Genomic DNA, 72,089 nt, shown 5'->3' with positions numbered 1-72,089 from the left:
ATACTGCTGAAATCACTGCTCTTTAACATTGGTGATGGATTTTGTCAGACGACGTTGCGGTTCTAAATCAGGATGTTAGCAGTTGACTGCCCTCACTATGTGCCAACACGAGTCTTAACATAAATGTAAAATAGCGACATCACAAATATGGTAATTAGCTCGTCAAGAATGAATTTGGAATTAAAACGATTTCCAACCCTACCTCAAACAGAGATTCTTATTTATCCACCAAGAGAAATATCATCAGTCACATCCCGACCCGTTTCTGTGATAATCACATAATGGATTTTGTTCAAGTGGAATTGTTGTTGATTGTTGTGTCTCTCACAGTTGAGGTATCAGAAGTGTTTGGATGCCCGTCCTCCCAGCAGTGGTGGATCGTGTCTGCCCGGCCCCCCCGCAGATTCTGTGGCGCGACGGGTGAAGAAAGGCGTTCAGAGCCTGCTGGGCAGCTTCAAGAGATCTGGATCTCAAACGCCGTGAGAACAAGTCTACACGGCCTTAAACGCACACACACACACACACAGACATACACACTACAGTTTCTGGTTGTGCACATGTTGATTGTAAACTAATGGTGTAGGTGAATGCAGTAGATGTTCTGTAGACACTGTATAAGGCATGCTGTAGAGCACTAAAGTCAACTTGTATACTATGCAGTGTGCTTCTTTTGCTTTGGTACTTGTGCTTCAGCGTTTCGTGCTGCTGTAGATTTCAGTGTCAGTCAAACATGTCTACTGAGAGGAAGGGCCACTGTGTTTCATTCACACAAGGACTTTTGTTTTATTCCTTAGAACTGAACAGTCATGCCATTGATTTATTTGATTTATTTCTGTTCACCCGTGATATGTGGAATTATGTTAGATTTTTACACACATTCTAGTCTTACAAAGCGGATTCGTGTATGACCCTAACTTGGTTTTATTTGAATTTATTCAAGCATTACTCTCTTCATGTTTGGCCTTTTAGATGTGCTGTGTTGTTCATGGATGTGTTTTAGCTGAACTAAATTACAATTAACAATTGCTTGATTTATGTTTGATGTCATATCGGCCCCGTCCTGTGGAGGTGTCCAGTCATCGCCGGGGTTTTTTGGGAATGTGGTCATTGCTGTTTAGTTACCCCAACGTCTTTTGTTTGTCACACCATCATTTTGTATGTTGAACTATCCACACATCCGGGGTGTGTATATATTCATGTGTGTGTTTTTGTCTTGTTGTTTACTATAAATGACATGTCTCTCTCATGCACACTGTAACATACTGTCAAACATTGAAGAAAGTGTAAGAACTTCTAATATCATGTTAAGACATTTCTTTGTTCTGTTCTGCCTGCGTATGTAGCTAACTTATATGATGCTGTGGTGCTCTTGCTAACACTCAGAATAAACACATTTTATTTACCATTGTTGAAAAGCCTATGTAAAGGATGCATGACATCAATAAAAACAGTGAAGTAAGCGTTATAAAATCACAAGCTGACTCCTGAACTTGGAGCCTTTACTCGGAAAGGTAGTTGAAGCATCTAGTTAAGCAGAGTAAATCTTTTAATAAATTAATCAAATGAAACCTTGTATTTGTGTGTGTGTGTGTGGATCTGGAATACATTGATTACAAGAAATGTGCATTAATGAAAGCGTGTTCAAATTTCTTTTGTGGAGAAATGTGGAGAAGAAAAACCTTGTGAGTTCCAGTTCTCCTCTTCATTACTGCGAATTAAGTTCTAAAGACATACATTTGAAATGAATTATGTATCCCTTTCACCCATAGAGGTCACTGCAGTCATATCTATTTAAAACTAAACATCTTGTTTAACATTCCTAACACATGCTTACAATTAAAATGAAAAAAAAATATTTATATTTTCATAATATTGAATTAATGTTAGGGATTTTTATTATTTATATATCAAAGAGATTTAAGAAAGTGAGATTAATTCAGTTTCAAAATGGGATACAAACTTTTGTTTATGAATAAAGAATTCATAACAAATCTCAAAGAATCCAAACTAAACAGGATTGTTTTTATTGAAAATGAAAAAAACTATTAACAAATAACAAGCAATAGGCCTACTTCTTAAATCAAATACTGTTTTACTTGAGGAAAAGTAAAGCAGTAAAAGATAAATGAAAGAAAAAATGTAAAACCAAGCAGGATTGTCTCGTGGAGCGTTTAGTGTTGTGATGTCACACAGGAGAGCAAGCTGAAGCTAGATAAGCATCTCCTACAGGAGAAAAACATGCATACTCGGTTTGCTTTGGTGCTCGTGAGAGTTAAAAGTAACTTTTTCGAGACATGTCGTGTTCTTTGATGGTTTCTAGTCATCGATCATGATTTGTATTGAGCGCTTACACAGAGTGAAGAATCCGCCCGCTGCGATCTAATCATTCATGTTAACCCCTCAGGCTGACAAGATCAAGTTATTATTTTATTCTTATTAGACTTGCGATGCAAAATTTGTATATACAATATGGATTTACATACAAGTCACGTTGACTTTGACGAACGGGTGTGTCATGTGTGTGGTATTTTTCAACCTTTCAGTTGTCGGCCTAAAGCTACCTCTGCAGGGAGCCTTACAGATTCCTCCAGACCCTGATCAACCGTCATATAGTACCCTGGAACGCCAAAAAAGTTTGTATGAGTCAGTAAGGGAGAATGTTGAGAAGGCTCAAGCTAAACAAAGAAGGTATTATGACTTGAGAAGAAGGACTCAGAATTTCGATGAGGGAGATTTGGTATGGGTAAAAACTCATCCCCTCTCTCGAGCAGATGATGCCTTTATGGCAAAAATTTCTCCTAAATGGAAGGGCCCAGCAAGAGTGGAAAAAAAGCTAGGACCTGTTAATTACAAGGTGGCTATGTTGTCTGATCCGACTCAGATAGATACTTACCATACCCAGAATTTAAAAATTTTCCATGGGAAAATTTAAGGTCACGGGGAGGGGTATGTAACCGTATAAAACGTTACCTATGTTTTTTATTGTTTTCCTCTGGCTGGTGAATAAAAATGAGTAGTTGGGTTTAACGTAATGCCAATACAAGGCGCTAGAGGGCACTAGTGCAAGAGGGCTACCAGATATAAACCTGGAAATACCCATGAACAAGTCAGTTCAGTTTGGTAGAAGGAAACCACATGGTTAACTTTTATGCTACTGCTAGCTGTTGGAAGGCCATTTCTGAGAACTCTTAGAGTTTGTGCTCAAAAGTCAGTATTGGTTAAACTGTATATTGTATTGATGTATTTGAAGTGAATAATGTCTGATGTTCTATATTTTTTTGGTAGAAAGGACTTTTTTATTATTGGCCATTATCATTATTGGACCAACACAACTCTTGTTGTGCTCTAGTGCACTATGCCAGGAGGATCTACTATATATATCTGAGAAGCAAGAGGTAGGGATCTGGGGGTATTGTGGGAATTAAGATCAATATATGGATCGAAATAAAAATGGATGATTGATGTTGTTTAAATCAGATGTATTTTCCTACATGACATGATTGTGAACAAAAGCTTGAAGCAGAGAGTTCTACAGATGCTAGATGTTGCCAGAGATCGGAATGTGGTCAGTAAGTGGGGGGTTGCATGATCTGCTTATGTGTGTGTGTAACATGAACCACATCTTATTTTTGGGGAAGAAATGTGTACACTGAACGATCTTATTGTGGTTTAAACGTGCCTTTACATTTAATATGCTTAGGATTTTATTATTGTTAACCAACTGTGCATAATATGTTGAAAATATAACCAAGTATGTGAATTGAATTTAGCGCTGATACTGTGGGGCTTTTTTCACAGGAAATGGGTATGTGTGTGTGTAAAGATTAGATTACACGGGGAGCCCCATGGAATGTGGTGGATTGGGGGGCCTCCTATTTAATTTGTTACAGATGGATGGTGGTTTGAAAAACAAGGCAGTGAGCTGATTGGCTGGAATGCAGACAAAGGGAAGACGATCTGATTGGACCCCGCCATGGAGAACAGACCCGACGAGAAATACATAAATAGCTGTAAAGCTGTTTCTGGTGGTCGATTCTTTGTGGAGACGTTTTTGAGTCTGAGAATCCACCGAAACTGCTGTTTGTTTGAGACTTCTGATCAATAAATTTCAACGTTTTCTGAACTGGCCTATCTCCAATTTTTGAATGCGCAGAACATTGCTTTAATGTTCATCAGTTACCTCACTGTAGCATTGACTAACTTCACCTAACCTTCATTTGGATTATTGGAGTATATCATTGCGTCGTTCTCAAATAACCTTCTGGACTCATCTCATCTCATCATCATCATCATCATCTCTGCCCATCTAAGGACTGGTCATTGACGTTAAGTTTCATTTATTATTTTGTCACAGCCACTCAAAGAAAAAGACTGTTTGTTACAGTATATTGGTTTATTGTTGGAGGAATTCTATAATATGCACTAATTGAATAAAAAAGGAATATTTGTTGAATGAAGTGGTTTTATTTACTCAGTACTAGTCGAATTTCTGTCGAACCCCCTCAGTGTAACACCTAAATAGAAAAGGGGATGTTGCACAGTGTTATTTCTAAATAAGCTGATAAAAGCACGAAAATTAAAACGCCACTTTTATAGCAAATACAGTCGTAAATGCGTGACTAAAGTCATCCTACAGAGCAGCGCGAGACAGGATCTTTCTTCTGTCTGTCATTCTCACTAACACGACAACACAAAGAACGACAAAATAACACAAATCAAAGTTCAAGAAAGTAGATGGACAGTAATATAAGCTACTTGAAGAGATTTTGCTCTGTGTCTTGCTTTCTGTGTGATTCTGAGGTCAATTAATTCACTTTGCATAACTACATTAGTTGATTATTTTCTACCATAGATCACGATGAACTCTCTAAAATCATTAGATCATCTAAATCAACTACATGCATGCTAGACCCTATACCTACAAATCTACTGAAAGAGATGTCAAAGAAATTATAGATCCTCTTCTTAGCATTATTAACTCATCTCTGACACTAGGACATGTGCCTAAACCATATAAGGTGGCTGTTATAAGGCCCCTTGACAAAAAAAAACATCTCGACCTTGAAGAACGTCTCGGTTACGTATATGTAACCTCCGTTCCCTGATGGAGGACCAGAGTGGGCGGGGTTTATGGTATTCCTCTCAATGATCCATTCCCTACATACCCCCCTTTGGGCTGACGGATGGTTCTTATTTTGTCCCCGGCATCTCAACATACCGGCAGGGAATGTTTCCAACAATGTGGTCAGGCATTGTCTTGACTTGGGTACCGTTCATCTTTCCCTTCCTGCTTGAACATCATGGGAGAGCACCCCTGCACCGGTTTGCTGGTTCTTGCTACCTATTGGTTAGGGTGTTTCCCGTCTCTGCAGAGATGCACAGCGGCAGTTCTGGATGAAACAGCAGGTGGGATGGCCTCCAAGCAAATGCCTGTAGTGCCTCCCCCCTCTTCACAGTTTTGGTTGTGATGAGAAAGTTCACTTCTGCTCGGTTGAGATTAGTTTGTTTCTTGCCCAGATATCAAGTGTCTATAAACTGGTGGCGATGGACACATCTGATGATTGGTCCTTTCTGCCCCTGCTCATCTTGACTATGCATGATGGGAAAGCACCTGTCTACAATCACAGGAAGTCCAGTCCAGTGTGGCAGCAGTTTCTTGGTGCAGTTCTTGGTGCACCTCTCCTGCAGTGATTGCTGGGGCAAAAGCAGGTGTCACGCTCTGGTGATTTAAATTTTAAGTACTTGTGTGGGGTGTGACACGGTTGGATACAAACGGGCTGTTCCTGTCCCAGTTTTCACGTTAACACACACTTACTTCAACACAGACTGCTCGTTGTTCAGTAGGTTCCCTACACTCGACAGGCTGATTCAGGGAATGGAGTCAGGCTTGTATGCTCGTTGGTTTCCAAACCTCTGTGGCTGATCGCCGTCCTTGAATGGGCGTTTCTGCCTGAGCTGGGTATCGATGGCAGTCGGAACCTGGCGAACATGTAGAGGTGTGCTGTTTTGCAGTGGTCTGTTTCGTGGGCTCCCGGGCGGTACTCTACCCGCTTGGTGAACTGGCATGGGATAGAAAAAGTCCTAGTTGCCCCTTGTTGACCTGGGCACAGGTCACACACAATCTTTCTTGATATCCTACCATCGGGAGGTGGCTGCTTTGCGTCGTAGTGAGGCTGTGTAGTTTGAAGTTTGCTGGTTGGAGCTGGCATCAAACTAAACATCTTCTGATGTGTTCTGTCGCTGCATACCGGGCATTAGGCCACTTTGTGTGTTAGTGGCTGTGTTGCCATTGTGTCTGGCCCACGGTGCATGGCAGGCATCACTTTAGCATTACCCCCCTTTTTCCTGGAAAGCTGTAAGCCATGGCGTTACAGGAACAAACTAGAGGATGTTGCTTGTCAGATGCAGCAAGTTCGGACATCGTGAAAGGGAGGTGGTGGGGTTGAAAGGTGGTTTTTAACATCACTTGTGAGCGGTGGTGGCTGCTTAAATGAAGCTAAATTGTAGGCGGAGCCAGTGTTTGTGTGTGTGATGCGGGAGTCATAGAAGCGATGCTTGGGATGGGCGGGTGGGATTTTGGTAACCATCGGTTGCCACAAAAAGCCTTAGTTTCACTGTGTACTATGAATGTCCTCTCACCTTTTCCCGCAGAGGAGCATGTTCTGTTCCTTTGTAATGACACTAGATGTCTGGAACAGGTGTTGATGCTCGACTGGCTTATTGTTTGCTATGTTTCTTTCCAAGTGATGGCAAGTGATGGAGTTTTGTGAGCCACTGGGATTTCAAGGATAATCAGGATAGCTGTCACTTGTGTTTTGGGCCCTGGCTTTTGAAGTGTTGCAGTGGGACAGGCTTGTCGTTTTCCACAAAACCCCTTCTCTGGGCGAGCAGTTTCTCGCTGTTGTGTCATCGACCACATGGCTTTGTGTGCGTGGGATCTGCTGTGTTTAGGCATTGGGTGTGCAAACATCACAGGTTGGTGGCAGGTCTCTATGATTACCTTCTGTGTTCTGATGTGAATGGAACATCGCTGGATGGCTTGTGAAGCACAGAGCAGATCTTGTCATCTGGGTTCTCAGGCTGTGGTAAGAGCCATGTTCTGCTGTAGTTTGGTCACCCCCTTTCCGTTTTGGTCACGCTGTCGGTGTAGACCAATTTTAAGGCAGTGGTTGGCAAGTTCAGCTTTCAGATGGAACTCCATTCAGCAAGGGTAAATCAGGCATGTGGTGGAGCGCAGGTGCATACTTGGCACCGTCTTGAGTGCTCATTTACATGAGTGGGCAGGTTTTTTTTTTTTACAGTTCACGAAGGTGATGTTCTGTGTAGCCCTGGATGCAGCTAGCTTGGGGTGTTATGTCATGTGGTTATGTGAGTGGTGTTACATGATTGAAATTAGCTCTTAGCTTTAGCACTTGCAGTTGCAGTTGATGGCAGGTGCAGGGTGCTGTCCATCTCCTTGGAGTGGTAATCCGCTGTCATGCTCTTTATTAAGACATTGTTCAAAATCTTTGGTAAATGTACTCACAGTATGCACGCTGCAAAATATGACTTATTCCGTTAAAAAGGGGGTGTGGCTTCCAGAGTGGGCCTGGCTCCACATATTCCATTGAATGTGTGTGGATGAAAGCTTGGTCACACTGTGTGTTGAGCTATACAGTGACCCCTTTTGGTGCATGCAGGTGCTACAGTGTCATTTATTCACCAGAGTGTGATGCTCTGGGCATGTCTAGTCCAGTAGAAAGTTCTCGCACTTGACAGGGCTCCCCATGGGCAGTGAGAGTCGCTAAAACCAGGAAGTAGCAGATTCAGCATTGGTTATTCCATTTTCAAGTTCAAAACACAGGTGTCCTGGGCCGTTGTCGTGGGAACTGCGTGCGCACTTGACCGCAGATGGAATGTCTGATGCTGCTGTTGAGAGCATGTGAGCAGTGTGAGGCTGATGTCTGGGTTGGCTGCCTCTAGTTCCTGTCTGGTGTCTGTGATGAAAAGCAGGAAATGTCTGGGTTGTCGGCTGGTTCAACCTTGAGACTGAGTTCTTGTGACCAGTTGAGATGTTATACCTGACTTTTGTGAACTGGCAATGCATTTCAGACGAGTTGGCTGGCTGGAAAGTAGAAATTCCCGTACTTGAGCCCAATTCTATTAATGCTCAAAGTCTCTTAGAGGCTCAAAACAATTCAGCAGGTATTTGCTAGTGAAGAGAGGGCATGGGTCCACCTGTGATATGTACATGGGGTGTACATGCTCGTGGAGCTGCTGGTCAGGTGTGTGGGAACTTCTTGTTTCAGCCATACCTCAGTTGAAGCCTGTCTTTATGTGTCTGGGCCTGTTCTGGGTAGTCAGCCATCTGCTGAGCCACCTGGCTGGGGTCTGTGGGGCCAAGCAGGGTGTGTGTTTGCAGGTTAATCTGGATGGTGCCCCCTCTGTGTTGGCTGGCTAGTGAGGGGCCTTCACCCCCCCTTTTCCAGCTTTGGGCTTTCAGCTAGGTGCTGGCCTGTTGGTCAGGAGAGATTCTGTGGCTTTCTCCTGTCTGCTCACATTGTAGTCTGCAAGCATTTCAGTTCATCGGTATGATGCATAAGGTTCAGTTCATTTTGGTTCCATTGCTGAGTCATGGCTTGGACTTCACCATGGGCTGCTTGCAGATGGCCTTTACAGGCCTTGGCCCTGGGATTGTGTTGTTGTCTGCCTGGGCCATTATGAAGAGAGCCTCTGCATGTTGGAGTCTTTCTGCCAGCTCCTTTCTGGCATCTGCTCCGACGACTCTCTGCGCTCAAGTCTGTGATTTTGATCTCCTACTGTAGCTCTTGGTACCATCATTATAATTTGTATATAATAAAAATAAATAAGCTTGAATAAAGTACACTGTGAAATAAACAGGAAATAAAAAATAGATTGAAATCAGACAAATCAAATGAAAGAGACTGTAAGCTGTACACAAGATAAAGTTTTTTCCCAATGAAAGGGAAAAGTCAGGCAGGGATGACAGGAGATGTGTTAGACACTTTAAGACAAACTGGCCTCTAGTGTTAGTAGAAGGTAATGCGTCTTATGCCGGACTTTCCGGTTTCCCCTTTCCATGTGGAATTACACTTGCATACACTTGCACACAAATGTGTGATTGCTATGGCAACTAATGGAATTTGGTCAATAGTCTAATGGCTCGTGTCAGTTTACTAAACACGGGTACATGGCTTTTCAACACACACAAACGTCTCGGTTACGTATGTAACCTCCGTTCCCTGATGGAGGGAACGAGACGTTGTGTCGACAGAATGGGGTTTGACTTGAGAACCTACCTTCTCTGACTGACTTGAACAGGCCAATGAAAATTGGCGAATGAAATTTGCATGCCGGACTCCGCCCCCGGATATCCGGGTATAAAAGGGAGCCGGCGTGCCGCATTCATTCACCTTTTGTGCTGAGGAGCCTGAGGATCTTGCCCCGACTGCTGCAGCGGGCGGCCAACGTTGTGGCATGAAGGACACAACGTCTCGTTCCCTCCATCAGGGAACGGAGGTTACATACGTAACCGAGACATTCCCTTTCTGTCGGTCTCTCGACGTTGTGTCGACAGAATGGGGTTCCTCGGAAAACGCCACAGCGCTGTGCCGCGTCACAATTCCTCGCGAAGCGACGTTGACTGGCCTGGGCGTGTCAAACGTCGGCGCTAGCATGAATTGCAACCTTCCAGTGGAAGGGGAGGGGTCCAGAGCTTACCTACAAGATGGGAGCCCCTTCCTCCGGCCGTCACGGACGGCGGCCTAGTTCTCTTAACAGCGAAAAGCCGCCCGGCACCGTAAGGGCCACTGGGAAGCGTCATTCCCCCCTGAGGGAACGCGCTACGGAGACCACTTCCTACCGCAGGGAGGAGCTTTAGTGGAGATTCACACACGGTCTCACCGGATAGGGGAGAGCACGTGGGAGACATGCAGACACGAGATGGTGTCGCGAGCAGGTGAAGTACACCTGGGAGAGGTCATGGGCCATCGATTGAGAGCCATTCATGAGAAGACAACAGACGGAACCGCCCTGTGGGGGGATTACTACGTGTGGAGCACTAGGCCTTGTTTGAGTCACTGCTAGGGCTCAGAAACAGGCCAAGGGGGGCAGGGCTGCTCCGCCGAGCCCGCCGCCGAGGAGTGCTTAGTGATGGATGGAATGCCTACTCTTCGCCCACGTGGGGGGAAGAGGGGAGGCTGGATAGCACCACGTCTCACCTGTGGAGGGGTGCTATCGCAGGCGTACGCCCACCGGCTGCCGGACTTACCTGGCGGTGTCTCGTAAGACTCTGGCAGATACCGGTTCCACGCGGAGGCTGTAGAACCTCGCGAAGGAGCTGGGCGTAGCCCAACCCGCAGCTCTACATTTGTCTGCCAGAGGGGCGCCCTGCGCCAGTGCCCACGAGGAGGCCACACCCCTGGTGGAGTGTGCCCTCACTGCAAGCGGGCACGGGAGATCCTGCGATCGTTAAGCCATAGTGATGGCGTCCACGATCCAGTGCGCCAACCTCTGTTTGGAGACAGCCCTCCCCTTGTGCTGACCTCCCAAAACAGACCAAAAAAGCTGCTCAGAGCTCCTGAAGCTCTGCGTGCGGTCCAAGCAGAGGCACAGTGCGCACACTGGACACAACACGGAAGGGGTTGGGTCTTCCTCCCCGGAAGGGAGCGCCTGCAGGTTCACCACCTGGTCCCGAAAGGGAGTGGTGGGAACTTCGGGCACGTAGCCAGGCCGGGGTCTCAGGATAACGTGAGATTGACCAGGCCCGAACTCTAGGCAATCCGTGGCCACGAAAAATGCATGTAGGTCCCCTACCCTCTTGGCGAGAGCCGCTAGGAGAGCCGTCTTCATCGAGAGACGAGAAAGAGCGGCAACTCCGGGGGGCTCGAAGGGGGGCCTCTGGAGGCCCGCCCGGACCACATTGGGGTCCCAAGAGGGAAACGGAGCGCGGACGGGCCGGTTTCAGCCTTCTCGCGCCCCTCAGGAACCCAATGACCAGGTCGTGCTGTCCCAGAGACTTCCCACTAACTGGTTCGTGATGAGCGGCAATTGCGGCTACATACACCTTCAGCGTGGAAGGGGAGAGATTGTTCTCGAGTCTCGACTGCAGGAAGGACAGCACGCTCCCGATCGAGCATATCCGTGGGTCTTCTCCACGAGAAGAGCACCAGGACGAGAAGAGGCGCCACTTAAAAGCGTATAACCGCCTCGTGGCCGGGGCCCTAGCCTGAACAATGGTCTCTACCACCGCTGGGGGTAGACCACTCAGGATCTCCTCGTCCCGTCCAGGGGCCAGACATGGAGGTTCCAGAGGTCTGGTCTCGGATGCCACAACGTGCCCTTCCCCTGAGAAAGAAGGTCCTTCGTCAGGGGAATCTGCCAGGGGGGAGTTGTCGTCAGGAGCATTAGCTCCGAGAACCAAGTCCGGTTGGGCCAGTAAGGCGCAACTAGTAGCCCTTGATGCTCCTCTTCCCTGACCTTGCACAGGACGTGTGCAATGAGGCTCACTGGGGGGAAGGCGTACTTCCGCTTGTCCCGCGGCCAGCTGTGCGCCAAGGCATCCGTGCCGAGGGGGGCCTCGGTCAGGGAGTACCAAAGCGGGCAATGGGTGGTGTCCAGGGAGGCGAACAGGTCCACCTGTGCCTGCCCGAACTGCACCCAAATGAGCTGGACTGCGCGGGGGTGGAGCCGCCACTCTCCACGGGGCGTCGACTGACGAGAGAGCGCATCGGCTGTCTGGTTCAGGTCGCCCGGGATGTGAGTGGCTAACAGGGACTTTGTCACCTGCTGGCTCCACAGGAGGAGGCGTCGGGCGAGTTGCGATAGCTGCCGTGAACGAATACCACCCTGTCGGTTGATATACGCCACAGCAGTCGTGCTGTCCGACCGGACCAGCACGTGCTTGTCCTGCACGAGGGGAAGGAACCTCCTCAGTGCAAGCAGCACCGCCAACAACTCTAGGCGATTGATATGCCAGCGCAGGCGGGGGCCCGTCCAGAGACCCGACACTGCGTGCCCGTTGCACACAGCACCCCAACCCTGCAGGGAGGCGTCGGTCGTCACTACGACGCGCCTCGAAACCTGCCCAAGAGGGACCCCTGTCCGCAAAAAGGTCATTGAAGACCATGGGGTTAGGGTGCGCCGGCAGAAGGGCGTGATCGGGACGCGCCTGCTGCCGGTGTGCCACGCACTCCAAGGAACTCTGCTCTGTAGCCAGTGCTGTAGCGGTCTCATGTGCATCAACCCGAGGGGGACCACCCCCGCCGAGGACGCCATGTGTCCCAGGAGCCTCTGAAAACGTTTCAGGGGGACCGCTGGCTGCTGCCTGAAGCTCCTCAGGCAGGTCAGCACCGACTGGGCACGCTCGGAAGAAAGACGTGCCATCATGGAGACAGAGTCGAGTTCCATACCGAGGAAAAGGATGCTCTGCACAGGGGAGAGCTTGCTCTTCTCTCGGTTGACCTGTAACCCCAACTGGTCTAGGTGCCGGAGCACCAGGTCCCTGTGTGTACACAACAGATCTCGCGAGTGCGCCAAGATGAGCCAGTCGTCGAGATAGTTGAGTATGCGCACCCCCTGCTCCCTGAGGGGAGTGAGGGCGGCCTCCACGACCTTCGTAAAGACTCGAGGAGACAGGGACAGACCAAATGGGAGGACGCGGTACTGATATGGCTGTCCCTCGAAAGCGAACCGTAGGAACGGCCGGTGACGAGGGAGGATGGACACATGGAAGTTCGCGTCCTTCAGGTCGATCGCCATGAACCAATCCTGACGCCTGACGGACGTCAGAATGCGCTTCTGCGTTAGCATCCTGAACGGCAGCTTGTGTAGGTGCTTGTTCAGGGTACGCAGGTCCAAGATGGGGCGCAACCCGCCACTTTTCTTGGGGACAATGAAATACGGGCTGTAAAACCCGGAGTACATCTCGGCCAGAGGGACGAGCTCGATCGCCCCCTTCGCCAGAAGGGTAGTGACCTCGGCCCGAAGCACGGGAGCATCTACTCCCACTGATGTGAAGAGGATGCCCCGAAACTTGGGTGGGCGCTTGGCGAACTGAATCGCATAGCCGAGACGGATCGTTCTCTCTAGCCACCGTGCTGGTCTGGGAAGAGCCAACCAGGCTCCCAGGTACCGAGACAGGGGGACCAGAGGTTCGATCTGAGTCATTGCCCCCGTGGGGGGTGGTTCGATGGCTGGCAGTACGGCTCCCTCGACGCGGGGGGGACCCCGGGGAGGAGAGCGGCTCTGCCGAGGTGCCTGTCGGGCGATATCGCGGCATACCGCACCGTCTGACTGAGGGTGCTGGTGGCCACTGAGAGTATACCCAACCGTGTGTCTCGCCGAAACACAACGTGGGGTTGCCGAGCACCGTCCTGCGGAGGGTGAGAGCGGCTGTGAGAAAGACCCAGGGAGAGAGAAAGCTCTTTCTGTGAGAATATGGGCACCAGGCCCTGTAAAGGGCAGTCACCGTCCCAGTCCGACCCTCTAGCGATGTAGTTGCCAGGGTCGGGCCCGGTGACCTCGATCTCCCTGGGTTCACCCCGTCAGGAACGCTTCTGCTTCCGCGGAGGTTGGTGACGGGATGGTGCTCTCCTCTTCGACGTCCTTCTCCGGGAGGCCGCCTGTGCAGGGGGCGCTGGGGCCGGAGTCTGACTCGAAGAGGGGCGGGGCTGCTGGGAAGCAGACGCCGCGCGGGACCTCGACGGACGATAGGCGGCCGGGTCGCGGCGGGGCAGGATATGCTTAATCGCCTCCGTCTGCTTCTTTACCGTCGAGAACTGCTGAGAGAAGTCCTCGACCGTATCACCAAACAGCCCACCCTGCGCGATGGGGGCGTCGAGAAAGCGAACCTTCTCAGCCTCCCGCATCTGCGCAAGGTTTAGCCAAAGGTGTCTCTCCTGGACCACCAGTGTGGACATCGTACGACCCAGGGCTCGCGCCGTCACCTTTGTCGCCCGAAGAGCGAGGTCAGTGGCGGTGCGGAGTTCCTGCATTATCCCTGGGTCGGACATTCCCTCGTGCAACTCCTTCAACGCCTTGGCCTGATGGACCTGCAGGATGGCCATAGCATGAAGAGCCGAGGCAGCTTGACCCGCAGCGTTGTAAGCCTTCGACACCAGCGATGCCGAAAACTTACAAGCCTTGGAAGGGAGCCTTGGTCGATCTCTCCAGGTGGCAGCTGTCTGCGGGCACAGGTGCACCGCGACTGCACGTTCCACCTGAGGGATGTCGACGTAGCCCTTAGCTGCCCCGTCATCGAGGGAAGTCAGGGCGACCGAGCTAGTCTGACGTGCACGCGCCGAAAAGGGGGCGTTCCAGGTCCGACTGAGCTCCTCATGCACCTCCGGGAAGAATGGTACCGGCGCCGACCGTGGCTTAGAGTCACGGCCGGTCCCCAGATACCACGTGTCCAACCGCGAGCGTTGGGGAAGAGGCGGTGCGGTGCACTGCAGCCCAATACTCGCGGCGGCCCGGGAAAGCATGGTTGACATCTCAACGTCCGCTTCGTCCTGAGCTCGACCCCCCGGAGGGGGAAGCTCTAAGGACTCGTCGGGGTCGGATGCCAAGAGGTCGCCCTCCGATGCTGCGAGCGACATCTCATCGTCGTCGTCACGCCCCGTGTCCGAGTACATGACGGAGGAAAAAGGCGGCGTACCGCCTTTTCCGGGACGGTCAGACGAGCGAGGCGGGCGTGAACGGTCCGCGAGCCGATTGCTGACGGATTGAGGCTCACGGTAATTCCCCGATCACCCTCGGTGCTCGCCGAAGCGGACGGCAGGGCTGATGCCACTGCTGCCGCAGCACGGGAAGCACTCGAGGTGGCGGCTGATTCTCGGAAGAACGCAGCTACCCGTGAACGCAACGTCTGAATTACCATCCGCCCGCAGTGCGGGCAAGATGTATCCACAAACGCTGCCTCAGCGTGCTGGAGTCCCAGACACACGAGGCAGACATCGTGTCCGTCCCCTTCCTCGATGAGTGCGCCGCACCCACGAGCACAGCGGGACATGCCGCGCTGGAAAAAACTCTAAGCCCTGAAAAGGGCTCGCTCTTTAGAGAGATGCCTTGGAGGTTGCCGAGACGCCCAGGGGAAGTCACAGGAACAGGGACAGTCCGCTGCACCACGTCGTAAGACCAGCAACACGTAGAATTTTTCTGCGAAGTCGTCAGCATGAGATGCGAAGGCTCCGAAGAACAAAAGGTGAATGAATGCGGCACGCCGGCTCCCTTTTATACCCGGATATCCGGGGGCGGAGTCCGGCATGCAAATTTCATTCGCCAATTTTCATTGGCCTGTTCAAGTCAGTCAGAGAAGGTAGGTTCTCAAGTCAAACCCCATTCTGTCGACACAACGTCGAGAGACCGACAGAAAGGGAACAGCGGTCGTAGGGCGTACGCCTGCACATAGCGCCATTCCCCTTCTTAGGTGGATCAGTGCGCTATGGGCTGCCTCCCTTCTTTCCCAAAGGGTGAAGAATAGGCAGTCCGTCCATCCATCAACAAGCACTCAGGGCGGCGGGCTCGGCGGAGCAGCCCTGCCGCCTATGGCCGGGTATCAAGCTGAGTTATTACATATAGCTCTAACCGGACCTAGTGCCCCACACATAGTAACCCCCCACTAGAGTGGTTCCGTCTGAGATGTCGTCATGAGATGGTTCCCCTCGTGGCAACCCATGACCTCCCCCAGGTGGACATCCACCTTGCGGCATTCCGCACATACCTCCCATGAGTTCTCCCCTATTTGGTGAGACCATGTTGGTGTCTCCACTGTATTCCCCCCTATGGTGGGAAGTAGTCTCCGTAGCGCACGTCCACATTGAGGGAACAGCGCTTACCCAGTAGCCCTCTTCGTTTAGAGAACAAGGCCTCCGTCTGTGGTGGCCGAGGGCAGGGGCTACTCATCTTTGCCAAAAGCTCTGGGAGCCCCTGCCTGCCCACTGGAAGGTTAGAAATTTCGCGATAGCGCTCACGTTTGGCTCGCCCAGGCCGGTCAACATTGCTTCGCTAGAGATTGTGACACGGCTTAGTGCTGTGGCGTTTTCAATAGGAACCCCATCTGTCGGTTCGACACAACGTCGAGAGACCGACAGAAAGGGAACGTCTCGGTTACGTATGTAACCTCTGTTCCCTGATGGAGGGAATGAGACGTTGTGTCCCTCATGCCACAACGATGGGAACAGAGGAACAGAGGTTACATACGTGAATGAATGAGCACGCCGGCTCCCCTTTTATACCCGGATATCCGGGGGCGGAGCCCGGCATGCAAATTTCATTCGCCAATTTCATTGGCCTTTTCAAAATAGTAAGAAGATGATAGGTTCTCAGAAGCGAACCCCATCTGTCGGTTCCATAAGACCACTTTGTGTTAAAGCGTACAGCACCTGGTATTCCCAGGCGGTCTCCCATCCAATTACTGACCAGGCCCGACCCTGCTTGGCTTCCGAGATCAGATGAGGGCGGTTGTGCTCAGGGTGGTGTGGCCGTAAGCGAAAAATGTATGCCCGAGCTCGACCCATAAAGAAAGCAGCCATAAGACCACTTAGTGTTAAAGCTCACAGCACCTGGTATTCCGAGGCAGTCTCCCATCCAAGTACTGACCAGGCCCGACCCTGCTTGGCTTCTGAGATCAGACGAGAGCGGGCGTGCTCAGGGTGGTGTGGCCGTAAGCAAAAGCTGTACGCCCAAGCCATGAAGAAAGTGGCCATAAGACCACTTTGTGTTAAAGCTTACACCACCTGGTATTCCCAGGCGGTCTCCCATCCAAGTACTGACCAGGCCCGACCCTGCTTGGCTTCCGAGGTCAGACGAGAGCTGGCGTGCTCAGGGTGGTGTGGCCGTAAGCGAAAATTGTAGGCCTGAGCTCGACCCATGACGAAAGAGTCGCAAAAGAGCACCTTGTGAAATTCTTACAGCACCTGGTATTCCCAGGCGGTCTCCGTTCCAAGTACTGACCAGGCCCGACCCTGCTTGGCTTCCGAGATCAGATGAGAGTAGGCGTGCTCAGGGTGGTGTGGATGTAGGTTTTTTTTTAAGCAATTCACACATTTTTCCTTCCTTTATTTTTTACTTTTAAACGAGACAACAATTTGCTACCTAAAGACAACATCTTTAGTTAAAATGTTTTCAATCATTGCATTCATTGCAGCCTGAGTAAACAAACTTTATGATACACTACCAGGAACTTAATGTCATTGTTTAAGTGACTGTGGACCATTTAAAATAGTTAAGTACAGATGTATTCATCATCTGGCCTTTTGTGGCCTCACCTTCTCAACTTATACAATAATGCAAAGGGAATTTGATGTTGCTCAAGTGACTGTTACAAATAAAAATTCTAAAATGACTTTAAGGGGTGATGTAGTGAGTATGCAAGGAGATGTATGGATAGAGATCCTTGTCTACAGCCCCTCCCCTCATCTGTCCAATTAAAAATCTCCAATGGACCTCAATACCTCTGCTCATTGCTATACAAGCCTTAGTGTTATCTATTTGGCTAGAAGGTTCTATGTATCCACAAATATATAACAAATAAAACTTGCAGGCAAAAATAGTTCAGTTTCCATAGAAACACCCTTTTTCCTGAAAATACAGCAGTCTCTGAAAAATTCTCTTATTTCATTTGTCCGCATTTCTCGGTCTCAGGAAGCATTTCTCTTAGTGGGGGCGTCGTCCTCTGCGTCCGTGTCATCGATGAGGGGGATGTGAGGCTCCGAGTCTCTCTATCCGGAACTCCGGGTGGGTCATAAAGTTATGGATGAAGCTGCGGGACTCTGGCTTTTCCAAGCCCTCATAGGGTGACAGCGAGCTGCGGAACGCATTCACCACTCGGATCTGAGTCTGTATGCGGTTGAGGCCTCTGAACCAGAGGATCTGTCCCCTGTGGAGCTCTCGCTCGGCGTGGTCTATTTTGTCCTGGTATTCCAGCTCATCGTCTGGGATTTCTTCTTTTTGCGTTCCGTGATCCGCCGTCTTCAAGAACTTTTGCCGGCTCGTGGGGATGGTGGAGATGACCTGTCCCCAAAGTAGAGACCCAAAGCCCAAGAAGGTACACCACAGCAATTGTTCAACGTTAAGCCAAACGCAGCTAAATGGTTTTCCTCCAAACTATACAATCACAAACTGAATAATAAAAGTCCCAAAGACGATGCTACAGAAGATCAAGTTGTTGAAAATGCCTTCGAAAACATTGCGTTCTCCGTGGGTCTTCCATGCGTTGATTTCATTAAACAGCTGCATCAATACAAAAGTGTTAAATACGATAGTGTAGTGCTCAGATGGGGGAGCATGTAGAAGATGTCTATGTCGATTATCTTCTCACCGGCAAAGAGGAGAGTAAAGATGATAGTGAGCTGGTAGACACCGTGACCCAATATTATCTTCATCATCGTTCTCGAGATGAGGGGCTTATTGCGGCCATAAGGCTTCCTCAGCAGAAGAGATTCAGTGGGGGGTTCGGTGGCCAAGGCCAAAGAAGCAAACGTATCCATAATGAGATTCACCTATAACATCTGTACGGCTTTCAAAGGAGAATCCTGTGTGATGCAAGCTCCAGTAAAGGCCACGATCACAGCCACCACATTGAAGGTGAGCTGGAACTGAAGGAATTTTGAAATGCTGTCATACATGTTCCTCCCCCACATGACTGCCTTCACGATGCTGCTGAAGTTGTCGTCGGTAAGGATGATGTCCGAGGCTTCTTTAGCCACATCTGTGCCGGCGATGCCCATGGCAAACCCGACATCTGCTTTTTTTAGGGCGGGGCCATCATTAGTACCATCCCCTGTCACCGCCACAACTTGCCTTTGCTCCAAGACAGTGCTGTCAATAATACCTTTCACTAATGTATGTTTATCTGTAGGTGAAGATCTTGCCAGGACTCTGATTTTCGGCCATATCTTGTCAATTCGTTCCTGTTCGATCTCTCCCTTTTCATTACGGATCCGACGGTTAAACTCTTTGCCCTCAATGCAGAGGAAGTCATCCCCCAGCTGCAGGATGCCACATTTAGTTGCTATAGCGGGGGCAGTGTTGAGGTTGTCCCCGGTGACCATGCGGACCGTGATACAAGAATGCTGGCATTTTTTAATGGCATCAGGAACCTCAGGTCTGACAGGGTCTTCAATGCCCACCACGCAAATTCATGTGAGCCTGCTAAGAATTTCACTCTCGTTATCCCAGTCTGGTTCCTCTTCCGAGGCAGGGAAGTCCCTTTAAGCCAGACAGATGGTCCTCAAGCCCTCTGAAGCCATGGGTTCGATCACTCTCATCACCATGTCGTCTCTATCCCTGGGACGAATAACCTTTGCCTCGCCCGTAGCGGTCAGGATTTTAAAACACTTCTTCAGCAGAATTTCTGAGGCTCCTTTGCTGAACATCCGGAAGCTTCCGTCAGCGTTCTTTAGCACAGTGCTCATGGATTTCCTGACGGAGTTGAAGGTGTAGACTTTGTAAAGTTTCTCTTCAGGGATTTCATTGCGAATTGCTTGATAGTCTTTTTTCAGATCCAAGGTTAAGCCCAGCAATGAACATTTGGTTTTGTTACCCCCCTGACGATTTAGGCCTCCTTCCTTTTCAGGGGACATGATTTTGGTGGTATAAGCGCAGTTGACACTGATGCCCAGAATGAGTAGGTCCGTTATGTTGGCAGAAATGACATCGGGTTCAGGGACCTTCCTGTAGTGCTTGTCATGGACCTGGACAACTTTCCTTCTGTTCATGGTCAGAGTCCCCGTCTTATCCGAACAGACGGCTGTTGCATTGCCCATGGTTTCATATGCGTCTAGATGCCTCACCAAATTGTAATCTTTCATCATTTTTTTGACAGAATAAGCCAGCGAGATGGTTACGGCCAGTGGGAGTCCCTCATCATCATCATCTTCCATTCCCAGTAACGTGAAGATGATTCCAGTTTGGGAATTGACTCCTACAACAGTGACCACCATTTTTCCAGAACCCTCCATGACATGAGTTCCTGATAGCAGCATTGGATCTTTTTCCAGCAGTTTCTTCACATGGTCAGACTCTCCAGTTAGAGAGCTCTAATCTATTTTGAGGTCGTTGCCCCCCTACACAGGACGCCGCAAGGGACACAGTCGAATGCCTTCTCCAAATCCACAAAACACATGTGGATTGGTAGGGCAAACTCCCATGAACCCTCCAGCACCCTGTAGAGGGTGTTGAGCTGGTCCAGGGTTCCATGGCCTGGATGAAAACCACACTGTTCCTCCTGAATCCAAGGATCTACTATCGGCCGTATTCTCTTCTCCAGTACTCTGGCATAGACTTTCCCGGGGAGGCTGAGAAGTGTGATCCCCCTGTAGTTGGAACACACCCTCCGGTCCCCCTTCTTAAAAAGAGAGTCCAACACCCCGGTCTGCCATCCCAGAGGCACTGTTCCCGACCGCCACGCAATGCTGCAGGGGCGTGTCAGCCAAGACAGCCCCACAACATCCAGAGACTTGAGGTACTCAGGGCGAATCTCATCCAACCCCGGTGCCTTGCCACCGAGGAGTTTCTTGACTACCTCAGTGACTTCGGCTTGGGTGATGGACGAGTCCACCTCTGAGCCCTCAGCCTCTGCTTCCTCAATGGAAGACGTGACGGCAGGATTGAGGAGATCCTCAAAGTACTCCTTCCACCGTTCAACGACATCCCCAGTTAAGGTCAACAGCTGCCCATCTCCACTGTAAACAGCGTTGGTAGGGCACTGTTCCCTTTCTGTCGGTCTCTCGACGTTGTGTCGACAGAATGGGGTTTGACTTGAGAACCTACCTTCTCTGACTGACTTGAACAGGCCAATGAAAATTGGCGAATGAAATTTGCATGCCGGGCTCCGCCACCGGATATCCGGGTATAAAAGGGAGCCGGCGTGCCGCATTCATTCACCTTTTGTTCTTCGGAGCCTTCGCATCTCATGCTGACGACTTCGCAGAAAATATCTACGTGTTGCTGGTCTTACGACGTGGTGCAGCGGACTGTCCCTGTTCCTGTGACTTCCCCTGGGAGTCTCGGCAACCTCCAAGGCATCTCTCTAAAGAGCGAGCCCTTTTCAGGGCTTAGAGTTTTTTCCAGCGCGGCATGTCCCGCTGTGCTCGTGGGTGCGGCGCACTCATCGAGGAAGGGGACGGACACGATGTCTGCCTCGTGTGTCTGGGACTCCAGCACGCTGAGGCAGCGTTTGTGGATACATCTTGCCCGCACTGCGGGCGGATGGTAATTCAGACGTTGCGTTCACGGGTAGCTGCGTTCTTCCGAGAATCAGCCGCCACCTCGAGTGCTTCCCGTGCTGCGGCAGCAGTGGCATCAGCCCTGCCGTCCGCTTCGGCGAGCACCGAGGGTGATCGGGGAATTACCGTGAGCCTCAATCCGTCAGCCATCGGCTCGCGGACCGTTCACGCCCGCCTCGCTCGTCTGACCGTCCCGGAAAAGGCGGTACGCCGCATTGTTCCTCCGTCACGTACTCGGACACGGGGCGTGACGACGACGATGAGATGTCGCTCGCAGCATCGGAGGGCGACCTCTTGGCATCCGACCCCGACGAGTCCTTAGAGCTTCCCCCTCCGGGGGGTCGAGCTCAGGACGAAGCGGACGTTGAGATGTCAACCATGCTTTCCCGGGCCGCCGCGAGTATTGGGCTGCAGTGCACCGCACCGCCTCTTCCCCAACGCTCGCGGTTGGACACGTGGTATCTGGGGACCGGCCGTGACTCTAAGCCATGGTCGGCGCCGGTACCATTCTTCCCGGAGGTGCATGAGGAGCTCAGTCGGACCTGGAACGCCCCCTTTTCGGCGCGTGCACGTCAGACTAGCTCGGTCGCCCTGACTTCCCTCGATGACGGGGCAGCTAAGGGCTACGTCGACATCCCTCAGGTGGAACATGCAGTCGCGGTGCACCTGTGCCCGCAGACAGCTGCCACCTGGAGAGATCGACCAAGGCTCCCTTCCAAGGCTTGTAAGTTTTCGGCATCGCTGGTGTCGAAGGTTTACAACGCTGCGGGTCAAGCTGCCTCGGCTCTTCACGCTATGGCCATCCTGCAGGTCCATCAGGCCAAGGCGTTGAAGGAGTTGCACGAGGGAAAGTCCGACCCAGGGATTATGCAGGAACTCCGCACCGCCACTGACCTCGCTCTCCGGGCGACAAAGGTGACTGCGCGAGCCCTGGGTCGTACGATGTCCACATTAGTGGTCCAGGAGAGACACCTCTGGTTGAACCTTGCGCAGATGCGGGACGCTGAGAAGGTTCGCTTTCTCAACGCTCCCATCGCGCAGGGTGGGCTGTTTGGTGATATGGTCGAGGACTTCTCCCAGCAGTTCTCGACTGTAAAGAAGCAGACGGAGGTGATAAAACACATCCTGCCCCGCCGCGACCCGGCCGCCTATCGTCCGTCGAGGTCCCGCGCGGCGTCTGCTCCCCAGCAGCCCCGCCCCTCGCCGACTCAGACTCTGGCTCCAGCGCCCCCTGCACAGGGGGCCTCCCGGAGAAGGACGTCGTCGAGGAGAGCACCATCCCGTCACCAACCTCCGCGGAAGCAGAAGCGTTCCTGACGGGGTGAACCCAGGGAGATCGAGTCACCGGGCCCGACCCTGGCAACTACATTGCTACATCGCTAGAGGGTCGGACGGTGCCTGCCCCGTCCCAGCAACACCAGCCGGGCCCTTTTCAGGGCCTGGCTCCCACATTCTCGCAGAAAGAGCTTTCTCTCTCCCTGGGTCTTTCTCACAGCCGCTCTCACCCTCCGCAGGACGGTGCTCGGCAACCCCATGTTGTGTTCCGGCGAGACACACGCTTGGGTATAACTCTCAGTGGCCACCAGCACCCTCAGTCAGACGGTGCGGTATGCCGCGATGTCGCCCGACAGGCACCTCGGCAGAGCCGCTCTCCTCCCCGGGGTTCCCCCCACGGCGAGGGAGCCGTACTGCCAGCCATCGAACCACCCCCCACGGGGGCAATGAATCAGACCTTTGGTCCCCCTGTCTCGGTCCCTGGGAGCCTGGTTGGCTCTTCCCAGACCAGCACGGTGGCAAGAGAGAACGATCCGTCTCGGCTATGCGATTCAGTTCGCCAGGCGCCCACCCAAGTTTCGGGGCATCCTCTTCACATCAGTGGGAGTAGATGCTCCCGTGCTTCGGGCCGAGGTCGCTACCCTTCTGGCGAAGGGGGCGATCGAGCTCGTCCCTCTGGCCGAGATGTACTCCGGGTTTTACAGCCCGTATTTCATTGTCCCCAAGAAAAGTGGCGGGTTGCGCCCCATCTTGGACCTGCGTACCCTGAACAAGCACCTACACAAGCTGCCGTTCAGGATGCTAATGCAGAAGCGCATTCTGACATCCGTCAGGCGTCAGGATTGGTTCATGGCGATCGACCTGAAGGACGCGTACTTCCATGTGTCCATCCTCCCTCGTCACCGGCCGTTCCTACGGTTCGCTTTCGAGGGACAGGCATATCAGTACCGCGTCCTCCCATTTGGTCTGTCCCTGTCTCCTCGAGTCTTTACGAAGGTCGTGGAGGCCGCCCTCACTCCCCTCAGGGAGCAGGGGGTGCGCATACTCAACTATCTCGACGACTGGCTCATCTTGGCGCACTCACGAGATCTGTTGTGTACACACAGGGACCTGGTGCTCCGGCACCTAGACCATTTGGGGTTACAGGTGAACCGAGAGAAGAGCAAGCTCTCCCCTGTGCAGAGCATCCTTTTCCTCGGTATGGAACTCGACTCTGTCTCCATGATGGCACGTCTTTCTTCCGAGCGTGCCCAGTCGGTGCTGACCTGCCTGAGGAGCTTCAGGCAGCAGCCAGCGGTCCCCCTGAAACGTTTTCAGAGGCTCCTGGGACACATGGCGTCCTCGGCGGGGGTGGTCCCCCTCGGGTTGATGCACATGAGACCGCTACAGCACTGGCTACAGAGCAGAGTTCCTTGGAGTGCGTGGCACACCGGCAGCAGGCGCGTCCCGATCACGCCCTTCTGCCGGCGCACCCTAACCCCATGGTCTTCAATGACCTTTTTGCGGACAGGGGTCCCTCTTGGGCAGGTTTCGAGGCGCGTCGTGGTGACGACCGACGCCTCCCTGCAGGGTTGGGGTGCTCTGTGCAACGGGCACGCAGTGTCGGGTCTCTGGACGGGCCCCCGCCTGCGCTGGCATATCAATCGCCTAGAGTTGTTGGCGGTGCTGCTTGCACTGAGGAGGTTCCTTCCCCTCGTGCAGGACAAGCACGTGCTGGTCCGGTCGGACAGCACGACTGCTGTGGTGTATATCAACCGACAGGGTGGTATTCGTTCACGGCAGCTATCGCAACTCGCCCGACGCCTCCTCCTGTGGAGCCAGCAGGTGACGAAGTCCCTGTTAGCCACTCACATCCCGGGCGACCTGAACCAGACAGCCGATGCGCTCTCTCGTCAGTCGACGCCCCGTGGAGAGTGGCGGCTCCACCCCCGCGCAGTCCAGCTCATTTGGGTGCAGTTCGGGCAGGCACAGGTGGACCTGTTCGCCTCCCTGGACACCACCCATTGCCCGCTTTGGTACTCCCTGACCGAGGCCCCCCTCGGCACGGATGCCTTGGCGCACAGCTGGCCGCGGGACAAGCGGAAGTACGCCTTCCCCCCAGTGAGCCTCATTGCACACGTCCTGTGCAAGGTCAGGGAAGAGGAGCATCAAGTGCTACTAGTTGCGCCTTACTGGCCCAACCGGACTCGGTTCTCGGAGCTAATGCTCCTGACGACAACTCCCCCCTGGCAGATTCCCCTGACGAAGGACCTTCTTTCTCAGGGGAAGGGCACGTTGTCGCATCCGAGACCAGACCTCTGGAACCTCCATGTCTGGCCCCTGGACGGGACGAGGAGATCCTGAGTGGTCTATCCCCAGCGGTGGTAGAGACCATTGTTCAGGCTAGGGCCCCGGCCACGAGGCGGTTATACGCTTTTAAGTGGCGCCTCTTCTCGTCCTGGTGCTCTTCTCGTGGAGAAGACCCACGGATATGCTCGATCGGGAGCGTGCTGTCCTTCCTGCAGTCGAGACTTGAGAACAATCTCTCCCCTTCCACGCTGAAAGTGTGTGTAGCCGCAATTGCCGCTCATCACGAACCAGTTAGTGGGAAGTCTCTGGGACAGCACGACCTGGTCATTGGGTTCCTGAGGGGCGCGAGAAGGCTGAAACCGGCCCGTCCGCGCTCCGTTCCCTCTTGGGACCCCAATGTGGTCCTGGCGGGCCTCCAGAGGCCCCCCTTCGAACCCCCCTCTTTCTCGTCTCTCGATGAAGACGGCTCTCCTAGCGGCGCTCGCCAAGAGGGTAGGGGACCTACATGCATTTTTCGTGGCCACGGATTGCCTAGAGTTCGGGCCTGGTCAATCTCACGTTATCCTGAGACCCCGGCCTGGCTACGTGCCCGAAGTTCCCACCACTCCCTTTCGGGACCAGGTGGTGAACCTTAGCTTCACCACCTTGTTCTTAGCTTTTATACTGTGCTAGGCTTTAATGGACTAGTTTGATGCACTTATGTATTTTCGTTGCTTATGTCGTTATAATTGCTTCCAATGTTTCCTCATCTGTAAGTCGCTTTGGATAAAAGCGTCTGCTAAATGACTAAATGTAAATGTAAAATGTGAACCTGCAGGCGCTCCCTTCTGGTGAGGAAGACCCAACCCCTTCCGTGTTGTGTCCAGTGTGCGCACTGCGCCTCTGCTTGGACCGCACGCAGAGCTTCAGGAGCTCTGAGCAGCTTTTTTGTCTGTTTTGGGAGGTCAGCACAAGGGGAGGGCTGTCTCCAAACAGAGGTTGGCGCACCGGATCGTGGACGCCATCACTATGGCTTAACGATCGCAGGATCTCCCGTGCCCGCTTGCAGTGAGGGCACACTCCACCAGGGGTGTGGCCTCCTCGTGGGCACTGGCGCAGGGCGCCCCTCTGGCAGACAAATGTAGAGCTGCGGGTTGGGCTACGCCCAGCACCTTCGCGAGGTTCTACAGCCTCCGCGTGGAACCGGTATCTGCCAGAGTCTTACGAGACACCGCCAGGTAAGTCCGGCAGCCGGTGGGCATACGCCTGCCATAGCACCCCTCCACAGGTGAGACGTGGTGCTATCCAGCCTCCCCTCTTCCCCCACGTGGGCGAAGAGTAGGCATTCCATCCATCACTAAGCACTCCGCGGTTCCGTCTGTTGTCTTCTCATGTATGGCTCTCAATTGATGGCCCATGACCTCTCCCAGGTGTACTTCACCTGCTCACGACACCCTCTCGTGTCTGCATGTTCCCACGTGCTCTCCCCTATCTGGTGAGACCGTGTGTGGGTCTCCACTAAACTCCTCCCTGCGGTAGGAAGTGGTCTCCGTAGCGCGTTCCCCCAGGGGGGAATGACGCTTCCCAGTGGCCTTACGGTGCCGGGCGGCTTCTCGCTGTTAAGAGAACTAGGCCGCCGTCCGTGACGTCCGGAGGAAGGGGCTCCCATCTTGTAGGTAAGCTCTGGACCCCTTCCCTTCCACTGGAAGGTTGCAATTCATGCTAGCGCCCACGTTTGACACGCCCAGGCCAGTCAACGTCGCTTCGCGAGGAATTGTGACGCGGCACAGCGCTGTGGCGTTTTCCGAGGAACCCCATTCTGTCGACACAACGTCGAGAGACCGACAGAAAGGGAACGTCTCGGTTACGTATGTAACCTCCGTTCCCTGATGGAGGGAACGAGACGTTGTGTCCTTCATGCCACAACGTTGGCCGCCCGCTGCAGCAGTCAGGGCAAGATCCTCAGGCTCCTCAGCACAAAAGGTGAATGAATGCGGCACGCCGGCTCCCTTTTATACCCGGATATCCGGGGGCGGAGCCCGGCATGCAAATTTAATTCGCCAATTTTCATTGGCCTGTTCAAGTCAGTCAGAGAAGGTAGGTTCTCAAGTCAAACCCCATTCTGTCGACACAACGTCTCGTTCCCTCCATCAGGGAACGGAGGTTACATACGTAACCGAGACGTTTCCCTCTCCTGAGGTGCCGGGCGGTTTGCCAGAATCTCTTCGAGGCCAGTCGATTGTCCTTCTCCATGGCCTCACCAAATTACTGCACCTGGTATTCCCAGGTGGTCTCCCATCTAAGTACTGACCAGGCACAACCCTGCTTGGCTTCCGAGATCAGACGAGAGCGGGCGTGCTCAGTGTGTCCATAAGCAAAAGCAGTGTGCCCAAGTATTGCAGTATTGCACGGATAACTCTCTTTGTAATGATTGAATTGTTGTGCACTGTCGTGTTTCAATGACGAAGAAAGTATCAATATTAATCCAAGTTTGTATTTTCAATATATTTTATGTTTATTACATGATTCTCATGTTGCCGAGTACTCGTAATGGTGGGCTGTTATGCTGCCTATATTGTTTTGTTTCCTGTTAATAGGGTCAGTGTCTTAATATTTTGCGGATGTTTATGATTGGTTGATTTGAGTTACAAGCTCTTGTAAAGTTAAGAGCATATTCAAATCAACTCCCTTTAAAGAACAGATATGTGTCTCGCTTTGATACCAAGATGATCACTATTCGGAACTGGCTCATTCTTCAAGAAAACACCAAAACTTCTCAAGTAGGCTAACGTAAAAAAGCGAGGCAAGGCATAGAGCTGCTTCAGGGACAATAAACTGACGTGCTGCTGAGCGGCTGGTGTACCTAAACAAAAGCATTGATTCCAGTTTCCATGTTCAGCTCTATTGATAACCGTAATAATGCTGTTCACAATCATCATGATCTCAAAATGTCACACTGTTACATCTCTAAATCAAACCAGGCTTTACTTTGATTGGGACAATGTGAGTACGTCAATTGAAAACTGCCTCACGTATATAAAACGTATTTATTTATTAAACATGTATCAACAATTTAAAAGAAAAACATTAAAACATATATTATTAGGACAATACAATTTTAATCTGTTTGTAGACTGGACTCCTGTGCACACCTGTCTTCTGTCTCGTCATTCTCCACCTGTGAAGTGAACAGATCCTAATTTACTATTTTTGATCATGATAAATTCAGTTTGGCTTACATACAACTGAATCCAGTTCTTTGCTTTACAACGTTAAGGCTACCTCACACTGATCCAACACACACCACCATTAACATTGACATTGATCTAACAGACATATTTGATTCCATTTGTTGGACAATTGTATTTTCAGAAAGGTCGGAACACTGCAAATGTAAATAAAACCAGAATGCAATGATTTACAAATCTCTAAACCCACGAAATTCACATTATCAAATGTTTGCATGAGACATCTTTGTGTCAAAGGTCAATTCGATAGTCATTGCTTTTTATTTTTAGTTACATTTTACAAAGTGTCCCAGATTTTCCGGAAATGGGGTAGTAGATATGGATTTCCAGTGGTCTCCATCTCAAAGTTTCCTAATAACAATGTTGTGAAACATTAAATTTGCACTTTCTTTACAAAAGCTTAGATCTGTAGGATCTACAATGTCAAACACAGATTGATCCATCAATATGATACCAAACAAAATTATTTCTTTATTGAAATTTTATATTTGACATAATAACATGAATAAACAAATAAAGACTCAAATAAATAAAGACTTAAACAAATTATAATAAGAAAAGTATATCTTACGTATATTTTGACTTAAACTGCTGCATAAACAGCAATGTTCTGTTGAGTCAAAGCACAAATTATGCGATTCATGCATCGCTCGATTCAATAAAGCATTAAAGAGAATGAGCGAAAGTCGTTACCTCATTACACCCGTCACATTTATAATCTGTTGTTTAGAGATCCAGTTATCAGCTGTTTACTCTGATTGCACTGTTTACTCCTAACCCTATCTAGAAGTAATGTATGATGACACGGTACAAATATACAGATGTGTCAAGATCTGTCAGGGAAGAACCCAATTGCAGGCAGCGGTGAAGGGGTTAACAAGACTTTAATAAACATAACAAAACCAAAGCACCCACAATGGGGGAAAGCACTAACAAAACTAAGATACAAAACGTCTCAGGTTACGACTGTAACCGTAGTTCCCTGAGACAGGGAACGAGACACTGCGTCAATGTTGACACTTTGGGGAACGCCAGCAGCGTGACGCATCTGAATACGTTGTGTGAAACTAATCTCGCGACTTATCGTCGCGCCGCGATGACGTCACTATGACGTCACGAGTGACGCGCGGCACCGGAAGGTATAAATAGGAAGCGGACGCAATGCAAATCAGCTTCTGCAAAAATTATTGAAGCAAATGCTCCAGGCACAGGGAGTTATGGCACAACGACGCAGTGTCTCGTTCCCTGTCTCAGGGAACTACGGTTACAGTCGTAACCTGAGACGTTCCCTTTCGAGGGAACTCTACACTGCGTCAATGTTGACACTTTGGGGAACGAAATGCCCACTACGCCATAATGTATTGTGTCTGTCCAAGTGTGAAGGTGTCCACGCACATCTCAGGACAAAAGTGCCTGGGTTCCAGGTAAAGAAAAGAGGTCCAGTTTGTAGTACCATATAAACATCCTGCATAGACGCCCGACAGAAGGGCCCGCGAGGAAGCCATACTCCGAGTTGAATGTGCCCTTACTAGCAGAGGTGAAGGTATTCCACGCACCTCGTAAGCTAAAGAAATTGCCTCTACCATCCATTTACAAATGGGCTGCTTAGAGGTTGGTTGACCTCTGTTACGAGGTCCAAAACAGACCAACAGTCGGCTAGAATTTCGTCATACAGAAGACCTGCGCACATATTCTTCTAACGCCCAGACAGGGCATGACAAATATTACCTTCGGTTATCCGCTATCTTGAGGTGGAGGATGAAAAGCCTGGAGCTAACTCCAAACATGATTGAGAAGCTGATAAAGCTTGAAGGTCGCCTACCCTCCAAAGAGAGGTAATGACTACCAGACAGGCTAGCTTGAGGTATAAATGAATGTCCCAGCTAGACTCAATGGCCTTAAAATGCATCTGGGAAAGCCCTTCTAGAATCACAGTCTAGAGCAGGAACTTTCACCTGAGATGAAGGCCTCATCCTCATGGTTCCATGCAGGAACCGAACAGCTAAGGGATGTCTCCCCAGAGAACCCTCGGGTATAGGGGGTGACAGGCAGAGATAGCTGCCATATACACTTTAATGTATGTCGGACTCTTTCTAGAAGTCCTGGGAGCAGAGCGATCGGAGGGAAAGCTTCTCCTCTCCCCCGGGCCTCAGCCCCTGCCTTGACAGCTTGTCTGCTCCCACATTCTGGACTCCAGGGATGTACACTGCCCTGAGCGATGTAAACTTCTCCTGGGCCCATAGGAGAACCTTGTGCTCCAGTCTGCAGAGAGGGCGTAGACTCAGGTCCCCTTGAAGATTTATGTAAGAGAACTGTCGTATTCTGTTGATAAGAACATGATGGCCTCTAAGGACTGGGAGGAAGTACCTCAGTACTTGTAGTACAGCTAATCTCCAGGCAATATTTGTGCAGTTGGTGATGCTGCACTCCAATTTCAACCCTTGATTGAGAAACCAAGGATTATTCCATATAACCAGGAAACGAAGGCATCTGCGCGTTAACCTGATCATACAGAACGGGTTACCTCTCGAGGAAAACCTTTTGCCTTTTAGCCACCACTGTAAAGATCTCATGTGCAGGAGGCCAAAGGAATCACGTTGGACGCTGCCGCCATTAGACCAAAAAATTCACAGAAATGCTTGACAGTGTAAGCATGACCTTACTTGATCCTGGACACCGCTGTCAGGATCTATTCGACACGTGCAGGGGACAATCGTGCCTGCATCGTGACCGAATCCTATACTACCTCTAGTGAGGAGTTTTGTTGCTCTTTTTGGCATTGAGCCGTAACCCCCCATGCTTCATATGGTCGAGAACGAGATCTCAATGTCGAATCGCCATATTGTGAAACTGAACTAATATTAACCAGTTGTCTATGTAATTTAGTATATGGATCCCTTGAAGTCTCAATGGAGCAAGGGCTGAATCCATGCATTTTGTAAAGGTGCGTGAGGAAAGAACAAGGCCGTATGGAAGAACTCGATATAGGTAAGCTTTGCCCCCGAAAGCAAACCTGAGAAACTTCCGATATTGAGGAAGGATAAGAGTGTGGAAGTATGCAAATTTCAGCACTATTGTGGTTAACCAGTCTTCTGATCTGATTCCGGCCACAATAATAGGGACAGTGAGTATCTTGAGCTTGTATCTCTTCAGATTTGTTGAGATTTCTCAGATATAAAAATGGGCCTCAGCCCTCCATCCTTCTTCCGACTGTGAAGTACCGGCTGTTTAAAGCCGATCTGACTCTCATGGGGGGGAACATATTCTATGGCCCCTTTCACCAAGAGAGACAGCTCTTACCCTTCTACTACCCCATTAGAATTTGTAAAGCTTTCTCCACTCGTGGAGAAAGGTATGCTAAGGGGTCAACCTCTCGACATTGATGTCGGTTGTGTGAAGCCCGATGCCCTGAAGCGGCTGACCGGCAGGGAATGGTCGGACTGTTGATTTTATTTGCAGATTCACTAGGTCTACATCATCTTCGGGTAGACTCTGATGATTCCATGTAATAGAAACTAACGTGCCCCGAAACGTCTTGGACGGCGGGTTAACGTAAAGATTTTCTGAGGACTTCTTGGAAGGATCGAACTTTTCAGTCCTCCAAGAGGAGCCGCCCTCGGATGTCCTGAAAACCCATCAGGACCTCTTTGCAGCAGCCTTCCGGTTTGAGACGATGACTGTCCTCAGATCCGGCTTTGCCTGCCTAGCAGGTTTAGGAGGTTGCTGCCTCGACCCCCAAGCTCTCTGAGGGGGGGTTCGAGTAGCTACACTCTGTTTCTGCTGCTGCCTATATGAGGAGCTTGTAGATGGCTGGGGCTGTCCTTGGACTGCAGACCCCTGGGGATAAGAGCGGAGAGGTAAATACTTATGAAACGCAGCAGCCTGGCGTTTTGTCTCCTGGAAACGGTCAACAACTGTCTCGACTGCACCACCAAAGAGGCCTTCCGAGGAGAGAGGTGCATCAAGCAGCACAGTTTTATCTCTCTCCTTAATGCCTGACAGATTTACCCACAGGTGTCTCTCTGTGGCTACCAGTGCTGACATGGAGCGCCCAACAGCTTGGGCTGTCTCCTTAGTGGCCCGAAGAGTAAGATCTGCTGCTGTTCTCAACTCGTTGAGCAGACTTGGATCTATTACCTCGCCCTCTTTAATATCCCCCAGCAAGTCGGCCTGGTATGCCTGCAATAGACCCATGGTGTGTAGGCATGATCCAGCCCGACCTGAAGCCATATATGCCTTGCCTACCAAATTAGATGTCACTCTACATGGTTTGGAGGGCAATGTCGGGGATTTCAAAGATGATGCCGAATCTGGTGAAAGATACACGGCCAACGTATCTTCTACCCTTGGCATCATGCCATACCCCTTATCTCTAGCCCCTAACACATTCGAAAAATTCGTGGATGTGGAAGAAATGCGAGAAGAGTATGGTTTTTTCCACGATTTGGACACCTCTGAGTGTAAATCGGGGAAAAAAGGCAACCCCCGACGCTGAGGTTGTACCCGTTTTTCCAAGAATCTTTCATCCAATTTACTGACAGACAAAACTTCTTGTTGCTCTGTGGGCCAGTCAATGCCAAGTCTGGCTACCGCCCGGCCAACAACCTCTAACAGCTCCTCATACCCAGGGGAAAGGGGAATTTCATTGGGCTCATCTATGTCCCGTGCATGAAAACCAACACTCTCTAACTCCTCAGAGCTAGAGCAGTGCGTTGGGCTTCTGGATGGGGCGGGAGAAGCCGCCATGCGGGCTCCCGTATCCCTTCCAGAGGCAATGGAACTGGGGGGTTGAGAAAAGGCCGAAGCCGTCTCAACACCCTCATAAACATCCATCTGCGAGCCCCACGAACGGAGACGCCGCGCTGCCTCGGCAGTAGCGGGTCCCGATCCGTGAGGCTGGCGAATTTTGCCTGACTCATCAAACAAAGCAGCACGAGAGTTGAGTGTTTTTAGTGATAGCCACAAACAATGTTCACAGGGATCCCCCTTAAGAGCTGCCTTAGCATGCTCAAATCCCAAACACTCAACACAGAGTTCATGTGTATCCCCACCCGTAATAAAACGAGGACAAGGGGAAACACATGGCTTAAAGGTCTTATGTCTACTCATTTCTAATAAAGTTTTCAATAAACAATCTAGACAACGTCGTAAACAAACAGACAATAAACTTCACACACACAGAGCGCTTTGCTGAAATGGCAGAAGCTGATTTGCATTGCGTCCGCTTCCTATTTATACCTTCCGGTGCCGCGCGTCACTCGTGACGTCATAGTGACGTCATCGCGGCGCGACGATAAATCGCGGCGCGACGATAAATCGCGGCGCGACGATAAGTCGCGAGATTAGTTTCACACAACGTATTCAGATGCGTCACGCTGCTGGCGTTCCCCAAAGTGTCAACATTGACGCAGTGTAGAGTTCCCTCGAAAGGGAACTGAATTTAGAATAGTAAAAAACTAAACTGAAACCGTTTAGAATAGAAAATAAAATAAAGTACAGTACAAACAGTCGGACGGTCAGAGTCACAGTGCACCTTCATTAAATGCAAAGTTAAACAAATGTGTTGAGTCTGGTTGAATAGGAGAGGTGCAACAATTGAGCCTTGAGGGACTCCGCATGTCACGGATGTCCACTCAGACTTATGGTCACCTATACTCGCATAATAACCTCTCGCTTCGAAGTATGACCTGAACCATTTTAGGACTATCCCAGAAAGCCTGTGACGGACTGAGAGATCAGCCGCACAAGTATGGGTATTCGAGCACACATATATATATATATATATATATATATACATTTTACATCTGCTCGCAGATATCCATGCACTTCTCTTACGTTCAAACACACCCACATGTTACATTTGGTTAAGACACGTTGTTTGTATACTTGATAGTTTAAAGTATTATTTACAATAACCACACAGGACAGCAGTAATTTAGTTTTCTTTAATTTATGCAGTCATATACAAATGAGTTAATATATGATCTTGCTTACCTTTTTATTAAACCATATTTCTTTGTGTGGGTTGTGTAACACTCCCGTCCGTTTCCCTGCCTGTTTTTCCCCATGGACTTCATTTCTCGATCCTGCACCTGTCCGTCATTTGTAATCACATCGTTTCCCGCACCTGCCAGCCATCAGTTTCATCACCAAAGACTATTTATACTCTGTGTTTCTGTTTTCCCATTGTCGGTTATTGAATGTCTTGTCTTACATGTACATGTCTGTTTGAGTTATTAAAAGTTATCCGTTTTGTACTCCTGGATCCGCGTCTGTCTCGTCCGGCACGTGAGCCGTGACAGAATAACCGACCCCCCAATGGATTACATCTACATCTCTCCAGTGGACGAGCTGGTGGGTCTTCGGCAAGATGGACGGCCACTGGAGAGGTTCGTGGAGGAATTCCTTGGGGTGTGTTACCGGGTGGGTTGGGACGATCCCACACTTAACAGTATGTTTTTGACCGGTCTGGACGACGACATGCTCGCCGGCGTTCTACTCCCGTACGCGGACGACCTTCCCCTGGAGGAGATGATCAGTCAGGTTCTCCCGGGGGAGGAATCCGTGAACCGCGTTGGGGAGCTGGACTGTGGCTTGAGCGGTTCGCGTCCGGTACCGGTCATCCGCGTGGGGGTCGTTCCGACTCACTCCGGAACCGCGCTCCACTCCTCCACGAAGTCCCGTCGGCGCCAGCCACGTCGGCGGGCACAACAGCGCAAGCAGCGCGAGTGCGATCCCGAGATTCCGCAGCAGCGGAATATGGAAGGCCAAGAGGGTCAAAATCCCCGGCCTTCCCAGGCACAGCTACCGGTCCTGATTGCATCAGAGGCACTCCGAGAGTTGGGTCCCCTCTGGTGTTCTGAGCCAGCGCCCCGAAGCACTCCCGTGCCAGCGCCCCGAAGCACTCCCGTGCCAGCGCCCCGATGCACACCCGTGCCAGTGCCCCGATGCACACCCGTGCCAGTGCCCCGATGCACACCCGTGCCAGCGCCCAGATGCACACCCGTGCCAGCGTCACGATGCACACCCGTGCCAGCGCCCCGATGCACACCCGTGCCAGCGCCCCGATGCACACCCGTGCCAGCGCCCCAATGCACACCCGTGCCAGCGCCCCAGCCTCACCAGGCCTCCGTGCCCGTCTCCGAGGCTCACCAGGCCTCCGTGCCCGTCTCCGAGCCTCACCAGGCCTCCGTGCCCGTCTCCGAGCCTCACCAGGCCTCCGTGCCCGTCTCCGAGCCTGACCAGGCCTCCGTGCCCGTCTCCGAGCCTCACCAGGCCTCCGTGCCCGTCTCCGAGCCTCACCAGGCCTCCGTGCCCGTCTCCGAGCCTCACCAGGCCTCCGTGACCGTCTCCGAGCCTCACCAGGCCTCCGTGCCCGTCTCCGAGCCTCACCAGGCCTCCGTGCCCGTCTCCGAGCCTCACCAGGCCTCCGTGCCCGTCTCCGAGCCTCACCAGGCCTCCGTGCCCGTCTCCGAGCCTCACCAGGCCTCCGTGCCCGTCTCCGAGCCTCACCAGGCCTCCGTACCCGTGCCCGAGCCTCACCAGGCCTCCGTACCCGTGCCCGAGCCTCACCAGGCCTCCGTACCCGTGCCCGAGCCTCACCAGGCCTCCGTACCCGTGCCCGAGCCTCACCAGGCCTCCGTACCCGTGCCTCACCAGGCCTCCGTACCCGTCTCTGAGCTCTCTCCAGAGCCCAAGGAACCCCAGGGGCCAACCCAAATGTTTTTTGGGGGGGTGCACATTGCCTATCCGGGGAGCCCGGCACCCACCAGTCTTTCCATGGCCCCGGATAGCCCAGAACCCAAGCCTCCGGACCCTCAGCCCGAACCCAAGCCTCCGGACCCTCAGCCCGGGCCAAGCCTCCGGACCCTCAGCCCGAGCCCAAGCCTCCGGACCCTCAGCCCGAGCCCAAGCCTCCGGACCCACAGCCCGAGCCCAAGCCTTCCTGACCCACAGCCCGAGCCCAAGCCCAAGCCAGCTGAGAGACTCCCTGTCCCGTCCTAGTTTGTATGTCCCGCACGAGTCTCTCAGCTGCCCACCCCCCCTCCCTGGTGTTTCGTTGGCGCGTGGACGCGCCTTTGGGGAGGGGGGTGTACTTAAACACTCCCGTCCGTTTCCCTGCCTGTTTTTCCCCATGGACTTCATTTCTCTATCCTGCAATTGTCCGTCATTTGTAATCACATTTTTTTCCCGCACCTGCCAGCCATCAGTTTCATCACCAAAGACTATTTATACTCTGTGTTTCTGTTTTCCCATTGTCGGTTATTGAATGTCTTGTCTTACGTGTACATGTCTGTTTGAGTTATTAAAAGTTACCCGTTTTGTACTCCTGGATCCGCGTCTGTCTCGTCCGGCACGTGAGCCGTGACAGGTTGCTGGAATGGCGAGGCATCTGCGGGAGAGATTCCGGTCCGGTAAAGGATTGGAGTCCGTGCGGGAATGGAGATTTATCCGATTGTTGGTTCCGCCTGGACGTACCATCTGTAGCTGAGACGTGGGGAGAACCTGAAATGGACTTGTTAATTGTCTCCTCTATTTGTTTCTATATCCATGAGCTGATTTGTGAATTTGAGATTATTTGTCATTATTAGAGATTTGTTTTAAAGTGTAATGTTATTTGTTATGTTGGAATTGATTATTTGTTTCCCCTTTTGTTATAATGAGCTCTTCTATTCCCTTTTTAAGAGGGGGTGATGAGTTAATCAGGAGGCACGATTAAAAGTCTCCATTGTCTGGTGAAGTCGGTTCTCCGAGTTTTCTTTAATCAACACAACGTTGGGTCTACAACATGTTGCCTTGTTACCTAGAGGAAACAGAGTAAGATCCCGAATAGGAAGAAGTGGGACTCGTGAGTTGTTTACATTGACCGTCCGGTCCCTCACAAAGCCCCACCCAGTTTTCCAGCCTGTCTAGAAGTATGTTGTGATCGACAGTGTCAAATGCAGCACAGAGGTCGAGTAGAACCAGCACCGATAATTTGACAGAATCAGTATTTAAGCGAATATCGTTTATTATCTTAATGAGTGCTGTCTCTGTGCTGTGATGCGGGCGGAACCCAGATTGAAAATTGCTAAGTATCCGTTTGAGCTTAAGAATTTGTTCAGCAGGTTGAAGACAACTTTTTCAATTATCTTACCTATGAAGGGAAGATTTGAGATCGGTCTATAGTTGTTTAATATGGTCTAATCCAGATTGCTCTTTTTCAGGAGGGGTTTGACAACAGCAGTTTTCAGGGAGTTTGGGAAACTTCCAGAGAAAAGTGAGGCATTTATTACTTCTAGGAGATCTGCTTCTAAACAGTTTAACACACTTTTGAGAAAAAATGTGGGAAGTGCGTCAAGGGGCACAGGTTGACGTTTTAAGGGGTTGAACGGTTTCTTTCAAATTTTTGCCATCAATTTCTTCAAAATCAGACATTGTAACTACTTTCTCAGGTTGTGGTGTGATCTGTCTGACCCCAGCGCAACTCAAGGATGTGCTGATCACCTTTCTAATATTATTGATTTTATCAGAGAAGAAAGAAGCAAACTCACAGCACTTGCTGTCTGAGAGCATTTCACTGGGAATCTGGCTTGGGGGGTTTGTCAGTCTGTCTACAGTAGCGAAAAGAGTCCGGGTGTTGTTTAAGTTGCTGTTTATAATATTTGAGAAGAAAGTCTGCCTAGCTTTGCCTAGTTCCATATTGAAAGCACGGATGGTGTCTTTGTAGATTTTATAATGGACTACAAGTTTTGTCTTCCGCCACAGGCGCTCTGCTTCTCTGCATTGTCTTTTCATATTTTGCACTGCTGTTGAGTTTCTCCAAGGTGTTTTTTGTCAACCACTCTTCCTGACTTTCACAGGAGCAATATCATCAATTACACTTAACCTTCGAGTTAAAAGAATCAAGGAGAAAATCAACAGAGTCAGCAGATATGCAAAGGATGAAGAGAATTTTGGAGAATTGTAAATAGTGATAAGTAAAATGCAAGGAGCACCTTTTAACACAATACCCAGATATTCAAAAGATGGGTAATTCCTAACTGATCTGGAGACACTCATAAAAGTAAAGTTAGGAGGGGATGCTTCATTGAGGACTGTTGCACTGCAGCTGTCTTCTAGCCAGGTTTCATTTAAAACATAAAATCCAGGTTGTATGTGGTTATTAAGTCGTTGACTAGAAGTAATTTATTTTTAAGTGAGCGGATGTTTAAAAGTGCTAACTTAACAGTCTTGCTTTTTGGCCCCATAGCAATCTTGGTTTGATGTGCAATGGGCACCAGATTAGTTTGGTTTGCTGTATGGCTATTGAAGGCCTTAGACTTTCTATCATGTGATAGAACAGCAATAGAGAAAGATACAGGCACACTGGATTCCCGCTTGTTACAGTCTCGAACAGGTTTGCCCCGCTTAGTGACGCACCGACTGAGAAACCTGCTGAAAGTGCCCTAGTTATTGGTGATTCTATTGTTCGGAACGTTAACATAGAGGCACCAGCCACCATAGTCAAATGTTTACCGGGAGCCAGAGCGCCTGACATCAAGTCAAATTTAAATGTGCTGGCAAAGGCTAATCGTAAATTCAGTAAGATTGTTATTCACGTCGGCACAAATGATGTTCGACTCCGTCAATCGGAGATCACGAAAGATAATATTAAAGAGGTGTGTGAGCTCTCAAGCACGATGTCAGACACTGTAATATTCTCTGGCCCCCTCCCTGCTTACCGTGGTGATGAGATACATAGCAGATTATCATATCTAAATGGCTGGTTGTCTGAGTGGTGCCTGCAGAATGATATTGTTTTTATAAATAACTGGAAGAGTTTTGATGGCAGACCTGACCTGTTGAAAAGAGATGGTCTCCACCCCTCCTGGGCTGGAGCTTCTCTACTCTCTAGAAATATGGCACATAGTCTTAATGCTAAAACTTGACTCACTGGGGCCCAGGTCAGGGAGCAGACTGAATGGCTTAACCAACGGTCTGCTTGCCGTCTCACGTTGCAGAACACACATAATACACAACATGCGATAATACTTTCTCCCAAACATCATAAAATAGAGACTGTGTCTGTCCCCCGGATTAGTAAACATAAAATAAAGCGTAAACCTCTCAAAGGTAATTTAATTAACGTTAAACTAACTAAACATGAACATAATACAGATAATCAACTGTTACGACTCGGATTGCTAAATATTAGATCTCTCTCTAATAAAGCACTTTTTATTAACGATATGATAACAGATCATAAAATAGATGCTCTGTCTGACAGAAACGTGGCTAAAGCCAGATGATTATATTGCGTTAAATGAGTCTGTCCCCCAAGATTATCATTATAAACACGAGCCTCGCCTAAAAGGCAGAGGGGGAGGTGTTGCTGCACTTTACCGTAACTCTTTTAGCATTTCCCAGAAGTCTAATCCTAAATACAATTCTTTTGAAGTCATGGTACTTGATGCATCAATACCTAATACTAAGGACAAAACATTTATTCTGGCTATTGTATATAGGCCTCCAGGGCACCACACAGATTTTATTAAAGAATTTGGTGGGTTCTTATCAGAACAGTACTGTCTGCAGACAGAGTCCTTGTTGTTGGGGACTTTAACATTCATGTAGATAATGATACAGATGCTTTAGGAATGGCTTTTAAAGACACTCTTAACTCCATGAGTGTTAGACAACATGTGTCAGGATCCACTCACCTTCGTAATCATACTTTAGATTTAATTTTGTCTTACGGTATAAACGTGGACGATGTTAAAATCCTTCAGCAGAGCGAAGACATTTCGGATCACTATCTGGTATCATGCTGGCTTCAATACCCAATGGTGGCAAATCAAACTCCAAGTTATAAATATTGTAGAACAATAACTTCGACTACAAAAGGTGCGTTTCTTGATAATTTGCCTGAATTGTCTCAAATCTCTAGCACGAGTAATAACGTTGAAGATCTTGATTTTACCATTGAAAAAATTAATGCCACCTTCTCGGAAACGCTAGACATAGTTGCTCCTCTGCGCTTAAAGAAGATTAAAAATGACAGACCGACACCGTGGAAAAATGAACTCACTCAGGCTCTAAAGAAAGCGGCACGAAAAATGGAGCGCAACTTTAAGAAAACTAAATTAGAGGTATTTCGTACTGCCTGGAAGGATAGTACAAAAAAATACAGGAAAGCCCTAAAAACGTCTCGATCCGCCTACATTTCATCATTAATAGAAGAAAACCAAAATAACCCTAGGTTTTTATTTGATACAGTGGCTAAATTAACCAAAAATAAATCGTCAGCGACTTCTGATGCTGTATACCAGCATAGCAGTGATGATTTTATGAACTATTTCACAAATAAAATCCAAGATATTAGAGAAAAAATTATAACTATGCAACCAGAAGTGAAGCCCGCTGAACAAACGACTAACTACAGCACCCCTAAGGAGAAATTATGTTTATTTTCTACTATAGATCACGATGAACTATCGAAAATCATTAGATCATCTAAATCGACTACATGCATGCTAGACCCTATACCTACAAATCTACTGAAAGAGATGCTCCCAGAAATTATAGATCCTCTACTTAGCATTATTAACTCATCTCTGACATTAGGACATGTGCCTAAAGCATATAAGGTGGCTGTTATAAGGCCCCTTGTCAAAAAACCCCATCTGGATCCTGGAGAACTAGTTAACTATAGACCTATTTCGAACCTACCTTTCTCATCTAAAGTTCTGGAAAAAGTAGTCTCAACTCAAATATGTTCCTTCCTCCAAAGGAATGAGATTAATGAAGATTTCCAGTCTGGATTTAGAGCACATCACAGTACAGAGACTGCTCTGATTAGAGTTACAAATGATCTGCTTATGGCGTCTGACCGAGGTTGTATCTCCTTATTGGTGCTGCTAGATCTTAGTGCTGCATTCGACACCATTGACCACAGCATGCTCCTACATAGACTTGAAAATGATGTCGGTATTAAGGAAATAGCTTTGAAATGGCTTAGATCTTATTTATGCGACCGTTTCCAATATGTAAAAATAAACAATGAAGTATCACGCAAATCCCAAGTCCAGTACGGTGTACCACAGGGCTCAGTACTAGGGCCTATGCTCTTCGCATTATACAAGTTACCTCTAGGAGATATAATAAAGCGACACGGAGTTAGCTTTCACTGTTATGCTGATGATACGCAACTTTATATTTCCTCGAAGCCTCATGAAACACAACAATTCCATCGAATAGTGGAATGCATAGTCGATATAAAAAAGTGGATGAGTAGCAATTTTTTATTACTGAACTCGGACAAAACTGAAGTGTTACTTATCGGACCGAAAACCGCCCTACGTAATCAACCAAGAATACTGCTTAACTATTGATGGATCTTCCATAAAACCCTCATCTTTAGCTAAGAATCTTGGCTTTATATTCGATAGTACTCTGTCATTTGAGAACCAGGTCGCCAACACCTGTAAGATTGCGTTTTTCCATCTTAAAAATATATCTAAACTACGTCATATGCTGTCACCATCAGATGCAGAGAAGCTTATACATGCCTTTATGACATCAAGACTAGATTACTGTAATGCACTGTTAGGTGGTTGCCCTGCAGGCCTATTACAAAAACTCCAACTGGTCCAAAATGCGGTAGCTCGAGTTCTTACGAGTACAAAAAAGTATGAGCATATTAGCCCGGTTCTGTCAACCTTGCACTGGTTACCTATAAATCGCATAAACTTTAAAATCTTGCTTATTACCTATAAAGCCCTGCATGGTTTAGCTCCTCACTACTTGAGAGAACTTCTATCGTATTATAGTCCATCACGTGCACTACGCTCTCAGGTGTCAGGTCAGTTGGTAATACCTAGAATTTCAAAATCAAGTGCAGGCGGCAGATCCTTTTCCTGTCTATGGCCTAAACTTTGGAACAGTCTTCCCTGCACTGTCCGGGAGGCAGACACACTCTGTCAGTTTAAATCTAGACTAAAGACGCATCTTTTTAATCTTGCATACACTACACTATCATAATATATATATTTCCAAGATCTAGGCTGCACTAGTTAGATCAACCGGAACCAGGGACACTTCCAATAACAACTGATGCATTTGTTGCATCAAAGAGTTCAGAACAGTACTCTACTCTCAGCCAGTATTGTCTCATTGTTCCAAGGTTTCCAGAGCGGGCAGGATGCAGTCCAAGGTTACCGGAGCGGACAGGATGCAGTCCAAGGTTACGGGAGTGGGCAGGGCGCAATCCATTCCCAGACCTGACAAATGCTGGACGAAGGACGTGGCGACTCTACAAAACTTCAGTCGCTATTAGATTATTAATGATAATTTTAAATCTAACTTTGTTTTTTATTTTGCCTTGTTGTGCAGCACTGTCGAGCTTGTGCAGAGGCAGCAGTTTTTGCCAGAAGGGAACTTGAATCCCCTGGTTAGTCCTGGTTTCCCTTGGAGGTTTTTTTTCTCCTCCAATGGAGTTTTGGGTTCCTCGCCACCGTTTTCATACTGTTCTGCACTGTTTGCCTGGCCGGGGGGGCTGCTAGAATTTGATAGTCTTATTTAATTAACTCTGCATATAGGAATTTATTGTGTGTCTGATATTTGACCTGTGTTTTGACTTCCATAACCTTATATGTTTTACTTATAGTCAATGTTTTCTTGTACAGCTGCTTTGTAACAATGAAAATTGTAAAAAGCGCTATATAAATAAAGCTGACTTGACATGACATCAATTCTGAACCAGAAACACCTAGAGGAAAAAGAATTCCCAAGTAAGTTGTCAAAAGCTGTATTTACTTTAGATACTATGAAAAAATATGTACTGCTGTTTTTGAGCTTTTTAACTTGATGGTAAAAAAAATTATGGTAAGATAGTAGGAAGGTCGTTTAATTTAATGCAAAATCAAGCAAACTCCAGAAAACATGCAGCAGCTTGTAATTGTTTGAGATTGCAGAAGATAATATCTGCATAATTTGACAGAAGACAACACTATATGACACCATCATCATGCATTCGGTCAAACTTTTATTGTTGAGGAGTGTCTCACATTCCGCGTCTTCTGCGGATTCAAATCCATTATATTAAATGTAGACTTGGTTCCTTTGAAGAAAAAAATCTTTGGGAACATGGTTAAATAAATGATGACCGTTTACATGCACACACGCACGCATGTTTAATTAGGGTTGGAGATGAAGACCACTTTAGGACGGAAACAGTTTTTAACATATAATAAACAACCCAAAGGAATCTATTCACTTTTGAGTCCAGAACAAGAATTCAGTCAAATTTGATAAGCAAGTTATTTTTATGGTCTACTTTGCTTTGTAAAATATACTGCTTTTACTATCAGAAAAAAACCTATTCATCAGATGATGAGCCTGAAGAGTCCCCACCCCAAAAAAAGAAGAAAGTTCTCCCACCCACAAAAGTTCCATCAGCTCCAAAAGCTTCACCAATGCCAAAACCTCCATCAGCTGCAAAAACTTCTTCAGGGACAAAACCTCCATCAGCGGCAAAAACTTCTTCACGGCCAAAACCTCCTTCAGCGGAAAAAACTTCTTCAGGGCCAAAACCTCCATCAGCGGCAAAAACTTCTTCACGGCCAAAACCTCCTTCAGCGGAAAAAACTTCTTCAGGGCCAAAACCTCCATCAGCGGCAAAAACTTCTTCACGGCCAAAACCTCCATCAGCGGCAAAAACTTCTTCAGGGCCAAAACCTCCATCAGCGGCAAAAACTTCTTCAGGGCCAAAACCTCCATCAGCGGCAAAAACTTCTTCAGGGACAAAACCTCCATCAGCGGCAAAAACTTCTTCACAAAATGGTAGCCTGGTACATTAGTTCGGCAGATAGATAACAGTTTCCCCAAGACAAAGAATGAAGCTTGTGTATCCTTTCAAACTTTACTCAGGAAGCACTGTAAAAAGGCAAAGATACAAAAATACATCTCAGTATACAGACTCAGTATACAGACAATGTAAGATACAAACGTACTTGAAAAATTGTCTGATAAAAGCATTCAGAAACACATGCGTTAGCTTAAGGCTAACTTCTATGAGAAATTCCATTACGATGCTCGCGTGTAGCATACGCGATCAAAATACATATTTAGAATGAACTTAAACTCAATAACAGAGGATTACTTGCATTACTAGTATTCAATAACAAGATAACTCCGAGTTTGTACTTACAGGCAAACGTTTTTCAGGCCAACTTAAGTCGAGAGAGAAAAAATGCGTATCCGTTTACTTCACCATAAATATTCGAACTACGGCAAGACTGATAGTACAAAAATAAACATAACGTTACGTAAGAGTCACCACTTGAGGTCCCCCTTTTTCGAGGTTAACAACAGGACATCACACTCCCCGCTTGTTATAATGTATTATAACACTACTCCCCTTTTACAAGTAGAACAACTTCTGAGACTGGTCTAGAATACACCCGCTGAGTACCCTGTCTAACCACCCTCACGTCCACTTTGCGAACTTTAAAGTCTTTGCTGGGAATGGCGTTCACCACCACTCCGACAGGCCATTCATTCCGCTTGACCTGAGCATCCTTGAACAGCACGACATCTCCTTCGCTCAGGTTTGGCTTGTCGACGTGCCACTTTCTCCTTGGTTGCAATGACACCAGGTATTCTTGACGCCAGCGCTTCCAGAATGCGTCGGCCAACGCCTGTACTTGCTTCCACTGCTTGCCATATAGGTCTTTAAGGTCATACTCTCCCGCAGATGGCAGCACTGGGTCGACTTTCTGAGTTAGCAGCATGGCAGGAGAGAGGACTGTGGGCATGTCTGGATCGGATGACACCGGAACAAGAGGTCTAGCATTCATTATGGCCATGACTTCAGACATGAGTGTGACCAGAACTTCGTGAGACAGGTGAGCAGTGTTTGTCTTTAACAGCAGTGCATCCAGTATTCTACAGGCAATACCTATCATTCGTTCCCAAACTCCACCCATATGAGAGGAGTGGGGAGGATTAAAGGTCCAGGTGCTGCTTTGATCGTGTAGATAAGTATTCAGTTCTTGGTCATCGGATTTGAACTGAAGTTCCTTGCATGCCCCTATAAAGTTTGTTCCCCGGTCAGAATGAAACAGGCGGACAGGACCACGGACAGCTGTGAATCTCCTTAGTGCATTAACAAAGCTTGAAGAGGACAGAGACTCAAGCACTTCGATATGCACAGCTCTTGTTACCATGCAAGTGAAGATGACGGCCCAGCATTTATTCTCTGCAATGCCACCACGGTTTCATCTTGAGCTTATGGTCCATGGGCCAAACACATCAACACCAACATTTGTGAATGTGAATTGTTCTTCCATCCTTCCCCTCAGCTTATTACAGGTCACACATCCATGTATGATGCTGGACACCAGTCTCTTGCCTCCAATCAACCACAGTCCAGCAGAGCGAACAGCACCCTCTGTCAAATGTCTTCCCTGATGAGCGACTCTTGCATGGTAATGCCTCACCAATAAAGTCGCTACGTGGTGTTTTCTGGGTACAATGATTGGGTGTTTCTCTTCCCAGGGTATGTCAGCTAAAGGAATGCGTCCTCCAACTCTCAGCAGGCCGTCCATGTCCACACTTGGATTCAGTTTCCTGAGAGGACTTGACTTTGGAATGAGTTCACCTCTGGAAAGGCATTTAATCTCCTCAGCAAACGCATCGTGTTGAGCATTTCTGACGACTATTACTTTTGCTTGAGTCGACTCGTCTGTATTACTGTTTGAGCCCTTTGCGCAGGACCTGGCCTTGTGTATGAGCTTAGTAACGGCTCGAATGAGTGCTTTCCAGCTGGAGAAGTGTTCGAATCGATTTGACCCCAGCTTACTTTCGAAGGCCTTGGTTATGAAGACTTGGACCTGTGGGCGTATGTCTGCATCTGATTCAGGGTCGACGAGCTCAAACTCCTCTGGTTATGAGGCGTCTTTAGCCAAGAAGGGGGGGCCTTTGAACCAGTTGGTGTCTTTCAACATGGCTGCTGGCACTGAGCGAGTCCCATGGTCTGCGGGGTTGTGTTCTGTGCTAACAAAGTGCCATTGTTCAGGGCTTGTTGACTTTCTGATGCGAGTGACTCTGTTAGCGACGTATACGTAGAATCGTCTACTTGTGTTGTTGTGGATGTCTGCGTCGAGTTCTTCCATAATTAAATCACCGTAATTAGGGGTCAGCTGTGGCCTAATGGTTAGAGCGTTGGGCTTGTGATCAGAAGGTTGCTGGTTCTAATCTCAGTGCCAGCAGGTCATGACTGAAGGGCCCTTGAGCAAGGCAACTTACCCCTGATTGCTCTGCAGTAATGTGCCACTGTATAAAACTACTTGTAAGTCGCTTTGGATAAAAGCGTCTGCCAAATGAATAAATGTGAATGTAAAAGTAAATCTGCAATTTCAACAGTCAAAACAGCAGCACAAAGCTCGAGACGTGGAACAGTGTGAGGGGGATGAGGAGCCAGCTTTGCCTTGCCCATGAGAAATCCAATGTGAGTGTGTCCTTTTTCATCTGCTACTTTGAGATAGGCCACTGCTGATATGGTCATAGTGGAGGCCGTCGGAGAAGACGCAGAGTTCTCTGTGTTTTGTGGAGCACAAAGAAACAGGCACATAGGGTCTTTCAATCTGAAGCTGTTCTAGCTCACAGAGTGAGTCCGTCCACATTCTCCACTGTTCCTCTTTCAGCACTGGCAGAGGAGTGTCCCATTCAGCTCATTTGGCAAACAGCTCCCTGACTACGGCCTTTCCTTGAATAGTGACAGGTGCCACAAAACCCAGGGGGTCGTAAAGTCCGTTGACTGTAGACAGGATTCCCCTTCTAGTAAATGGCTTCTTCTCTCTGGATACACGGAAGGTGAACGTATCTGACTGCAAATTCCAAGTGAGTCCTAAGCTGCGTTGCAGTGGCAAGGGGTCAGCAGTTAGCGCTAGATCCACCAGATTTTTGGCCCGCTCCTCAGGGGGAAATGCATCCATCACAGCACGGTTGTTAGAGGCTATTTTGTGTAGCTTGATGCTTGACTCTGCTAACATTTCTTTTGTGTTTTTCAGTACGGCAATGGCCTTTTCATCGGTGGGGAATGAGGAAAGCCCATCATCAACATAAAAGTTTCTCATGACGAACTGTTTAGCTTCCCTGCCATGTTCTTTTTCTCCGTGCAGGGCTGCTCTTCTCAGACCGTAGATGGCTACCGCAGGGGAAGGAGAGTTGCCAAAAACATGTACTTTCATGCGGTACTCTGTGATGTGTTTGTTTGGGTTGTTGTCTTCAAACCACAAAAATCTTAGTCACGATGCTTTCCATGGAAAATGAAGCAGTAGAACATCTGTTGCACATCTGCAGTTACCGCTACAGGCTCTCTGCGGAAGCGCATGAGGACCCCCAGTAAGATGTGGTTCATTTCAGGCCCACTGAGAAGAACGTCATTGAGTGAGGTGCCTTCGTGCTTCGCACTGGAATGAAACACTACGCGTATTTGGTCCTTTTTTTGCAGGTGATAAACACCGAATATTGGTAGGTACCAGCATTCTTGTTGTGGCCTCAGCATTGGGGCAGGCTCTGCTTGGTCAGCGTCAAACATTGCTTGCATGAAGTTAAAGAAGTGCTCTTTCATGCCATGTTTCTTCTCCAACATACGATGGAGGGAGGCGAGGCGGTTGACAGCATGCTGATCAGAATGGCTTGTTGTTTCATTAGCTCTGCCTCTTCTCTAGCGAACGAAAGCTCTGCACGTGCGGCTTCTGCTTTAGCCCGTGCTTTCAATGCCAAGGAATTAGCAACAGACTGTCTGCTGGTTCTTGAGCAGTTGGATATTTGAGATCTTGTTTCCATTTCAACAAAATCCTCTTCTTCTATTCTATGTGCCATGGTGTATTTTTTAACCGTTAGACGAAAGCTGACCGCTGAAGGAATGCCTTTTTACTATTCTGCCCCTGCTTCTGTGTGTGAGTGGCGTGGTCTAGCCTGGTACATTAGTTCGGCAGATAGATAACGGTTTCCCCAAGACAAAGAATGAAGCTTGTGTATTCTTTCAAACTTTACTCAGGAAGCACTGTAAAAAGGCAAAGATACAAAAATACATCTCAGTATACAGACAATGTAAGATACAAACTTACTTGAAATATTGTCTGATAAAAGCATTCAGAAACACATGCGTTAGCTTAAGGCTAACTTCTATGAGAAATTCCATTACGATGCTCGCGTGTAGCATACGCGATCAAAATACATATTTAGAATGAACTTAAACTCAATAACAGAGGATTACTTGCATTACTAGTATTCAATAACAAGATAACTCCGAGTTTGTACTTACAGGCAAACGTTTTTCAGGCCAACTTAAGTCGAGAGAGAAAAAATGCGTATCCGTTTACTTCACCATAAATATTCGAACTACGGCAAGACTGATAGTACAAAAATAAACATAACGTTACGTAAGAGTCACCACTAGAGGTCCCCCTTTTTCGAGGTTAACAACAGGACATCACAGCCATATATTTGTTTAAGGCATAACAATATAAAGAAATATTTTTTATAGATTCCTTTTTGCAAGCAGAACTCACACACATTGAAGAACATTGAAATGAAAAAAACTAAGTAGGCCGGCATTAAATGAAGAAATTCATTTTTGAGTCTGCCTTTTTATGATTTAACATTTCTACATAGAATCACAATATATGTCAATTTGTTTTAAACATTTGAAAAAATAACCTTGATGAATTTAATATTGACCTTTGTACAGTATAAAAACCTTTCATGATATTTAACATGGTTATGTTAAATATCATGTGAGGTTTTTGTACTGTACGTTCTATCCCTTTGGGGCTTGGGGTATCCAAGCTCGATCCTGGCAGGCTGTTTCTTGCAGAATGAAGCTATAGCGTTAGCTCCACACCTGGCCGCAAGTTTTTAGACTGCTAGACTTGATTTGCTTGTTCATGCATGTTTGATTGAACTCTCCAAAACCATAAACATTTCCGTACGATTACCAGTGGTGATCACACACCGTCCAACGTGGCGGACGAAATTAATTACAGATACGTTTTAATACAGCTAGCTATAATCAAAGATTTGTCAATATGTGTTTAGGCAAGGCAAGGCAAGGCAAGGCAAGTTTATTTATATAGCACATTTCATACACAATGGTAATTCAAAGTGCTTTACATAGAAGAAATTAAAAATATCCATTTGATAAAACAGTGAAGAAATAAGAAGAATCAAATTTCACCAGTTAAGAATAAAAAAATAAAATAAAATAGTTTAGAAGAAATAAGAAAAATTAACCAGTTAAGAATAAAAAATAAAATAAAATATAGTTTAGAATAGATAATAAATAAAATAAAGTACAGCACAAACAGTCGGACGGTCAGAGGCACAGTGGCACATTAATCAAATTCAAAGTTAAACAGATGTGTTTTGAGTCTGGATTTGAATGTGACTACTGTGGGAGCACATCTGATCTCTTCTGGAAGCTGGTTCCAGCTGCGGCTCGCATAATAGCTAAATGCACACTCTCCTTGCTTACAGTGAACCCTTGGTATTTCTAGCTGATGCGATTCTAATGACCTGAGTGTTCTTTTGGGTCTGTATTCAATGAGCATATCTGCAATGTATTTAGGTCCTAGGCCATTGAACCATTTATATACCAGTAATAAAACTTTAAAATCTATCCTATATGTAACTGGTAGCCAGTGTAAAGACCTGAGGACTGGTGTGATATGATCATTTTTTCTGGTTCCGCTCAGAATCCTTGCCGCAGCGTTCTGTATGAGCTGCATCTGTCTTGTGGTCTTTTTGGGGAGGCCAGTTAGGAGTCCATTACAATAATAAGTCCATCTACTGCACTGTAATTCTATTAACTGCATCTACTCATCTATTGCACTGTAACTTCAATAACTGCATTAACTAATCAACTGCACTGTAACCTTATTAACTGCATTAACTCATCTTCTGGACTGCAACCTATTAACTGCATTAACTCATATGCTGCACCGTAACTTTAATAACTGCAACTTCAACAACTGCATTAACTCTTCTATTGCACTGCAACTTTAACAGCTAATGTCAATAATTTATGCATACCTAAGTCACTTGCACTATTTCAGTCTAAATTATTATCTGTTCATATCCACCTGTACATTAATGTTCATAGTATATAGTCATCTGTATATATTGTTCATAGTATATACCTACTGTCATATTTTCATAGAACATTCCTACTGCAAAATATTTTTATAGTCCATGCCCACTGTATTATATTCTCACTATTGTATTCTGTATTTATTCTAACTGTATATCCTGCACTTGCTAACTGCACTTCTGGTTAGACCTAAACTACATTTCGTTACACTGTACTTGTATATGTGTAATAACAATAAAGTTGAATCTAATCTAATCTAATCTAATAATCCACTCTGCTGGTGATGAAAGCATGCTCTAGTTTCTCTAAATCTTGACTGGAAACAAAGCATCTAATTCTTGCAATATTTTTCAGATGATAGTATGCTGATTTAGTTATTGTTTTGACATGACTACTGAAGCTAAGATCTGACTCTAGCGACACACCGAGATTCCTGACTTGATTTTCTGTTGTTTGACCTTTAGAGTGAAGGTACACGTTCACCTTGAGAACTTCATCTTTATTTCCAAACACAATGACTTCAGTTTTGTCTTTGTTTAACAGAAGAAAGTTTTGGCACATCCAACTATTTATTTCATCAATGCATTTGAGCAGGGAGTCAATGGGGCTGTTATCGTTAGGCGATAGGGCTAAGTATATCTGTGTGTCGTCTGCATAGCTGTGATAAGCAATTTGGTTATTTCTCATTATTTGGCTCATTGGGAGCATGTTCAGGTTGAATAGGAGAGGCGCAAGAATTGAGCCTTGGGGGACTCCGCATGTCATGGATGTCCACTCAGACTTATGGTCACCTATACTCACATAATAACCTCTTGCTTCTAGGTATGAACTAAACCATTTTAGGACTATCCCAGAAAGCCCCACCCAGTTTTCCAGCCTGTCTATAAGTATGTTGTGATCGACAGTGTCAAATGCAGCACTGAGGTCGAGTAGGACCAGCACGGATAATTTGCCTGAATCAGTACTTAAGCGAATGTCGTTTACTATCTTAATGAGCGCTGTCTCTGTGCTGTGATGCGGGCAGAACCCAGATTGAAAGTTGTCAAAGTATCCGTTTGAGCTTAAGAATTTGTTCAGCTGGTTGAAGACAACTTTTTCAATGATCTTACCTATGAAGGGAAGATTTGAGATCGGTCTATAGTTGTTTAATATGGTCTTATCCAGATTGCTCTTTTTCAGGAGGGGTTTGACAACAGCAGTTTTCACGGAGTTTGAGAAACTTCCAGAGAGAAGCGATGCATTTACCACATCTAGGAGATCTGCTTCTAAACAGTTTAACACACTTTTGAAAAAAAATGTGGGAAGTGCGTCAAGGGCGCAGGTTGATGTTTTAAGGTGTTGAACGGTTTCTTCCGAATTTTTGCCATCAATTTCTTCAAAATCAGACATTGTAACTACTTTCTCAGGTTGTGGTGTGATCTGTCTGACCCCAGCGCTACTCAAGGATGTGCTGATCACCTTTCTAATATTATTGATTTTATCAGAGTAGAAAGAAGAAAACTCACTGCACTTGCTGTCTGAGAGCATTTCACTGGGAATCTGGCTTGGGGGGTTTGTCAGTCTGTCTACAGTAGCGAAAAGAGTCCGGGTGTTGTTTAAGTTGCTGTTTATAATATTGGAGAAGAAAGTCTGCCTAGCTTTGCCTAGTTCCATATTGAAAGCATGGATGGTGTCTTTGTAGATGTTATAATGGACTACAAGTTTTGTCTTCCGCCACAAGCGCTCTGCTTTTCTGCATTGTCTTTTCATATTTTGCACCGCTGTTGAGTTTCTCCAAGGTGCTTTTTGTCTACCACTCTTCCTGATTTTCACAGGGGCAATATCATCAATTACACTTTTAACCTTCGAGTTAAAAGAATCAAGGAGAGAATCAACAGAGTCAGCAGATATGCTTGGTGTTAAAGATATGGCCTTCATAAATACTACACTAGTGTTCTCATTTAAGCATCTCTTCTTGACAGACACAGATCTAACTTCAATGGCAGGAGAGATCAATATATCAAAGAAAATACAGAAATGATCAGATAGTGCTACATCCTTAATAACAATAGATGAAATGTTTAGACCCTTACTGATAAGTAAATCTAGAGTGTGTCCACGATTGTGTGTGGGTCCATGTACATGCTGAGTCAGGTCAAATGTTTTTAAAATAGTTTTGATTTCTTTTGCCATATTGTTTTCTGCATTATCTATGTGAATGTTAAAATCTCCGGCAATAGAGAAACAGTCAAACTCTGAGGAAATTGTTGATAACAGTTCTACAAAGTCCTCAGCAAAGGTTGAAGAGTATTTTGGAGGCCTGTAAATAGTGACTAGTAAAATGCGAGGAGCATCTTTTTAACACAATACCCAGATATTCAAAAGATGTGTAATTTCCAAATGATATTTGCTTACATTGATAGACATCTTTAAAAAGAGCAGCTACTCCCCCACCTCTCCTAACTGATCTCCAGACACTCATAAAAGTAAAGTTAGGAGGTGATGCTTCATTGAGGACTGTTGCACTGCAGCTGTCTTCTAGCCAGGTTTCATTTAGAAACATAAAATCCAGGTTGTATGTGGTTATTAAGTCGTTGACTAGAAGTGATTTGTTTTTAAGTGAGCAGATGTTTAAAAGTGCTAACTTAACAGTCTTGCTTTTTGCCCCCATAGCAATCTTGGTTTGACGTGCAATGGGCACCAGATTAGTCTGGTTTGATCTACGACTATTGAAGGCCTTAGACTTTCTGTCGTGTGATAGCACAGCAATAGAAAAAGATACAGGCACACTGGATTCCCGCTTGTTCTGTAAACATTTGATAAAGTTACTGCTATCATAGCGGGGACCCGACACATATCACTTAGAGCTGGTATCAGTTGTTTTTCGTTGTTTAGTTGTTTAACATTAAGTGGAGAAACAACTTGATTAAAATGTATTTATCGTGCAACCCACCCCTTATGTCCTTACAAATTACATCGACAAATGTTTCATTAACAATAGGATAACTAAGCTAACCTTCTATAATGAAGATAATGAAAACTGAAGCATCCCATTAACATATAGTTCTTAATGATGCTGAAGTATATTCTCATAAACTAGAGTAATATTCATACCTGCTATAGTAAACTAAAGTATTCTTATGTGGGCATAAAGATAATGAAAACTGAAGCATCCCATTAACATATAGTTCTTAATGATGCTGAAGTATATTCTCATAAACTAGAGTAATATTCTTACCTGCTATAGTAAACTAAAGTATTCTTATGTGGGCATAAAGATAATGAAAACTGAAGCATCCCATTAACATATAGTTCTTAATGATGCTGAAGTATATTCCCATAAACTAGAGTAATATTCATACCTGCTATAGTAAACTAAAGTATTCTTATGTGGGCATAAAGATAATGAAAACTGAAGCATCCTATTAACATATAGTTCTTAATGATGCTGAAGTATATTCTCATAAACTAGAGTAATATTCATACCTGCTATAGTAAACTAAAGTATTCTTATGTGGGCATAAAGATGATGAAAACTGAAGCATCCCATTAACATATAGTTCTTAATGATGCTTAAGTATATTCTCATAAACTAGAGTAATATTCTTACCTGCTATAGTAAACTAAAGTATTCTTATGTGGGCATAAAGATAATGAAAACTGAAGCATCCCATTAACATATAGTTCTTAATGATGCTGAAGTATATTCTCATAAACTAGAGTAATATTCATACCTGCTATAGTAAACTAAAGTATTCTTATGTGGGCATAAAGATAATGAAAACTGAAGCTTCCCATTAACATATAGTTCTTAATGATGCTGAAGTATATTCTCATAAACTAGAGTAATATTCATACCTGCTATAGTAAACTAAAGTATTCTTATGTGGGCATAAAGATAATGAAAACTGAAGCTTCCCATTAACATATAGTTCTTAATGATGCTGAAGTATATTCCCATAAACTAGAGTAATATTCATACCTGCTATAGTAAACTAAAGTATTCTTATGTGGGCATAAAGATAATGAAAACTGAAGCATCCCATTAACATATAGTTCTTAATGATGCTGAAGTATATTCCCATAAACTAGAGTAATATTCTTACCTGCTATAGTAAACTAAAGTATTCTTATGTGGGCATAAAGATAATGAAAACTGAAGCATCCCATTAACATATAGTTCTTAATGATGCTGAAGTATATTCTCATAAACTAGAGTAATATTCATACCTGCTATAGTAAACTAAAGTATTCTTATGTGGGCATAAAGATAATGAAAACTGAAGCATCCCATTAACATATAGTTCTTAATGATGCTGAAGTATATTCCCATAAACTAGAGTAATATTCATACCTGCTATAGTAAACTAAAGTATTCTTATGTGGGCATAAAGATAATGAAAACTGAAGCATCCCATTAACATATTGTTCTTAATGATGCTGAAGTATATTCCCATAAACTAGAGTAATATTCATACCTGCTATAGTAAACTAAAGTATTCTTATGTGGGCATAAAGATAATGAAAACTGAAGCATCCCATTAACATATAGTTCTTAATGATGCTGAATTATATTCTCATAAACTAGAGTAATATTCATACCTGCTATAGTAAACTAAAGTATTCTTATGTGGGCATAAAGATAATGAAAACTGAAGCATCCCATTAACATATAGTTCTTAATGATGCTGAAGTATATTCTCATAAACTAGAGTAATATTCATACCTGCTATAGTAAACTAAAGTATTCTTATGTGGGCATAAAGATAATGAAAACTGAAGCATCCTATTAACATATAGTTCTTAATGATGCTGAAGTATATTCTCATAAACTAGAGTAATATTCATACCTGCTATAGTAAACTAAAGTATTCTTATGTGGGCATAAAGATAATGAAAACTGAAGCTTCCCATTAACATATAGTTCTTAATGATGCTGAAGTATATTCCCATAAACTAGAGTAATATTCATACCTGCTATAGTAAACTAAAGTATTCTTATGTGGGCATAAAGATAATGAAAACTGAAGCTTCCCATTAACATATAGTTCTTAATGATGCTGAAGTATATTCTCATAAACTAGAGTAATATTCATACCTGCTATAGTAAACTAAAGTATTCTTATGTGGGCATAAAGATAATGAAAACTGAAGCATCCCATTAACATATAGTTCTTAATGATGCTGAAGTATATTCCTAGGGCTGGGCGATAAAACGATAACGATATGTATCGCGATAGACATGTAATCAATATCAATAAAAAATGCGCTCGATAAAAGTTCGATAAAGTTTTTTTTTTTTTTTCTTCGTCGGAAGAAACCCATGAAGAAACCAGAGGTTTCAAAGCAAGTTTGGTTGCATGAACAAAGGCACTCGCTCTCTGGTAGCCTAGCAACGTAGGGAGTGACAAGCTAACAGCCAATCGTGTAACAGTATCAAGTTTGGTTGCGCTGTTTCGTTGTCTCGTGCTGGTCTGCTGGATTCCTCTCAGAAACCGGCGACTGATAAGCAGAAAATAAGTGCCGCGGCGAGCGAGGAAATTGTAAATAAAAGAGGAAAAGTCAGCTCGCCAGTATGGCAGTTTTTTGGATATTACAAGTCTGACCGTAGTCAGACCAATGTCGTCTGCAAAGTATGCAAGACCGTTGTCCCCGCCAAGACTGGTAATACCACAAACTTGTCCACAAACCTGGACTGAAAACATACTTTAATAGTTCAACTTCAAGTATTATTAGAGGAAGAATAACTTGAAGACTCGTTTGTTACTTTTTCATATTTCTGCAGGTTTCTAACAATGTTACTGTACTGTATCAGGTTTGTTATTTATGTTACAGATGTACATCAGTCTACCTCAGTTTTCTTTGTTTACAAAACATTGTACATATTTTAAAAAACTTTATTCACCAGAAGGTGAACAGCTAGTGAACTTCCTAGCACTAAGTTTGCACTAAATTCTCAGGTTTTTCTTTATTTATATTTAACACTTTGCACTATTGTATTACACTTTATTAAGCATTTCTTACATTTTATTTTCATTTTGCACCTTAAATGTTAAGAGATAATTGTTAAGTGTTCATTGTGACTTTAGACTTATGTTTACATTTTAATTATTTGAGTTTTGCATGATTGTGTTGACATTTCTGTCTCAATAACTGAGGGGATTATGATCAGAGGAAGTTTAAGTTTAAAATAAAAATGTTTAAATGTACAATATTTTTCTCCTGGTCCTTATTTTAAATGGGTCATAAAAATATCAATAATTATCGATATCGACCGATATGAAACACTGATATCGTGATACAGTTTTCAGCCATATCGCCCAGCCCTATATATTCCCATAAACTAGAGTAATATTCATACCTGCTATAGTAAACTAAAGTATTCTTATGTGGGCATAAAGATAATGAAAACTGAAGCATCCCATTAACATATAGTTCTTAATGATGCTGAAGTATATTCCCATAAACTAGAGTAATATTCATACCTGCTATAGTAAACTAAAGTATTCTTATGTGGGCATAAAGATAATGAAAACTGAAGCATCCCATTAACATATAGTTCTTAATGATGCTGAAGTATATTCCCATAAACTAGAGTAATATTCATACCTGCTATAGTAAACTAAAGTATTCTTATGTGGGCATAAAGATAATGAAAACTGAAGCATCCCATTAACATATAGTTCTTAATGATGCTGAATTATATTCTCATAAACTAGAGTAATATTCTTACCTGCTATAGTAAACTAAAGTATTCTTATGTGGGCATAAAGATAATGGAAAACTGAAGCATCCCATTAACATATAGTTCTTAATGATGCTGAATTATATTCTCATAAACTAGAGTAATATTCATACCTGCTATAGTAAACTAAAGTATTCTTATGTGGGCATAAAGATAATGAAAACTGAAGCATCCCATTAACATATAGTTCTTAATGATGCTGAAGTATATTCTCATAAACTAGAGTAATATTCATACCTGCTATAGTAAACTAAAGTATTCTTATATGGGCATAAAGATAATGAAAACTGAAGCTTCCCATTAACATATAGTTCTTAATGATGCTGAAGTATATTCTCATAAACTAGAGTAATATTCATACCTGCTATAGTAAACTAAAGTATTCTTATGTGGGCATAAAGATAATGAAAACTGAAGCTTCCCATTAACATATAGTTCTTAATGATGCTGAAGTATATTCCCATAAACTAGAGTAATATTCATACCTGCTATAGTAAACTAAAGTATTCTTATGTGAGCATAAAGATAATGAAAACTGAAGCATCCCATTAACATATAGTTCTTAATGATGCTGAAGTATATTCCCATAAACTAGAGTAATATTCATACCTGCTATAGTAAACTAAAGTATTCTTATGTGGGCATAAAGATAATGAAAACTGAAGCATCCCATTAACATATAGTTCTTAATGATGCTGAAGTATATTCCCATAAACTAGAGTAATATTCATACCTGCTATAGTAAACTAAAGTATTCTTATGTGGGCATAAAGATAATGAAAACTGAAGCTTCCCATTAACATATAGTTCTTAATGATGCTGAGGTATATTCCCATAAACTAGAGTAATATTCATACCTGCTATAGTAAACTAAAGTATTCTTATGTGGGCATAAAGATAATGAAAACTGAAGCATCCTATTAACATATAGTTCTTAATGATGCTGAAGTATATTCTCATAAACTAGAGTAATATTCATACCTGCTATAGTAAACTAAAGTATTCTTATGTGGGCATAAAGATAATGAAAACTGAAGCATCCCATTAACATATAGTTCTTAATGATGCTGAAGTATATTCTCATAAACTAGAGTAATATTCTTACCTGCTATAGTAAACTAAAGTATTCTTATGTGGGCATAAAGATAATGAAAACTGAAGCATCCTATTAACATATAGTTCTTAATGATGCTGAAGTATATTCTCATAAACTAGAGTAATATTCATACCTGCTATAGTAAACTAAAGTATTCTTATGTGGGCATAAAGATAATGAAAACTGAAGCATCCCATTAACATATAGTTCTTAATGATGCTGAAGTATATTCTCATAAACTAGAGTAATATTCTTACCTGCTATAGTAAACTAAAGTATTCTTATGTGGGCATAAAGATAATGAAAACTGAAGCATCCTATTAACATATAGTTCTTAATGATGCTGAAGTATATTCTCATAAACTAGAGTAATATTCATACCTGCTATAGTAAACTAAAGTATTCTTATGTGGGCATAAAGATAATGAAAACTGAAGCATCCCATTAACATATAGTTCTAAATGATGCTGAAGTATATTCTCATAAACTAGAGTAATATTCATACCTGCTATAGTAAACTAAAGTATTCTTATGTGGGCATAAAGATAATGAAAACTGAAGCATCCCATTAACATATAGTTCTTAATGATGCTGAAGTATATTCTCATAAACTAGAGTAATATTCTTACCTGCTATAGTAAACTAAAGTATTCTTATGTGGGCATAAAGATAATGGAAAACTGAATTTGTGAAAAAGTAAAACCGGTTAAAGCAGGAGGGTCAGGAAATGTTGACTCATAAGGCTTAATCTAACAAAACTTTCTAAAACACCATCTAGAGAAGATCATATTGCACTAACTGAAGGACAAAACCTTACCTGGAAAGACCACTGGATCTGCTAATATCACTGAATAAAGAACAGAAAAACATAAGATACTCTTGACCTTTAGCTCAGCTTAAACCACTCGTGGTCAAGGATCTCTTCAAACGTTGGCCTGCCTTCTGGTCGAGTGAACTTGCACCGATTGATCAAGTCAAGGCATTCTGTGAAGGAAACACACTGTCAAACATAACAAAAGCTACTGAAATATGTTGTTTAATTTATTAAATAATATTATTTTCTCTTTCAATTTATACTATAAAGGTTGCATTAAGTGAGAAAAACTGATGAGAGACTGTGCAGAAGCTACTGGTTTGTGTTTAACAAGGGTTGTTTTGTAAGTGCTGGTCTCTTACCTTCAGATAAGCCATAGTCATTGCTCGTTGGGTGCTTCACTGCTCTGAGATCCTCTATTGTCCAATTCGTCCCAATCGTCATCGAGAGGAGCAGAGTACCCAAAGAATTGATTGTCTTTGAAACCGCTTCCGTTCGCTCTATAACGCAAGCCAAAGTAAGCAATCATTTCATTAGCAAACGTCCTTCAAGTGACTATAATGGGATCAATCCATTACTGTAAATTTTGACAAGCTCGAGTTTGAGTTGAATACAGTTGCTGTAGAAAGGACTCTACATTGTGGCTTAATGCTACGGCAACACAAAACTCAACTCACCTTCACATCCAGAGTCTGATGAGATTAAATGGCTGTTTCCAAAGTCGATCAATTTGAGCTCCTTCGTTTGTGTGTTGATCAGGATGTTTCCGTCGTGTATGTCCCCGTGGAAGACATTGTGGTCAATGCAGTGTTTGGCTGCCTTCACTGCTTGACGCATGAGATCACGTGCCTGATTTTCCCTCAGACATCCTCTACTATGACTTTTAATGAATTCCTCCAAGGTCTCGCAGGGACATGGATATTCCAAAATGAGGACGTGTTTGCCATCTTCTATAAACCAGTCCAGCATCTCTACAATGTTGGGGCATTTCTCTGGTTTTTGTAGCAGAAGATTCAGAGCCACTTCCTCCAACAGATCCTTGTCATGCCCAGGCTGGAAAAAAGATTAGCTCACAGTAGGCAACTTTTCTACTTTTATGAATCATTTGTGTTGATACACACTAAGAGAAATGCATTTTTCTAGTTATCTTATTTTTAGTACAAACCATGTTTTAAGTAACTATGCGAGTATGAAGGACATTTATGAATGTCTCAGAATTTGTTATGTCCCTCTTTTTGTAAAGGCATGCACGGTGTGCACAAAACCTGATGATTCATGTTCAGCATGTTATTAAAACGTTTCAAACAGCATCTTTCACCACAAATAGAAATCTGACTTTTTGTAAGAAGGTGTTACATGTCAAGTCTGATTTGCAACTTGGAAATGGTGCAGAATCTTTGAAGATTTCTGCTCAATTTGTCAAAGGTTATTGGACCCCACTGTACATATGAAATCTTGTCAACTCACAATTTTAACATATATGTCATCCGGATCCATTTGGATACATTTGATGGCGGCCTGCAAAGAGAAATCATCACATTTAAGCTTAACAGCAATACACCAAACTCAACAGTCTGTAAATTAATTTCAACATATCTGGATCAACACACTAAATATGTATGGAATAACACATGTTAAGAATCTTTAACCACTTTAAAGGTTTAAAATGTTTGAAGAATAAAGCAAAGGTGTTTCTACCTTTAGGCGATCGGATCTGCGAGTCCCCATATACACTGTACCAAATAATCCCGCTCCTATCTTCGTGCCCACATTATAAAGGGATAAAAATTGACCTATAAACAGTAAATGCAAAAGAAACACATCAGATTATTATTTCTTTGTCTCACATGAACTTCAATAGCAGTGATTTTTGTAATTTAACACAAAAATCTTTTTTTTAAATGTGCATGTAATGGAGATGGGTTCAGTACATCCAATGCCATTCAACAGAATGAAAAGGTGATCCAGATGGACCTGTCTGCATATCAACTTGATCTTGCGGATCACTGGGGGGCGGGGTTTGCCGAAGGGTCAATTACACATCCACTACCACTATATATATTTGCTCACGGTTAGACAGACCTTGTCGGTGGTCAATTGGTTCTTCTGGAGCCGTTTGCTTGAGTCCAGAAGGATCTTGCGGGTACGAACAACCAGGGAGATCAGCTGTGTCTGTCAAGACCACCGGCTTAAAGCAGGCACGGACACCCTTCTTCTTCTTCTCTGTTTGTTGTGCTAAAAGATCAAACAAAAACAAACGTACACAATAAAGCTGTGAAATGACTTCCACTAACACACTAAAACAATCAAACTTCTCTCTGAAACGGTATCATTCCTTTATTATGTGTCATTACAATTTAAAACTGCAGTACATCGACACTTAATCCCTCAGAAAACATCAAGTGAACTAAACCTAAACACAATCGTAAGGTTTGTAACTTAAAGGGATTTTGAAAACACATCCAAACATAAGAAATGTTCAGATTAAGCGTGAAATAAACACAAGAACACGAGCAGAAACGCCAAAGAAAACAAGCCTGATGTTGCGAGTCAGTAAATAAGTGTATTATCATATTATGTGAATCTAGATGGTTTATTTTGGTATGTAGATTTAGTTTGGTGCACATTGTTATCGTGTTGTTAAGGGTGTCACTGACCTGGCGCTCTCTCCATGTCGTTTGCTGTCGCTCGTACAGATGAAGACGTGCTGTTAAGCGCTTTAACTCGGTCGACTTCACGAACGTCTGTCTGTCGCTGCGGACTTGTCGAGTTTTGTATCGTCGCTAACTGTCTGTCTGCAAAGACTTGATCGCGACTGATCGTGTAATCCGTCGTCGCTTTCGCTGGAAACAACACTGAGGAGATTCTTCAACTGCGCGAGCTGATAACATCTGGTTACTCTGTGTGACGTCAGCGTTCTTGACGCAGGGCATTTTTCAAACACGCGCGCACGCTGCCTTCACGTTGACTAGGAAACGTTTCGTAAATGTTTGTCGAACTGTTGCGATCCAAACTAGTGTCGTGACATCGATACTTTAAAAATCGCTTTGAGTGTATTTGATCCGTTCACATAACGACTTGTGAAACGCGCGAGCTCTTTCTTTATCTTTTGTTTTTAATGACGTCCTGAACTCATGGTGCTGCACTACTGCCATCTTCTGGTGGCAATTAACTCCTCCGGGTGATCCTGTCAGTCAGACTCTTGTTTTACTAAATACCGGATGGGAAAAACACAATTAAAAGGGTATTTGAGTCCATTAAAGACATTGGCAAAGTTATAAATGTCCCATCTTATTTGAATGCATTGCTCAGTCATATGACCTCAAGTGGGAGGGGCTAGCCCTTAACAGCCAATTATGAGCTACGGAGGTGAAGTCCCAGCGGAGTTTGTTGTTCCGGTCTTTTTGGATCTCGGTTGAAAAGAGAGAGCAGCTAACTGCTAACGAGGGCAGAGAAAGGAAAAAAACCCATGATCGGAGAAAGATAAGATCCGTATAATGGCTTATTGAGAGCCTGACTGAACGACGGAGACGATCTGCGTTGGCTAAACACTTAGCTTTCCACCTCGCGAGCTGCTGCTGCAAGTGCCTTAGCATTCACGTGCTCGGACTTTGAAATACAGAACAACTGTGAGAAATATATATATATATATAAATCCCTTTGAGTTATTTCTGGGTTATTGTGCTGTTCCTATGTGTGTTAGCGAAAGCGCTAGCGATGCTAATGGCTATAGGAGTGGATTGAAACTAATAATGATGCAATGGTTGAACATGTATACTGTGACTATTATTTTATGCCAATGCAAAGGGAAGTTGTTTTATTTTTATATAGCCAGTTTAACACAAGTAGTAATTTGATAATCCATGTGAGTTTAAAGTTACTAGGAGACTCATTTATGGTGCGGGTTCTCCCACGCTAGTAGGCCTGTGGTGTATGAGAAGTGATTAAGCACATTTCCTTTATCTCTGAAAGCTGCGCTTTGTGGGTCATTACTGTTATGTTATCCTGTTTTGATTTGGATGTATGTTTGTCATGTTAATGGTCACTTACCATGAGTATTATTGAATCGCTGTTAATGTGAACGGTAACACATGTGAGTTCTTCCATGTTTAGTTCTCATATTTGAATTTTGATACCTTTGAATGTTTAATGTTGTACAACTAAGACTGAATATTTGAGATTTATTAAGATTTAAGAAATATGTATGAGGTTAGATGTCATGTGTAACGGCATAACATTTAAATCCTTCGATGATGCATCTGAAATTGAGATTATAAGAAGTATGACCTTGTCTTTAGGTCAGGTTTTTGAGAGGACCAGGACGCTATCCCGATTGTGTCAGATGGCGAGTCAAACCCTTTGAAGGAAAAGACACAGACGAGGAGATACACACACACACACACACACACACACACACACATTCATACACAGTTGTATGTTTTATGGTTAATTTGGTTATTGTTTATTAAGTTGTGTAAACTGAACATTTATTTTGTTTCATGTAAAACAAATGCAAGAGTGGCGACTCAACATTTATTCCTCTGTCTGATTCATTATTGCTGCTCAGCGTATTGGCTCCTAACGAATTTGGTATCTTCTGATTCTGGCCGTGGTTTTATTATTGATCACAGTTCTTGTTATACTGTAATTCATTTTTATACCTGGTTACACTTACTTTATAAAATAACGCCTGATGATTTCTGGTCCTACCAAACAGAATGGCTACAGGAACAACCAATGCAAACACAACCAGGTTTTTTATTTGTTATATGTATTAATATAACGTTTCCTGTGTATAAATGCAATAATAAATAGACATATAAAGTACTGCATGTTAGAATGAGATGAAGATGTGACAATAAATCTGTGTTGTTGATCATTTCTATCTTTTGAAATAAAACGAGCATGGCATGCGATCTTCTGTTCTGTTTCTTTATAGCATCGTATTGCTTGTTTGCGTTAACATTGAGTCTTTTAGCACACGCTTTTATCCAAAGCGACTTGCAGAGAGTTCAGGGAGCAATAAGCGACATGTCATACAGGAGCAATAGTTCACAATAGGTGCTAGAGTTACAAGTTTCAACAAAAGCTAGACCACTACCTGTTGAGAGAAGGACAGAGGCTTAGTTTGTTTTTTTATTCGTCTGTCAAGTGTTCATAGAAGAGCGTGTAGGAGGGTGTGAAATTATGCCGGTGCAGATCCAGTGAAAGTCCTGTAGGCAAACATCAGCGACTTGAATCTGATACGGGCTTCAACCGGTAGCCAGTGGAGAGAGATGAAAAGGGGCGTCACATGGAAGACGAGGCGTGCTGCTGCATTCTAGAGCAGCTGGAGCGGTTTGATGGCTTTAGCAGGAAGACCAGCAAGGAGGACATTGCAGTAGTCCAACCTTGAGATCACCAGGGCCTGGACAAGTTGTGCCGCATGCTCAGTGAGATGCTTGTTAAAGTCACAAGAGGATGCTTTCACAACTGTGGTCCAAATGAATGAAAAATCCTCATACAAACATGAGAAACAGAGCATTATTCTGAGGGCAAAGACCAAATGGTCTGTGGTGGGTCAGCTGTGGCCTAATGGTTGGTTAGTTGTGTCAGTGGTGGGTCAGCTGTGGCCTAATGGTTAGAGCGTTGGGCTTGTGGTCAGAAGGTTGCCGGTTCTAATCTCAGTGCCAGCAGGTCATGACTGAAGGGCCCTTGAGCAAGGCACCTTACCCCTGATTGCTCTGCAGTAATGTTCCACTGTATAAAAACTACTTGTAAGTCGCTTTGGATAAAAGCGTCTGCCAAATGAATAAATGTAAATGTTTAAGTCTACAGCTCGGACCCAAAAATGAATTTTAACGTATCGTGTCTCATAGGAGTGGTTTCCCACACAACTAGAGGCGTCTCTATAAACTGTCTAAACTTGCACTGACATATCTTAAAATACATCGGTGCCATAGTTTTTTTCTCAAGGCTATTCCTGTTTGACAAACAGTAGACACATTGAGAACGTCATAATCCAGATCAAACTGAAGCGCTGTTAAAAGAACATGGGTGACAAACACAAAGAAGCTTAAGTGTTTTAGACAATATTTCGCTCTGGTTCTAGTGTCTAAAACATCGGTTCAAATAATCCACACAAAGGAGATGTATTTTACTCAGAAGTTAAACCGTGTTGAATCAACAACTACTGTAAGGCAGAGAAAATACAGGTTTTTTGCTTCCCGAACATGGCAGTGGCTAGAAATCGTATATACCTCATGTGCCTGGAGTGGGAGACGAGCAGAATGTTTTCCTCTGAGCTCTCCATCATACTGAAACGCGTCTCCTCCAGTGAAACATCAACAAATGAATTGATGAGGTCAGTTTCGCTCAAAAGCAGCCTCTACCCTAGAGTTTTCAGGGAACTACTCGCGGAATTGCATTGCCATTTCACTTAGGTGAGCCCCGAAAACCAGATGCAAACTGGCTTTTGGCACAATCCTCTCATTAATGAAATCGTCCTATAATGGGAAAGCATCAAAGTTATCATTCGCCATAATGACGGTTTTCTGATCCAATCCTTCAATTTTATCGGAAAGAGTAAAGAGCGATGTGTTTTTGCCCTGAAGTCCTGCGTTCAGATCATTAGTCGGTTGAAAATGTCAGCTAGGTAGGCCAGAAGAGCAAGCCAATTTTCATCAGAAATTTATGGAGCTAGCGGGGAGTTTTTCTCCAAAAGAAAGATCCGTACCTCTTCTCAGAGCTCATAGAGGTAACTGAGAACTTTTCCTCTGGAACGCCAACGCACTTCACTGTGAAACAGAAGCTGCTTGTGTTCTGCGCCCATCTCTCGACAGAGAACCTTGAAAATCCGTGTGCCTGTTGCGCTCGTTTTTATCGCGCGAATGGCTTCATCCATGACTTGTTTCATATCAGGTGGCCTTTTTTTAGCAGCAAGGGCTTGTCTGTGTATCATGCAATGCGTCCACACCGCCTGTACTTTTGTAACCAATCCACTGTGTTTACCAGTCATTGCCAGCGCTCCATCAGAGCAAATTCCCACACAGTTCTTCCACGCAATGTCCTGTTCACGTACAAATGAATCCAATGTGGCGAAAATTTGCTCACCTGTTGCACGTTCACGAAGAGAAAAGAAAATCCTGCTTAATTAAACATTGTCCTTCATGTTGAAAGGTTTGTACTGGAGCACAAAGAGTTTGCTAACTTCCAACCATTATTGAATATATTAGTGAATGAACAGCGCTCTCTTCCAAGACACCTACCTGACCCCTACTGCTCTGTGTGTGTGTTCAATACCCACTACTGTGCATTTCACCCATCCAAGTGCACAGACAGAGCACAAATTACAGAAATGGGGTACCGTAATTGGCTACACGTCACATCACTCCTTCACTTTCCATTTTTCTTTATTTAGATGGCAAAATTAGTATATTGGGGAAAAACATGCTTTCTCAAATGTATTTTTCTTGAACAAAATCAAATTACTTTTGTCTTTCAGCCAGTGTCCTGTTTGGGATTCGTCCGAAATTGAGACAGTTGACACAAAGGAAGAGGCTGGCCCATCAGGCATGGCCTCCCAGACCACATACAACCAAAATCTACCAACTACCTCGTCAGCGTCACTGACTGATTTTACTGATGAAGCGAAGGGTTTGTATCTTATTGCATAAGAATGTTTTCCCCTGATCTTCATGTTATCGTACAGGCAATCCTTATTTGAAACCATATGCTGGAAAGCATACAGGTCAAATGGTCTTGTAATTTTCATTAAAACCCTTCACCGTTGTTTCTTTTGTAGACTGGAAAACTGTACCAAGCCCTAATATGGCAGCTGAATTTAACAGACAATCTATGATCCCAGTTCATGCATCTGAGAAACCACTGTACTTGCATCTTGACCTTACAAGCAGCATCTCCGATCAAGAGGCCTCTCTCATCGCTTTTTTCAAAGCATGTAATATGAAATGGGCGCGTCCTCTGAATACCAGGCTAGAAGGTGTTTTCTAAATTTTCAATGAATTTCTGCAGACAATAGCTAAAGTAAATAAGAACAACATTTACACTTTTTTTCTTGGGGATCCTGCTATTGGAGAGGGTGTAAACCGTTTCTTATTTTCAATGACTACACAGAAACTGAAATGTGGTTTTCACCTTAACTTTGGTATGCCCTTACTTGATCAAAAACTTTTCTCTCCTTAAGTGTCTAACCACAAAATACTTTATCTTGCAATATGAGCATTTCCTGAAACACAAGACAAGAATTTTTGATGGAGAGCCAGATCATCTCGTACCATCTTCATCTGCACATCTGGTGTATAGTCACCTGTTTCTGATGGCTGGTAGAATGATGGGTCACTGCTTTCTTCATGGAGGGCCACCCTTGTCAGGACTTAGCCCTGCGGTTGTCCATGTCATTTATGATGTTTTATTAACAAAGTTCGGGAGGAACCTAAGCATATAAATCAGCCCGATGTTCCATCAGCAGTAATCACCTATCAGCCGAGCACGCTATCTCTACTTAATTATCTAGGCTGGTTCACCATCAGCAATCACCTATCAGCCGAGCACGTAATCTCTACTTAATGATCTAGGCTGGTTCACCATCAGCAATCACCGTATCTACCCTATCAGCTCCTGCAAGCTCTATCATAAATAGACAAACAATCTTACCTGTTGCATCTTGTCAGATAAGCATCGTCAAGTTTCGCCACTATGTCAGAGTCTCCCGTGGTCTCTAAAGTAGCAAACGTTCCAGATCCTTCGGTGCCATCATGCGCACCCCAGCTTTCCAGCTCAGGGTCGGATTATACGGACTATTTCCAAGCTTCGCCGCGGGGCCGCCATCCCCGCCGCTCTGAGCGGCGTGCATCTAAGAGGAAGGGTTCGTCATCGCTCCCACCGGCACGATCTCCACCTCATTCACCGGCGTCATCATACGCCTCTGCGCTCCCCAAGATATCTGCATGCAGCAAGTGGACGATCCAGAGCCTTCGTCTGGCCCTTGCCAACGCGGACGTCCCATTCAGCAGGCGGATGTCGAAACTAGAGCTCTACACCCTTTACGTGTCGTCCCAGGCTGACGTCCCCTCGATGAGGTTGGCACGATCGGCTGTCAATAACGAGCCAGGCTCGGCTCGGGGTCCCGTCTATTCCAGGCACGGGCAATCTACCTCCGCGGCTCGGCTAGGCCTCCCTCACTCGAGCCGACGCAGCAAGCCTTCGGCAAGTCTTGGAAGCGTTCAGGTCATGCTAGAAGCCACGGATATCCCGATCGAGCACCTCCGGCAGCCCGCGGCATATCAGCTCAACGCGTGGGACAGCACAGCGACTGTAGATGACCGCCCCGTACAGGCTGGCCGGCAACTCTCAGGAGCCCTGGCTCACCCATACGTCTCAGGCGTGAGGCTGCCTCCGGTGGGAATACAACCGCTGGTCTCTGGACCACTATTCTTTGGCGCCGTCGCTAGCGCAAGCTTGTCTCCGTTACACATACAAACGCCCGACATTAGATTCGCCTTGCCCGCCCCGGGCTCTTGGCTCCCCAGTGCGAGCCTGCCTCCGCTGGGGACACAAGCGCTGGTCTCCGGACCGCAGTTCTTCGCTTCCGCCGCTAGCGCGAGCATGTCTCCGTTAGATGCACAAGCGGACGCCATTAGATTCGCCTTGCCCGCCCCGGGCTCTTGGCTCCCCAGTGCGAGGCTGCCTCCGCTGGGGACACAAGCTCTGGTCTCCGGACCGCAGTTCTTCGCTTCCGCCGCTAGCGCGAGCATGTCTCCGTTAGATGCACAAGCGGACGCCATTAGATTCGCCTTGCCCGCCCAGGGCTCTTGGCTCCCCAGTGCGAGGCTGCCTCCGCTGGGGACACAAGCGCTGGTCTCCGTACCACAATTCCTTGACACCGCTACCACCGCTACCCCGAGCCTATCTCTGTTAGACGCACAAGCGGCCGCCATTAGATTCGCTTTTCCCGCCCCTGGATCTTGGCCCGCGGCGCCGGAATTGATTTCTGGGGTGAGGCTGCCTCCGTTAGAGTCACAGGCCTCAGTCCCTGGGCCTCATATCTCCGGCGCCGCTGCCAACGCTAGCACGAGCTTGTCGCCGCACAACGCGCAAACGACTGCCATTCTCTCTCTTCAACAGGCACGCCCCACGTTTTCATTGGCCACAGCCGCTGCGATGCCAGCGCCTCCACACGTGCATGTGATGGAACCTCCACCAGTCTCCAGCAACATCAGAGCGCAGATTTTGGCAGAAGTCCAGGCTGCTGGCGCTCGAAGCGGACCCCAGGCCTATTCCTGTACAACCTTATCCGGAGTTGATCTTCCAGTGAATCACCCACTGCAAACGCTTCTCGATGCCTCTCTCAATTCCATAACTAAGGCAGTTTCCCCCAGGACCCTGCAATCATACCTCACGGCGTGGAGAAGCTTCAGATCATTTCACCAGGCTTTCAGCATTCCCTTCCCAGAATTTTCTCTCCTCACAATTACCTCATACATCTCATTTCTCAACACCGCAAAAAACCTTCAGGCCAGCTCCATCAGAGGTTACCTCAGCGGACTCCAGTTCTTCCATAAATTGATTTTCAACTCCCCGTCACCGGCCATAGCAAGCTCCCAAACATCAATGGTTATCCAAGGCATACGAAGATCCCAACCCGCCCGTCAGGACGCTAGGAGGCCCATTACCTTGGAGATTCTCACCAAATGCATCTCCACCCTCCGCAAGGGATATCACTCCACACATGTTGCCCGCACACTTGACGCCATGTTCACATTGGCGTTCTTCGGCTTTCTACGATGCTCAGAGATCACCACCACATCCAAATTCGACCCTTCAGTTCACCCCACCATGAATGACCTCCAGGTGCTGGATTCGGAGACGATTTCTTACTCGATTAAGCAAAGTAAGACTGACCAGACCAGGAGAGGTCATTTCGTCTACGTGTTCAACATCAATTCACCGATTCAGCCATATCGAACCCTCCTAGCCTACCTTCGCTACAGACAACCCCGGTCAGCGGCCTTATCGGATCCCCTCTTCGTCGACGACTCTAATCGCCCGGCCTCACGCTTCTGGTTTCAGAAGCACCTCAAAGCCGTCCTGCTCCAATCTGGCATCCCAGCAGACAACTTTTCCGGTCACTCCTTCCGCATAGGCGCAGCTACCACAGCCGCCCAAAAGGGCCTATCCCAGCCGCAGATCCAAGCCCTAGGCCGTTGGTCATCAGAGGCTTTTAGAAGCTACATCCGGACAGACTTGTCGCTCCTCAGGGAAGCCCAGCAAACACTCCTTGCCCGTATCATCTGATAGTCTCGGATGTTAGTTCAAACCTCAGCCACTTTGACTCATGATTCCTTGAAGATCGCATCACCTTCGGACCAATCGACTCAAGCAGGCGTCGCATTCACAAGTTACCAGTTGTCCAGCTTTGACACCCGGGAACACCTTCGGAGGAGATGGTTCTCACATCTGGGGCTCGGCTGAGCCAGTCTTCTTTGCTGAAGGCGGCACCACAATACAGTTTGTTAACAAGGCAGCCAGCGCTTCCATCTCACGACGTTGTTCTCAAAGTCTCGAAGACTGCACCACTCGCCCAACCGGCCCCGCAGGGGTCCTAGCCTCCAACAAGTGCTCCGTAGCAGTAGGCACCACCAGCAATGAAGCCAGTATCGCAGCAGCGACCGCCCCCGCAGGGGCCCGAGCTTCCAACAAGTGGTCTGTAGCAGCAGGAACCACCAGCAATGAAGCCAGTATCGCAGCAGCGACCGCCCCCGCAGGGGCCCGAGCTTCCAACAAGTGCTCTGTAGCAGCAGGAACCACCAGCAATGAAGCCAGTATCGCAGCAGCGACCGCCCCCGCAGGGGCCCAAGCTTCCAACAAGTGTTCTGTAGCAGCAGGCACCACCAGCAATGAAGCCAGTATCGCAGCAGCGACCGCCCCCGCAGGGGCCCGAGCTTCCAACAAGTGCTCTGTAGCAGCAGGCACCACCATCAATGAAGCCAGTATCGCAGCAGCGACCGCCCCCGCAGGGGCCCGAGCTTCCAACAAGTGCTCTGTAGCAGCAGGCACCACCAGCAATGAAGCCAGTATCGCAGCAGCGACCGCCCCCGCAGGGGCCCGAGCTTCCAACAAGTGTTCTGTAGCAGCAGGCACCACCAGCAATGAAGCCAGTATCGCAGCAGCGACCGCCCCCGCAGGGGCCCGAGCTTCCAACAAGTGCTCTGTAGCAGCAGGCACCACCAGCAATGAAGCCAGTATCGCAGCAGCGACCGCCCCCGCAGGGGCCCGAGCTTCCAACAAGTGGTCTGTAGCAGCAGGAACCACCAGCAATGAAGCCAGTATCGCAGCAGCGACCGCCCCTGCAGGGGCCCGAGCTTCCAACAAGTGTTCTGTAGCAGCAGGCACCACCAGCAATGAAGCCAGTATCGCAGCAGCGACCGCCCCCGCAGGGGCCCGAGCTTCCAACAAGTGCTCTGTAGCAGCAGGCACCACCAGCAATGAAGCCAGTATCGCAGCAGCGACCGCCCCCGCAGGGGCCCGAGCTTCCAACAAGTGGTCTGTAGCAGCAGGCACCACCAGCAATGAAGCCAGTATCGCAGCAGCGACCGCCCCCGCAGGGGCCCGAGCTTCCAACAAGTGCTCTGTAGCAGCAGGCACCACCATCAATGAAGCCAGTATCGCAGCAGCGACCGCCCCCGCAGGGGCCCGAGCTTCCAACAAGTGCTCTGTAGCAGCAGGCACCACCAGCAATGAAGCCAGTATCGCAGCAGCGACCGCCCCCGCAGGGGCCCGAGCTTCCAACAAGTGTTCTGTAGCAGCAGGCACCACCAGCAATGAAGCCAGTATCGCAGCAGCGACCGCCCCCGCAGGGGCCCGAGCTTCCAACAAGTGCTCTGTAGCAGCAGGCACCACCAGCAATGAAGCCAGTATCGCAGCAGCGACCGCCCCCGCAGGGGCCCGAGCTTCCAACAAGTGTTCTGTAGCAGCAGGCACCACCAGCGTGCATTGGTCACGCAACGCGCATTGGTCGCACAAGGGTCACACTCGTGCATTGGTCACGCAACGCGCATTGGTCGCACAAGGGTCACACTCGTGCATTGGTCACGAAACGCGCATTGGTCGCACAAGGGTCACACTCGTGCATTGGTCACGAAACGCGCATTGGTCGCACAAGGGTCACACTCGTGCATTGGTCACGCAACGGGCATTGGTAGCACAAGGGTCACACTCGTGCATTGGTCACGCAACGGGCATTGGTCGCACAAGGGTCACACTCGTGCATTGGTCACGAAACGCGCATTGGTCGCACAAGGGTCACACTCGTGCATTGGT

At 46.5% G+C, this 72,089-nt stretch overlaps 1 protein-coding gene, 1 long non-coding RNA gene and 1 pseudogene across 6 annotated transcripts in view; 2 read left to right on the top strand and 1 right to left on the bottom strand.

Annotated features, from left to right (window-relative positions):
- apbb1 (amyloid beta (A4) precursor protein-binding, family B, member 1 (Fe65)) overlaps positions 1 to 1,403 on the top strand; it is an 11,214-nt gene extending 9,811 nt beyond the window's left edge. For all 4 annotated transcript variants that reach the window (XM_079448919.1, XM_079448921.1, XM_079448920.1 and 1 more), the window contains exon 14: positions 331 to 1,403. In XM_079448919.1, the coding sequence (XP_079305045.1) occupies positions 331 to 483 (153 nt within the window). In that variant the 3' untranslated portion in view covers positions 484 to 1,403. The remainder of the gene's footprint in view (positions 1 to 330) is intronic.
- A 1,706-nt stretch (positions 1,404 to 3,109) lies between these two features.
- Positions 3,110 to 4,451, top strand: LOC306890016. Its single transcript, XR_013786246.1, has 3 exons — positions 3,110 to 3,207; positions 3,286 to 3,395; positions 3,514 to 4,451. It is a non-coding gene; the product is annotated as an uncharacterized lncRNA (long non-coding RNA).
- A 13,188-nt stretch (positions 4,452 to 17,639) lies between these two features.
- LOC306890006 (plasma membrane calcium-transporting ATPase 1-like) lies at positions 17,640 to 43,792 on the bottom strand (annotated as a pseudogene). Its single transcript has 3 exons — positions 43,418 to 43,792; positions 18,121 to 20,006; positions 17,640 to 18,012 (listed from the first exon to the last, which is right to left on the bottom strand). The product of its transcript is annotated as a plasma membrane calcium-transporting ATPase 1-like (transcript).
- Positions 43,793 to 72,089: the final 28,297 nt, after the last annotated feature.

Source organism: Barbatula barbatula, assembly GCF_947034865.1.
Source record: "Barbatula barbatula genome assembly, chromosome: 24".
NCBI lineage: Eukaryota > Metazoa > Chordata > Actinopteri > Cypriniformes > Nemacheilidae > Barbatula > Barbatula barbatula.
The sequence above is the reverse complement of the archived record's forward strand: the minus strand, read 5'-3'. Positions and strand labels throughout refer to the sequence as shown.